Here is a 72,089-nt window from a genome sequence, read left to right on the forward strand (position 1 = left end):
GAAGCCGAGGCGGGCGTTCTACCACTAGGTCACGGTTGCAGTTGTCTTTCTTTATCACTCATTTACACTGTGATCATTCCTTCGATCTCATGTCACCATCATTATTCAGAAGTAGTCACTCTGTCGCCGTCACTAAGTTGCTATATCATCCTGATCATTCCGCCATCTTCAAGCCAGCATTGTCATACCGTAATTGTTGTTACATCACATCGGTATCTCATCTTCATGTGACGTCGCCATTGCGTCATCGTCAAGTGTTACCCTCGTGCCATTGTGGTTATTTCATTGTCGTCGTCTTGTCGTAGTGATTTAATGCCGTCATCTGGATTGTTATCATGCCTTTGTTATCACGCCACCTTCATGTTTACGCCTTCTTCCTAGCATTATCGTCACGCAGTCGTCGACACCTTGTCGCTGCCATACAATTGTCATTCCAACATCGCCATACTAACGGAATTATTTTACAATTATTTTAAAAAATTCTTATTCCAACATCCCAGGCCAGCAAGCCTCCAGCTATCTCGGACAATTGTTCATAGCCATACACATTTATCTTTCTCATATTATATGTAAACCACATGAGCTTGGCTAGTTAACTGTTCTTGTAAGCCTCTGGACGGATACACAGACGAGCCAATAACGCATCCTTTGTGGTTTCGGTTCTATGTCGGAGCTCACACATTAACAACGGCCATAAGAAAATTCTCGCAATAATTTCCGAGTTCTCAGGCACCTTTATGTTGTTTTTAACCAAATTATTGTGCCTTTTGAAAAAATAGTATACAATATTCCATATCATTTTCTTATTTACTCTACGATAGAGTTTCATAGCTGGCTGCCGCTTCATCATGCCTATCGACTGTGCTAGCTTCTGGTTATCGACGATACGTCTCAGCAGCCTTCTTGATGCCATTATCCCCGCAGGAGGCGCTCAATATGTGATATTTGATGTGGTTCTTCTCAAATATGGGTGTAAATTTTTTTGAGAATACAAGAATATTACCCCATAAGATTGATGATGCTAAATATGACACGAATTATATGTCGACTACCGCATGACTACAATAGCATGATATGCTGAAATGAGGATGACTGATGGCGATGACGGTTTGTCGACGCTGGCATGACTGACCATGGTACGACGAAGGTTGAACAACAACGACGCAATAACTACGACAGAATAAGATCGAGGTCATACTGACAAATATATGACGAATATGTTATGATGACAGTTGAATCAGTACCCCCAAAATGATGACGACGGAAAGACCACGACGGCATGATGGCTACTCTTGGACGACGTCGGAATGGCAACAATGGAATTATGATGCCGGTACGTCGATCACCATTCGAAAATGGCCGGTGGCGTTATGAAAATTTGACAATACTGTGACGGCGTCGTCATATTGAAGATGGCGAAAGTCTGACAATTACATGACAACGAAGCAATGATGGCCATGGTACGAAGGTATGCACGCGAAGGTAGGCAATGGTAACATAACAACGTGGGTTGGCGATGGAGTTCATGTCCGCGCTTACATGCATCACCTGGCACAGCGGGCAACCTTAATTTGAAGTACATCCGGCATTTCTTTCCACTATGTCCGGTACTAGCCAATCTCCCAAGACTGCATCCAAGCGCTAGTTGGGATGACAATTGTACGAACAACTGCGTGCCAACGACATTACAATCAGTACGACCCACACATTCGGCAAGAGCTACTGATTAATAGAGCAGCCAGCCGCCGCAGGAAATTGAAAGAACAGGCATAGGAAGCATCGCGTTAAAAGATTTTTGAGGTAGCTTAGGTGAGATCATTGAAATATCGCTTTCTTAATTTTTCAATTGTTTTCTGTGAGCGGCAATCTGCCAAGGTTTTTATTTTTATTGGCTTTGCTTGAAGACCGCTTGCTCATTTTAATGTCGTCCAAGAGATGAGAAAATCTTATAGCTTACATAGTTGAGGGTGTATGTCCCGCGAAGCTTCTCACTTTGATATTGCTCCAAAAGGATCAGACGCGGGCACACAGATGCAAGCCATCGCCGTTACTCCTGGGCAATATAACTGAAGCTGTGAATTTGGCAGCAAAGCTTACTATACAACCATCCCACGGTTTCGCCTGGGTTGGTCGATAGGTTGCAGATAGGGGTTCTCGATGCGTGAATAAAACCTCACTACTAAAAGAAACGCGCGTCCGGCAGTTAGGTTCGAACCTCGGCCTGCCAGTACCACAACCTGAAACTGTAACCATAATTGTACGAACTTTTTTTTCGTTATTGCGTGCAAATGTCAGCAATGTCGATTGAGCAATTTTCACATTACCTTCAGACACACACGCGAAGATCAAACGCATACATGCTACACAGTCCAATGAAGGTTAACAATCGGGAAAACAAAGAAAAACGTCGAGATGCGAGAGCCCCTCCGGAACGGAATGAAATGGTTCGACCTCACTAAGCATTTGAGCAGCATCTTCTCTAAAGACATAAATTGTTGATCATGTGGCCTAAAGATAATGATTAATGTCCTAATAATATGAAATAATCATGTGTTGTATTATTGAGTATTTTTTTACAAGGGGAAGCGGATACCGCAAAATGTGAGAAGTTCTGTTTTCATAGTCGTTACTAAAGTAGCCCAAAAAATAATACGCCACGACCAAGAATAAAACAGTGCAATATTGTCTCGGTGTGGTTGCAAAGCATGCAATTTGAATTCCGGGGCACACGTACGCCTTTTTCCAAGAAGCAGTTTTTTTACATACAAGGCGGAAGTGTGCAGCTCACACGTATACCTGTGAGCTGCACACACACCAGCTAGCAGTTTCAGATGGTCACCATGTGTTAATTAGCATGATGGCTTCCAAACTATGGCACTCAGCCACAACGGGCGTTTGACCAAGGAACGGTTGGAAATAATGCCACCGAATCGCAGGGGGATGAGGATGAATTATGATTTCCTACTATGGCACATACCTACAACGGGCGATCAGCCAAGAAGCATACCCACGTTTCGATTATTACAATGATTTCCATATTATAGCACATACCCACAACAGGAGATCGGCGAAGAAGCGTGGCAGCATGTTGATCATGATGATGATTTTTCTACTATGGCACATACACCGGGGGATGGGCCACGAAGGGAGGCGGGACGTATCGTGCCACCAATTAGCTCTTTGATATGATCACTGCATGTTGATTACTGTTGTATCGGTGCAATTATCAAGTGTTGCTACTTTGTTAGGGTGCATCGCGTATCGTATGTCTGCGGTCAAGGTTCACGTGTGCTATTCTATCGCTAGCCAATGACATGCCTCGATTACACTTCGGCTCCCTTGATAAGGCGAAGCCACTGAATCGTTTCTGTCTATCGTGTTCATGTTGCTGTCCGTATAAGTTATTTACCCATGGCGTCTCTGTCCAACATGGCGACGAAAATGGAATCATTCGTGCAGAGGCAATGATCGAGACTGCAGAAACGACAACGCCACGGCAAATGTGGACACCAATGATGACCACCACCCCGGGATCTTTGGCTCAGTTCTGCCCAGACTCTTGCAATAGCGACGTCTACCTGAAAAATTTTCCACTTGTATGCAACCACCAACAGAATAGACGCATGTAGGTACTTGCAAGTCTTAACAATCCTGGGTGAAAAGGCTTACGTGACTCTGCGTAGCCTGCTGCTGCCAAAAAAAATGGAGGTCGAGGGCGAAGAGGCTACAGACGCTCTGCGAAAACACTATGCTCCAAAATGGTCAGTGGTTACCGAACAGCATCACTTTTACCAGCTAAAGCAAGAGCCACACGTAAGCCTGAAACAGTTCATGATTCATCTTCGAGCTTTTTGAAAGAAGCGCTCTGGGATCGGCTGATCGCTGCAATTCATACGGATTCGATTCGATGCTGTCTTTTTGCCCTGTCAGACGACGAAGTCACCTGGGAGTGAGTCTGCCAAATTCCACAGCTTCGGAAACGGCTCAGAAAGACACACGAAAAATGCTACCGGAGGGGTCAATCGCCAGTCCTGTCGACGTTTACTGGCATCGTGAATCCACCAAGCAAGGCAGGCGACACGCGACGAAGAAGACCGCTAGTGACGAGCAGCGTGCACCCCAGGAAGGTCCAAGGAAGCAACGTGCGAAAGGCTCTGTTCGTGCCTCTCACAGATGTGGCGGACTGCATGCGCCAATGATTGGCCCTTTTCTCCGAGGAACGTGCTGGGAATGCTCGAAGCCAGGTCATGTAGCAAAACTGTGCAAAACAAAGGTCATGCAGAAGGTCATGCAAACAGTTCAGCCGAACTTTCCGGCAACCGATTCGTATACAGTTGGTACGACGAACAGCTTTCATAGCTCTCCGCCTATTGTGTTTAAAGTAAAAGTAAACGCTAAGGATACTCATATGGAATTAGACACGGGAGCCGCTGTTACCAAAATGTCTGAAAGGGACTTCGATGAACACATTCCTATCTACCCATGTTCCGAAGACGACGTGCGTCTAGGAGTTCAGAATGGCACTGCACTCAAAGAGAAGTGTAGCGAACGCCAATGTTTCTAGCAGAACCGATGCTACAATCTACCTCTGATAATTGCAAAGCAAGAAATTAAAGCTGGCATGCCGACTCCTTTAGGTCGCGATTGAATAACGACACTAAACGTTGACCTGCACAATGCTGTGCAGCAGTTGCAACGTGACGTGGATAACCTACAGGATGGCAGGCAGATTGTAGCAATGGAAGCCGAGAAGAGGTTAAAGCAGCTGTACGGTGATGAGTCAGGCTATGGTTCTATTCAAGAATTCATTGGTAGCATTCAAATGAAAAGCGATGCTCAGCCAATTATTTGTAAGTCGAGAACAGTACCATAGGTTTTCCGCGAACAAGCGAACAATGAATTGCGTGACCTTGAGAAAGCTGGTGTGGTATACAGAGCCAGGTATAGTACTTGGACTACACCGCTAGTGATCGTGCCAAAGAAAACAGGAGAACAGATTAGGGTATGTGGGAATTGCAGACGCATGGTCGATCGGGGTATTGAACTCGACCACTATCCGCTGCCCCTGATAGAGGACATATTCGCGTCACTGGTGGGAGGAACCGTGTTCACATTGCTGGATTTGTCAAATGCGTACCTGCAACTTCAGCTGGGCGAGCAGGCACAGGAACTGCTCAAGGTAAATATGCACCTGGGACTTCTCATGTTCAGGCGGTTGCCGTATGGAGCGCAAGCACACCCGCAATCTTTCAGGCCTAATGGACCAGGTCTCACGAAACATCCTTGGGACTGCTCGTTACCTGGACGATGTGCTAACAGCACGTAAAAAGCTGACAGAGTACTATCACCGTTCCGAGCAAGTGTTACAAGCACTTAGCAAGAACGGAATTTGTTAAATGCAGGAAATCGCAAAATTTTCCAAGAAAATATTTGTTGCTTGGAATACGAACTAGACAAGCAATGCGCGCACGCAACAGCGGATAAAGTAAAGGCGATCCGAGAAGCGCCAAAACCAAGTAACGTTACTCAGCTAAAGGCATTTTTGGGCCTAGTAAACTGCTACGCCAAATTCCTGCCGGACCTAGCAAACGTGCTAGAACCTCTCCACCACTTGTTGCGCAAGGGTAGCACATGGAAATGGTCGAGCCAGTGTGACGCATGTTTCAGTCGCTGTAAGAATTTGATCAGTGAAGACATGGTCTTGGAACTGTACGATGTGAGAAAGGAAATACAGCTGACATGTGACGCATTTGCTTATGGTTTAGGCGCAATGCTGTCGCATGTGCTGCAGGGCGCTGTGCAACCAATTTAGTTCGCATCACGAACAATGACTCCTGCTTAGTGTAACTATGCTCAGTTGGAAAAAGAAGCTCTTGCAGCTGCTTATGGAGTAAAGAATTTTCAGCAATATCTGTACGGGCGCAGTTTCAATGTGATCACTGATCCCTTGTCCCTCACTGCCATTTTTAAGGCAAAGCATCACACAAATGCTGTAACTGTGGCTCCTGTGCATCGCTGGGGAATTCATCTTGCTAACTACAGCTATCGCATTTTGTACAGATAAGGAACAAAGATAGCAAATGCAGACGGCTTGTCACGCCTTGCATTGCTGGAAGCCAGTAACGAGGCAGAAGAAATCTTATTTTTCGCCTGTCAATAAACTTCCCATAACTGCGAAAGATATCGAGCGTGAAATTTTGAAAGATCTAGTTCTGAGCGCTGTTCGTGCAAAGGTATGGCACGGATTGCTGCATACTGTTGACGTTCTTTATCAGCCTTTCTTCGTGAGACGATTTGAATTTTCAGTGGATTGCGGGTGTGTGGTGTGGAACAACAGAGTTGTGATACCACAGGCCCTTCAAAGTGAAGTTATGTTTTTGTTGCGTAAGCAACACATTGGTATCCCAAAGATGAAAGCACTTGCAAGGTCAAATGTTTCGTGGCCACAGATAGACAACTGCCTGGAACAAAGTGTGAAGCAGTGTGAAATTTGTCGCTGCACAAAATACGTGGGCCCACTAGCATGCACCGCTTTCATCTTGGAAGCGGTGCACAATGTTGTGTCTGGCGGTCCCTCGGGACAAAGGAGGCCGGCGCCGACTCAGACGCGCCAACCTGGCGCCCTTTCTCGCGGCCGAGAATTGTCACCTGGGACTGAGGGATTAGCAGTTGGTCTCCGGGCTACCTCATGCGTGGCTAAACGGCAGCGTCGCCCCTTGGTGCGGTCCCGTGAATTACCAGCGCCGCCCGAACCACGACGACGCTACGCCGACTGCTGCCTTTCGAGACAGCCACCGCCCTACCTGGTTCCGCGAACTGACCACTATGGAGAGGCGAATCTTGAAAGGGGCCCGCGTCTGGCAATCCCGGGGGAACGACATCAACGTTCGGTTCCCAAGGTGTCAACCGCTGCCTGTGTTCGGGGGCGACCTAACAAGATTGGAGGCGGAGCCCGGCGGAAATCGCCATTCGCAACAGTGGCTGGCAGCTTATGGGATCGGCCGGCGTTGGTTACATCGGTGTGGTGAGTGCTACGTGTTTGCTTCTCTTTTCGCCAGACTCATTAGCGCAGGTTACTAAGTCGGTAATGATGATTTGGTGTCGTTAGTGATTTCATCTCGCAGACCAAGAATATAGTGTCTCGTGGGCTAAGTTACTAAGGGGAAGAAACACAGGGTGCACTGTAAATACGGATAAGTTTGAAATCCAGGAACTCCTCAAAAGTTGTGAGCCGATGGGCATTTTGGTTGTCCCTGCGGTAGGCAAAAGTCAACAATTGGAGCTTTTACAGAATGAGGAAGTGAGTTGGGAGAAGGCCGGAGAGGCCAGGAAAATTGTTTCGCAAGCGAAGAGAGGGAATTCTGCGATCTCCCGATGTGGTAGCGATAAGGACGGGCTTAGGGCCTGAGTTTGCGCTTCATGTCGCCAGAACTCTCTAGTACAAGTAGCTAGTTGCTAGGAGAGTAACTGTGTGTTTTCTGGCGGGCACCATTTTGGGAAATTCACCTTCTTTAAATAGCGAATTTTAGGAAGGGTGAATTTTGAAGGCAAACAAGATCGCTATGGAGAAATTCAGAGTGCAGGACCTCCTTCTCATTTGCAAGGAGTTAGGCATTTCGGTCGACTCCGCAAAAACGAAAGAAGCGGTTCTCGACGTCATGAAGGTAGAAGAGGTGACGGTCGAGGAAGCTGATGAGGCTTGGGAGACAATTGAGGAAAGAAAGCAAAAGGCAGAGGAGTGCAGGAGGCGCGAGCTTGAAGCTGTAGAGAAGCGCGAGAGGCGCGAGCGTGAAGAAACAGAAAGGCGCAGGCACGATGCCGAAATTCGCGAAAGGCGCGAGCAGGAGGCAGCGCAACGGCACGCTCTTAAGATGAAAGAGCTTGAACGGGAAGATCAGATGCTCAGATGGCGGACAGCGCGACGCCAGCTCCACACTTTCGAGACAGACGAGGGTATTGTTAATTTCCTCGCCGGTTTTGAACGAGTGTGTGAGAAAGAGGGTGTCAGCCGGGACTCGTGGGCCGAGCGATTAGGAGCACTTCTCCCGTTTAGCGTCGGCGCGTGTTTCATGCATTGCTTGTCCGAGGAGAAAGCGCGCGACTACGACAGGGCTAAGAGGGCTTTGTTCAGGCGCTTTGGTGTAGCATGGCAGGCCGACTTCGAAGGCCCAAAAGACAATGAAAAAGGCGAGCCTGTTGAAGATAACATTAGCACTGAGAGGACTAGTGTAGAAAGCTTTCGAAAAGGTTGTGATGCAAATGGCACACACACAAAGCGAAGAGAGCGGCGGATTTCCCGCACCAGAAACGGAAGGCCCTTTAGGCCAAGTGTGTACGGCGGTGGCAATTTCGGCCAGCCTGCCAGACAAGGTCACGCATTGCTTCTCGAATAGGTCGGAGCAAATGCTGAGGGAACCGGGAAAATCCATCTCCAGCAAGGGAGCTTTCAGGGCAAAAGCACGTGAGGAGACTCAGAGACTGATAGGCTTATTCCCTATTGAGCAGCGGTCACAGGACCATGGAACGATTCCAGAGGCAGCTGTAAGCAGTGATGAGTTAGACGTGTTAGTAGCTGGAAGCGAGGTGAATGCGGTCACCGAAGAGAGCGGTGGTTTTCCCGCCCTAGAACCAGGGGCCGACTTCGAAGGCCAAGATGGCAGTGACAAAGATTGTTTAGACAGCGCTGAGAGGGCTGTGGTGCACGTCGTTAACGGAAATGGTGACAAGCGCGAAGAAGCACTTGTTTCGCCGTTTAGCGAGGCTGTTTCGGAAGCAAGGGCCGACTTCGAAGGCCAGCGAGAAGTTTTGCATGCTATCGACGGCAGTGATGGAGCTAGGCCAGATGAAGATAGACTTGATGACGAGCTAACATGCTCAAAGATCAAATCGGGTTATGCTCTATTAGAACGGCAGTCGCACTGTGAAACCCAAAAGGGTAACGAAATTTCAAGTGCGTGTGCCGATGCCGCAGGCTCTGCGAAGCATGCCAAACGAAAAAGGCGTAAGCGCAGGACGAGAAAGGCGAACGCGGTCGAGGCGCTTAGAGTCAAACTTGCGAAGCGCCAAGGCGACATTAGTAGATGCGCTAAGGTCACGATCCAGCCAGAGACGGCGAAAAAGCGACGGAGGGTAAACCCCAAGCTTAGGCGTTTGCTAAGATCGGGGATCGGCGTGACACACGTCGCGAAACGGAGAGTTTCCCGAAGACTCAGGCGTAGTGCCCGTCGCCTGACCGCAACGCGTAAAGTGCACTGTAGCCAGAGGGATGGTAACTGTCGCCTAACCGCCACGCGTACAGCGCATTGTAAGCATAGGGACAAAGGGAAGCGTCCTGCAGTAGGCTGTTACAATGGCCGATCACTGGCGGGGGAAAAGAAGAGGGTCTGCCTCGCAGATAATGGGACAGTGCGCGCACGGGTCGGTCAATGCATCCCCCTCCCAGCACTTGGAAGCGGCTGTCCTAAAGTCGCCGCTACAAGGTGTGTCAGGCAAATCAGCGGCTTTTGCCTTCTTCGCGACAGCACCTTGCGAAATCCCCGGAATGCGCGACCCCCTCGAGTGCGTTTGAAAGAAAGGGGGTGCGTTTGCGGCCCGAAAATAGAGAAAACAGGAAGACGGGTAGGATTTTTCTTCTTTTGTATTCTGTCTGCCCGAGATTAGTTGAGTTTTGATAGTTTGGCAGGCGTAAAGAATGCCGCAGTTTTCTAGTATGTTGTTAACCTTTTCGGCTCAGGTTAGACCTACGATTTAAAGGGGAGTGTGTACGCGGCGACAGATAAAGAATTTAATTGCAAACCAGGTGTCAGCCATAGACTTAGTGTCAAGGTTGCAATAATTTAGAAGGTCACGCGCAGGTTGCGCAAGTTGATGACCTGCGCTTTTGCGCGAGTTAATGACGCGCCGTGTTTTGTTTGGCATTTTCTTTCAGGGCACGTTTTGTAGTTTGCGTTCATTGTCTTTCATTTCTTTGGGAATATGTTGTGAGCGACTTTTATGTCTTGGGAACCGTTGGTTAAGATAGGGCCATCTGCTCAGATCGAGCTTAGCATTAAAGCAGCACAATTTCGAAGTGCGATAGGGCAAATGCAGAATAAGTCAGGCCTTGTGAGCCAATTTGGGCACGTGGTAGATGGTTTTCCTATTTGTTGATTCGGCATTTTCAGCATTATGTAATGATTATGTAGCTCTTTTGTGCTAAGTGTTACAGAATGCGAATTAGTGAAGGCCAGTTCTCCCTTCGCCTTCCTGATATGTGGAAGCTCTAATTCATAATTACTTAGCTTCATTACATTAACCCAGATGGTGTCTGTTTCCGAAGACACATCATCGGAAGTTTTTTGGTACTTGTCCGGATCAACGAGCACCTTGTGTTTCAGGGTTTTCTTTAGATAGGGGGCAGTCAGATTTTTGGAATTGGTAAAGTCTGGCGATGAGAGTGGCTTGCAGTGGCGCTTGCAGCATTGTGTGTGGCTGACAAAGGTCGCTCCTTGGAGCTTGGAGCTTGTCATTTCTGCAGCCCAGTCTGAGCCCACCTATGAAGAGGCCTTTGGCGGGAAGATCATCATTCCTGGAAGCAGCGGCCCCATGGCTTTGAGCGAAGCAGGCATCAAACCGGCCGAGCTGCATGAAACAACTCGACCTCCCGATGCATCATCTGGCGGCGGGGGTGCTGTTGTGTCTGGCGGTCCCTCGGGACAAAGGAGGCCGGCGCCGACTCAGACGCGCCAACCTGGCGCCCTTTCTCGCGGCCGAGAATTGTCACCTGGGACTGAGGGATTAGCAGTTGGTCTCCGGGCTACCTCATGCGTGGCTAAACGGCAGCGTCGCCCCTTGGTGCGGTCCCGTGAATTACCAGCGCCGCCCGAACCACGACGACGCTACGCCGACTGCTGCCTTTCGAGACAGCCACCGCCCTACCTGGTTCCGCGAACTGACCACTATGGAGAGGCGAATCTTGAAAGGGGCCCGCGTCTGGCAATCCCGGGGGAACGACATCAACGTTCGGTTCCCAAGGTGTCAACCGCTGCCTGTGTTCGGGGGCGACCTAACAAGATTGGAGGCGGAGCCCGGCGGGAAACGACGACACATCACGTGCGGGATATGGCCACCTGATCCAAGATGCTGATTGGCTAAAAGAACTACAGTGTGTTCCCTCGTCGAGTGAAAGAGGGAAACGAAAGGGATAAAACAGGGGACTTGAGTGTTGTGAAGGATGCTTGAGGCTTGACCATGTAGAGCACGCTTGACGATGTAGAGCACGCTCGACCATGTAGAACGCTCGGAGATGTAAACGCTACCACATGCAAAGATGTTAGCACGTAGACGGCTCCAATATCATGGAGCCCATCCTGTAATATACCATGTACAGTGTATATAAAACAGTTTTGTAATCTCCCTGGATATCTCTTCCTCTTGGCACCTGGCACGGCACCATACATAGAACCCTTGATGGACACCACGGACATATCGCCATTTGCAACAACAAGCAGTTTGAAGAGGGTACCTCTAGAAATTGGTGAGAAAGAAAACAAGATGGTCGTTTTAGCACTAGATTCGTATTCCAAGTGGTTGGTAATAAGAATCATGACGTCAATGCCCGCGCAAAGCACGATCAAAACAGTAGGCTAGTTGTTCGCAAGTTATGGCCTACTGACAGAAGTAGTCACCAATAACGGGCCGCAGTTTCATGCAAAAGAGTTTGCAGAGTTTCTGTTGGCAAACGGGATTAAGCACTCGCTTACTTCGCCATATCATTTTCAGCCAAAAGGTTCGGCAAAACGTGTGGTTCAAACAATAAAGCAGTCGCTGTTGAAGCAATTGTTACAGGATTAGAGGAATAAAAGTTCGAGGTCACTGAGGCACAGAATGGAGAATTTTCTGTTCGCTTATAAAACAATGCCGCATATATTCACCGGCAAAACACCAGCTGAGCTCTTCCTGAGGAGGAAGTTGCGCACAAGGTTGTAGGTAATGAAACCAAATCTACATGATGCAATAAGTCCAAATTGAAGTACATTGTACACAGTGCAAACAAGCGGAAGAGTTCACCTAGAGTATTTTCTGCTGGGCATAGTGTGTTTGTGCATTCAGTACAGGGAGAACAAGTTTAGTGGCGACCAGGCAAGGTCGTGAGTGTGACATCGGCCATTGTGATGGGGGATGGACAGACGCGGTTTGTGCATAAGGACCATTTGCGACATTCTTATATGAAGCCTACTGTTGTTAAAGAAAAGGATGTACCTTTACTACTCGCAAGTGACCTGCTAGAAAGTGAGCGTTTCCTTGCAACCGCGTCAACCCGGCCAGTGTTGGATGGGAGTGATGGTTGTCCACTCACACGTGAAGATCAAAGCTCATCAAAGTCGAAACAGAGCGATGCTGGTTCACCTGTTCACCTGTGCTATCCAGCCGCAGTGCTCGTGATAAGCGGAAGCCAGATCGTTTGACATACGGGAGATTCTGATCTTGTCGGAGGGGAAGTATTGTATAGGTGCAATGTTTATCAAGTGTTTTTACTTTGTTGCTGTGCGCCGCGTATCTGGTGTTCGCGGTCACTGTTCACGTGTGCTATTGTATCGCTAGCCAATGACATGGCTTGATTACACTCAGGCTCTATTTATAAGGCGAGGCCACAGAAACGTTTGTCTGTGATGATCGTGTTGCTGTCCGAATAAATACTTAACCTCGCGGCGTCTCTGCATGTCCAACAATGATGGTTTGCATAATACATGGCACATACCCACAACGAAGTCTTGAACACGAAGCACGTGCATGAGTTGATGATGATAACGATGATGGTATCCACACAGGAGCAGATACCATCCAGGGAGGGTTTGGCTAATATGCTGGCGGTACGAATCGTGACGTCGCCCAGTACGTCTCTGAGATGATCGCCCCGTGTTTATGATTACAATTTTCATATCATCGCACATGTCCACAACTGGCGATTGGCAAAGCAACTGCCAGTATATTTTAAAATAAGATGTAATGAAGAAATAGAAACCACCGAAAGTTCTCTCGCAATGCGAAGCATTAGTGTGCAAGAGGCCACTGTGTGGGCCAGTTTTCTTGACACCAAAGGCGCAAGGACAAAATGGATAAATATATTGGATTCATTAACCGTTTAATAAAAGTGTCATGTTTAACTGAATCCAAGCACTGGTTTCGCACTAGAGGGGGCCACATTTTCGGTGTCTTCACCTGTATCCACCTCGGTCAGCGGCGAAAGCGGCATCCAGCGAAACATACTACACATCAGTGATTGCAATACGAGCATTGTATCTGTATTATCTTGTTTATTCCTTGCTCTTAGCTGTCTGTGACAAATTTATTTCTTTTTGCTTTCGTTTCATATGCCAAACAATGTAGAGGTGATATGTGTGAGTTAACCTAATGCATGCTCATATAGCACTCAATAGCGCCAGATGCAAGACGGTGGCCATCGACGAAGAGAGACTGAAGTTAGTTCGTTCCGTACGCTGAGTCCTGAGTGGCAACAATATTATATCTGCCAGTCGGCAGCTGGCAGTCATAGTGCTGCCAGATGACTATGACAGTTCTTCACCACGCCAGCCTTTTCATGTTCACAATCGCTTTCTCGGATTTCTCGCTATCAGCAATTTCGAAACTGTGGAGTACATGAATGCCGTGATCAATGCTTTTTCTTAATATAATATGGTACGAAGACGTGTCCGATCATGTCGCAGGCAGGAAGAGGTCGTTCGTTACATGTTATATTGAACAAACGTCATAGTACCGTTTCGTAGCCTCGGTTTTGTAATCAAAGCATATGTATGCATGTCACTCAAGCGTTTCCAGATAAATTAGCACCTACTTTGTATGTCGCGTGTGTTGAATGCACAGAACTATAAAACCAAGAGTTTATTCCACTTCGTGAAATCATTTGCGCACTAAAGGCGGAAGTGCTCCACAATCGCTGCTATCATGCGGTACTTGTTTTGCCATGAGTGCCACTACGATCCGCCGCGATATTTGACGGCATCAGAAGTAGACTGGTACATTACATATTAGATAGATAGTGCCCGCGAAAATTAGGCGGGTTATACACGTGTTCATTCGGAACGGAAGAGTTTAAATATTCATTCAAGTGGCTCTATGCTGAACAATTTCTTCATCTGTGGACGAGGTCATGGGTGTGCGTTACCAGCCAGCGAGATGGCATTTTCTTTTAGTGGCGGTATGCAATAACAATGGTTTACTGTATTTTCGGTACATATTAGAAATACTGAGTTGTCGAAAATAAATCGGAGCTGCCCACTGTGACGAACCTAATAGAGAAGTGTAAGGCAGGAATAACTATTACCAAATGGGACAACTATAATGCCAATCATATTATACACCTCTTTTTTATGTCGCGGTTTCGCCCGAAAGGCGAAGCATCGATTGCTATAGCAAACTATTGGACAGCTATACAAAGTAAGGATAGTAGGTTTATCGGACGTATAAACTTGTAAACATAGACACACTAACTGAATTAACAAGCACGGTGTCACGCGCGTACAAGCAAACATGAACGCAACTCACTCGATGACCGGGCAAACTCGCTGTCAAAATGCTGTATACTGAGTAAGCGCGGCAGCAGCAGTGAGTGAACTGACCTTTGTCCTGCCGCACATCAACGCACCGCGAAAACACAGCGCAGGGAGGAAATTTTCTGCCCCGCCACAGATCGCTTTCAAAATACAGCCGCCCGGGCGGAAGCGCGCGGCGTAGTACGAGGCCTCCCCCCTTCCTAGCCTCCGCCCGGAGCCTTGCAGACCGGCGGACGCGCGCGGTCGCTTGAGCGGCGCGGAGTAAAACGCGCCCTCCACCCCCTCCATGTCCTCCCTCCGGACGATTGCGTGCGACTGGACGACGGCGCGCTTCCTTCCCGCTTCGCTCCCTTGCGTGCGGAGATAGAGCCTCGACCGAATGCTCACCCTCGCACGTTTTCACTCGCACATACAGAATACGGCGCGCGCCGACGGTTTTATCGTCCTTGGACTTTATGCGGAACCTCGCGGCGACGACGATGACGATGGTGACGGAGACGGCTGAAAGGCGCTTCGAGTGTCCATATAATTGGTAACACAAGAAAAAATTCCTTGAAGAAAGTAGTCCACAATGCTGGCAATGTTCATAAGCCTAAAATATACCGGAACTGATTTGCTAGCTTGTGTGATTGCTAAAAAAAAAATAATTGTCATTTAGTGCATCGTTCACACACAAAATTATTTTGGTTCTGTAGAGCAGGTGGGCGCGGCTGCACTTTTGTGCATTCTGTATACGTAAGTGACAACAGAAAAATATGTCATAGAGTTAATAAACCATACGCATTATGTGCGGCAAACATACACTTTGATCAGTGTTATTCTTCCTGCGACATGCATACTTGCGTACAAACAACTAAGAAATCCAAATAACTACACCTTCTTGCTTCAAGCCGTAGCCTCACTTCCTCCATGGGTCCACTTCGTCATCAACCGTTTTGAGCTTAGGCATGGCCTGCGTGATTTCGTGGTCCTCAGGTTGCGCTCGATGTTTACTCTCGAAAGCATCGAAGGCTGTGATATCGCCTTCTAGGCGCTTTCTAGGCACTTGGCCTGAATCATACCAGCGGTGACATGGAGGCAACGTTGGGAGCAACCATCGGCGGCGAGTCCACTAGCTGTCCTTATATCTATTGTTATATTGTGCCTTTTACCACTTCATACATCTTCATACTGAGAACGTCTCGGAGTACCCTAATGCATAACTCTTAATATTATGCCCCGACAGACAAATTCAGACATGCCCTACATCCATGCTGACTGAGACTCCAACCACCACATGCTCTTTCGGTCAGTTCCTTATCAGTGGGCCATATAGCAGTATAACACACGGAATCAGCTTAAATCTTAATCCCGCTTGTCATCCGAAGAACCACTTCCTCCACCCTCAATTCCAACTTGCCATCATATGCCCTTAAAGAATCTTCTAGTGCGCTCACCAGGTGTTCCTTGGGCCACTGCATGTTGCCCAGTCAGCGTTTGCGATCCTGCTTGTCACAATATGGTATGGCACTCTTTTCCCAAAATCATATGCAGTGAAAAAACATCGATTCAATAAAAAATGCAAAAATCTCTTCAAATATGTGAGTCTTCAACGCCCCAGAGGAAAAGCTTTGTTTTCCATCTTCGTATAATTCTAGGTTCTGTAATTAGGCGCCTGAAAGCATGTGTGCTTATCGGCAAACAAGTGCGCGTTTAGTAAAGAGTTGCTATTATTACCGTAACAGACAATTGTTTCTTCCAAAAGCAGCTTTTCTTGAGAAACATTTATTTGACGTCTTTCTGTGAAGTACCACTCAGAACTATATAATTATTTTTTGTCGCACTATGGCACGAAAAGATACACACCGATCCAAATGGCTACGTCTGCAGTACTTCTCCGTATTATTTGGTAAGGACTGCAACACTTACTGGTGTCACCGTGCACATTTCAGAAAATCGCACAAGCGCCAATTCTTTTCTTGTCTAGCGTTAGGCTGGCGTTATACAGACTTGTGGAGCAAGTGATATGTTTGATTTGGCACAAAATACACTTCATTAATAGGCCCCGTTCCCTTACACGATAAATAATTCTCCGGGTTTTGCGATAGAACTTGCGACGGCTGGTCGTACACTTCTTGTCTAGCGATCACTTCGTCTAGGGCATCTCCATGAGAAAAATTTTATAGGTGGAGCTCGCTTCCACACCTTCACCTATGGCCACGTACTGCCCGATGTAGGCTTAATACTGAAAGAAAACTAAGAGAAATTACAATAATGACACAGAAGGAAATAAGAGTTTTAATGTATCCTACTGTACGGGGCGTGTCTCCGAATTGAAGTTAACTTGAACTCGTGAACCTTATGCACTATAAATTATGCAAGTAACTCCATATCGTCACATGAAATCACTTCACATATTTGTTGGCAACCTGACGCTTTTATTTCGAGCCGAGGACCAAATCAATATATTTAAACCTGGTTATTCTCTATGCCGGAAACCTCTAAAGTACATTGCATTTTGCCGAAATTTGTCCATGATCAGTAAACACAGCTATATATTAAGCTGCGCCCTCTCTAACTCATCTAAGTATAACCCATATGACTTCATCGTATCCGCCAAAGAACGGCCACTAAAGATCGAGTCTCATCCTGCTTACTACAGCTATTTTGAGGAATGATTGTTCTGCGCAGTTTCTTGAGGACAATATCTGATCAAAATTAGAGGTACCAGCAGTTACAAAGCACTTTCATTGATGTAAATGCTTTCGTTAACCGGTTTTTCCTCTACTGAGTTGAGATGAACATATTAAGCATCCTCAGGTGCATCAAATCACATCACTAGGTTTCAGAATAAACTAGGTGCTGCGGATGCTGGTCGGGATTGCGTCTGCCACATTCATTGTAGCACTTCGTGGTTCTGTGAAGATTTGGCTTCAGTTGGATTATATTTGAAGCAAATTGTTCCTTTGCAGCCCCATTCGTTTTATCGGCAAGTCTCGGAGATGAAGTCAAGCCCAATGAAAAGAGAAGAGCATACAGCAGCATGCGGGTAACCTTATATTGTATTCGAAGGAGTGCTTTGTCTTTATGTTACCTCTATATTCGAAGATTAGGGTGGCGCTTTCAGCACAGCATGCTGAAAAAAGAAGGGAATAAAAAGGCACCACGGGAAATTATGTCTAAGGTGAACAGAGGTGCATTTTCTTGCCGCACGAAAGTTCTAATCTTCCTTAAAGAAACAATTAGTATGTTTAAATAACGGAACTTGACCAATTTATTACTTCTTCGCTGGGCACTGAGGCACACTACCCATTTATCGTGTTGCTAATTCATGGATCACAATGCGAATATATTGAACACAGAAAGAAACACGAGAGACATGCACTTTTCACGTCCTGCGACTGCACAAAGATGATGTTTGGTCCTTGATACATTTCATAGAGTATTCAGTTACCTCAGATGACTGATTTTGCATTACATTTGCTAAATAATAATACATGTATTAGCAGCAGCTTACTGGTTCAGATCAGTCGAGTTCAATGTTGTCCTTGCAAATAATTACTAGTCTGACCCACTTCTGTGCATATTATGCAACCTAATTAATTCAGAAGTGCGATGTTCGACACATCTACTACCTAAAATGATTTGTCTGTATTTGAAGGATTTTAATAATCCAGTTAGTTAATTAGATAAATTCATACTAGTTTCTCTTTTGCACTGAGCTGTTCTTGGAACCCAGGTAAACTTTGATTTTCGCTGTTATTTGTAGCACGCACCTCATGACGTCTGCCGGCCTGGTATCGATGATAACATGCCCTGTAATGTAAGTGTGTAATCTACTTCAACTAATTTATAGCTAAACACGCAATAGGGAAGTGGCAGTATCGCGAGTTTGCATATTTGCTAAAGATAAAATAAGTTTTGCCGAAGAATAAAGTTGGACAATTCGAGTCCCATTTCGCGGTATATTTAAAGACTGCAACAACAAAGTATTATAATATTTTGCAATCGTTGCGGTAAGCTGCGTGATTAGCCAGCGCCGTGCACAGTGGCCCTTAACAATTAACTCTGACTGATGTTAGAACGAGGCTACTCTGACGCTTATGAATGACGCAGCCAAATAGAGAAACGCAGCATGCGACATTACGAAATGAAGCAACTGGTCGAAGCGCTGCACGCTGTCTTTTTTTCTCGTTCGTCCTGTACCACGTGTTAATTGTTGCTCATAGGATAACAACGTGCACAAACCAGCTCAAGCTAGCACTTTTTTGTATGAACAATGGCTGTTTGAATACTTGCATTAAACGGGTCTTGCTTTATAACGGCTTGATGTCATGCATCCTCGAAATACATGTAAATAAACATCTGAGTGAATGTCCATAATAAAATTTAATAATTCTCAATTTACCTTCACTGACTTCTCACATCACACGAGGTCCTTGTAATGATTCTTGGGATGCCTTAAATTTTTAAACATGACTGTCACCCAAGCAATCTTTTCTATATTATGTAGGGGAAATCGAGGACATCGGTTACTTCCGTTCGTATTAGCATCACGTCATATTGCTTAGCGTCGCCATTGTTCCTTCAGCAAAGAGCAATAGTTAAGTTGGCCTCTAGAACACAGAAGCGGATGAAATTTATTCCCATCTAATGAAGTAAAAAAAATAAAAAAATAAAGACTTACATCTTAGTATTTGGCAAGTTGCGTTTTTAGGCTTGCTCAATAGGGTGCATAAGCTCACTCTTCAGAATGTGCACTGGATGTCCGAAGGGCAATTCTGCAGCAGAAATGGTAGTTTTAAAATCGAATTTTATTGCGATAGCAATTATATGAAGACTCCAAGCGTATTTCTGGCGTCGCCGTCGCCGTGAGGTTCCGTATAAAGTCCAAGGGCTACAATATCGGCGCCGCGCGCCGTACGCTTGTGTGCGGGTAAAAGCCTACGAGGATGAGCTGGCAATCGCTGCGCAATGTAGAGCACGCGAGGGAGGTAGGCAGGCAGGAAGCGCGTGGTCTTCTTTCGCGCGCGAGGCAGGGGGCGAGACGAAGAAGAGGGAAAGGGAGGGTGCGTTCTGCTCCGTCAGCTGCTGCTCACAGCACGGCCCGCGCAGGTGCCGTATCTTTAAAGCGATCTGCGATGCGGGCGAAGTGCGGGCCCGCGCGGGCGTCATCTTGAAAGCGATCTGCGATGGGGACAAAGTGCATGCGCCGAGTGCCGGTAGCTTCGTATGCGCTGTGCTTTTGACGTTTAGTTCGCGTTGAAGCGAGACGAGAAACAGTACGAAGGTCAATTTTCTCGAAATTTTCTCACAGCGAGTTTCCGAGTCATCGAGTGATATGTCTTCATGTTTACATGTGCGCGTGTTACACTGTACTTGTCTATTTAGTTAGTAAGTGAATGTTTACAACTTTATATAGCCCATTAAACTACTGTCCTTGCTTCGTATAGCTCTCTACTAATTTGCTATCGCAATCGATGCTTCGCCTTTCGGGCGAAACTGCGACTATTTTACTTACAGCAATGCAGTGATCATTGCAGGAGATGCGGTAAATGACCACTGCGGGCTTGAAGATATGTCTGCACATGACGCTGCATTGTGTTACAGACTCGGTAGAGGGTTGGTGGAGTTATCTGTGCACTAGGCAGGGTCACGCATGTCTGCAGCTCCTACGGTGTGTAAGAATTGTTCTCGTCGTCCTTTAATGAACCGGCGTTATCTCAAGAATTAGAGCTCTTCCGCTACCATATCGGAAGCGCAACTTACATGTCATAGGCGAGTAATATAACATTTTTGCTTCTAACTGCACAGTTACTTTTCGGACGCGCTGTATAAAATTGTTTGTTCTTTTCACACTGGTGTTCCTCCCAGACTGTTAAGGGAGGAAACGAGTCCCTTGCATGTTTATGTGGCTTCTCTATATGCGAGAGAAGGCGTTGTTTTGAGCTCAAGCCTCCTCGTCTTTTAATTCCACAAAAATATAATAGGATCTGCTTTGCCGTAGTCTAAACGTACTTAGTTTATAGGTAGCAAATATGCTGTGTATATTTGTTCCTTGCGTTTGTGTCTTTCACGCGCAGCATTATACGTTCCAATAGCAAATAGCAATATAGTTTCGAAGGAACAACAAATATGAAAAGAGCGTAAAGGATAGGCAAAAAAATCAGGCAAGTTTGCACTTGGTCGCGCAAAGCTTAGGAACAGCGAAGCTCACTGGCTGCTACTGCTTGGTATGAACTTGGTTGCTGCTACGTTATAGCTTGGTTTAACTTAACTATGCATGTAGGAAGGTATTCTCGAGCGATCATTTTCGGACGTACCTCCCTTTCACGACATTTCGCGTGACTAGCGCTGGACGCGTGGGCGCCTACGAGCGACAGCGCTCCTTACTTGCCACAAACGCAGGCAGGCTAACCAACGTAGCCACAGTGCCAAGAACGCTGCTGCTTGCCGAACGCGTTGGAGGCTAGCCGCTCGATATCAATCGGCCAGCTTCACTGTGCCTTGAGCGTTGCGCAGCCTAGTGCAAGCTTCGACTTCTTTCAAATGCGAATGCATTTCTTAGTCGGGGCATGTCAGGCGTCTGTCGGTGTCCGCGCGCCGGCAGGTGTTATCTCTCCGCTCTCACTCCCTCTCCCATAGCAACAGCTGCGGGCGCGCGCGCTTATCCTCGCCCCTAGCAATCGGAGCAATTGGTGCGGGCGGAGTAGCGGAGAGTGAGTAGAGAGGAGGAGCGCGCTCTGGCTTGTGAGGGCGCTCGCATCGCGGGAACTCGGCGGAGCTCCCGCGTGTGTGGAGAGAGTGTAGGAGAGGGTAGGTGCAGTGCTTCGCCGCTCCTTCTCTCGCCGTTCGCTCTCTCACCTCCCTGCGCCCCACTCTCCCGTTCGCTCGCTCGCATGTATATATAAATGGAGTGAAGCGCGCGCCTCACTCTCGACCGTTCGCTGGCTGGGCGCCACTTCTCCCATCGCCTTGAGAGGCGCCCAGCCAGCGAACGGTCGACAGTGAGGCGCGCGTTGCCGTCAGACATTCGCCTTCACCGACTTCTGCCATCGCCTTGAGAGGCGCCCAGCCAGCGAACGGTCGAGAGTGAGGCGCGTGCTTCACTCCATTTATATATACGTAGCCGAAACTCACGCTCATCGAAGGGACACGCCCGTTGACCAGAGACTCGCGGCACGAGGCTCACACCAGGTACGACTTGAACGGCGCCAGACGAGGGTTGTCGTCACAGACGGCGATGATGGTGTCGCCGTGCTCGTCGTCGGGGCCTCCTCTTCCAAACTCGTTCCAAAGAACCCGAAAAGTTCACGAATGGAGTACATGCGGACAAAGTACTCTATGCAGTGTGCCTCCGCCGAGTCCGACAAGTGTCCGACTACCATTCACGGAAGTTGCATTGATCTCGCCTTTACCCGAAACTGTGACGTGCGCATGTTTCACAAAGACCCTTTGACTGTACACTTTAGCGACCACAAGGCTGTGATTATGGCCGTCAGGTACAATGACAACACAAATAGGTGCTGATGAATGTGTAAATAAATGGTTACGGTACAAATCCTCGTCTCGTCCTTAATTTACGCCATTAAAATTACTACGCCGTGTACTCTCGGCGCAAGAAATGCATTCGCATTTCCTCACGATTCCCTTCGGGGAGGTGGGGGGCAATTTTTTTTTCCTCCTGGCTCAGCGCACCGCCGAGAGACGAGAGGCAGGGGTCGGGATGGCAGGGAGCTGCCGAGGAGGAGACCGCGTGCGCATGCAAGCAGTCGCCTCCTCCTCCTCCTTTGGGTTTCCATGGCTACCACGGCTACGCACCACAAATTACGGCTCGCTTAAAGAGCTTCGCTGTTAGAAACATGGGCAGTTTGCACTAGTGGTGCAAGGCTGGATTAAACAGCGGAGCTGGTGATCGACCTAGCTTTTCTTCTTCGCGGCATTCCGCGTGACAATCGCTGGACGCGTCGGCGCCTACGAGCTACAGCCTTCCTGGCATGCCACAAACGCAGGCAGGCTAACCAAGGTAGGCACAGTACCAAAAATGCTGTTGCTTGCTGACGCCGAACGCGTTGGAGGCTAGCTTGTCGATATCTAGCGAAGGTTGACATGACTAGGCGCAGCCCCTTTTAAGGCAAACTCCGAGGCCAAGCGCCTGGAACTGGGTGTTTACGTCAATTCAGACGTAGATGGTTGCTAGGCGACATGTACCGCTATTTCCGGTAGCTTCGGTGTTGCGGGAAACGGTTGACCAGCTGCTGCGGTAGCTGGGCACGGCATCTGCACGGAGTGTTCCCAGTCGGTGGGCGTGGTTTGGCGTCGGCTGCTGCATTGCTACTGTTTCGGCACATGCGCGGCTAGGCGAGGTGGGGCCAGGTGGTGCGCAGCTGTGGCTTGGTTGTTGATAGGCAACGGCGCTGAGTTTTCTGCGGACTTCGGACTGTTTTCTTCCAGGTTTAACAGCTTCGCTGTTATAAAAGTCACCGTTTCGGCGAAAGGCCAAGCATCGATTGCGATGGCAAATTACGAAGCAAGGATAGTAATTTAATGCACTGCACCAAGTTGTAAACATTCGCTTACTAACTAAATAGACAAGCAAGCTGTCACGCACGCACAGGTAGACATGAACACGTCTCGCTCGAGGACCACGGAAACTCACTGTGAGAGTGAAAAAAAGCGCCAGCAGCAGCGGGCAAACTGACCTTTGCGCTGTCTCTCGTCTCGCTTGAACGCGAACTAAACATCGAAGTCACAGCGCACAAAAATCTACCTGCACTCGGCGCATGCACTTTGTCTCCATCACACATCGCTTTGAAGATGAGGCCCGCGCGGGCGCGCACTTCGCCCACATCGCAGATCGCTTTCAAGATACGGTGCCGGCGCGGCCGTGCTGTGAGCAGCAGCTGACGGAGCAGAATGCACCCCCCCCCCCTCCCTCTCCGTCGCCTAGCCCCCGTGCCTCGCGCGCGAAGGAAGAGCGCGCACTTCCGGCCTGCCTTCCTACCTCGCGTGCGCTACATTGAGGCGCGATTACCGGCTCACCATCGCACGCTTTCACTCGCACGCACAGCGTACGGCACGCAGCGACGATTTTATCGCCGTGGGACTTCATACGGAACCTCACGGTGACGCCGACGACCAGGGGCGTAGCCAGGGGGGGGGGGTTCAACCCCCCCCCCGAAATTTTTTGCGCACCCCCCCCCCCCCGCACTTACCCACCCTTTTTTCTCGTCGCTTCGCGTTAACATAATTCAAGAAACCGGTGCTACTATCACAATTTCATTCCTGGGCGCTTCCGTTTGGGTTGGTAATTTACAGCGAATCATGTCTGCATATGGAAAACAACTGTCGCGGTGTTTGTCAAGGCTTTGACACTCTGTGAGGTTTTGGGCGAGAATGTGGCGGCCGCATTCTGCAGCAACAAATGCGGCAGCCGCATTTTAGATGAAGGCGAAAATGCTCGAGGCCCGTATAGATTTAGGTGCACGTTAAAGACCCCTAGTGGTCTAAATTTCCGGTATACATTTCCGCCGCTACCCTGCTCGCGCAGGCCGTGCTCACGCAGGATCTTAGGCTACGTTCACACTTGGTCTCGAAGCTGGAGGAAGCGGCAAAATCTTGGAGAAATCCGCCCGCCTAGGCGGCAAAACAGGCAGAAAACAGGCGGCGAGCCAAATCGGTCTCGAACCGATTTTTTCGCCATGGCGAAGCGGAAACGTGGCGGAAAGTCGTTCTGCTCGACCAGAAGCTACACTAGCATGTAAACATCCGGTCGTAAAATTGAAGATGGCACCAAACGTGTAGGCTGCAATGCTGATCGACGCGATCAAGAACCACCCCTTGCTCTACGACAAGAGTGGTACTAAAACGTACTGTCAGCAATACTCGCGATAGTATTCAACGTCGCGCGACCGGAGGTGCGGTAATGAAGCCTTGGCGTGACCCAACTTCTAACACTTTAGCAAAGCCAGGCAAACCCACCACTGCCGTTTCCGAGGTGCCGCGTCTTCCGTTTATTCATTGTCCATTTCTAGAAAACTAGTAGGTAGAAGTATAAAAGCCATTTCTTCTTCCACTTCCATGGAAGACAATAGTTAGGCAGATTCCTCGTGCGCTCCATAATTCTCCTCGCACGTGTACGGTATGTTGCAGAAGTCGCGGGGTGCTTTTCTCGTCGCGACGCTTGATGGGAGCGTAGGTCTCACGTAGGACGCGCAGACTTTGGCGAGCCCCAATACAAGGGCCAGCCCGGGTTTTAGCTGTGGTGTTCCTGTTGCCCCTTTGGTGTCCTGGAGGCGCCGACAATACGAAATGATGAAATGTTATTACAACTTGTAAATAAAATCCATGAAAGAAATATAATCACGCCTAGCCACCAACCTGTGACTCAGCGCTACCGCGCCCGTGTGAGGAGAATTACGGAACGCCAACGGGGAATTTACCGAAGGTCGCAGATGACACGCGAAGTTGTGCAAGATGATCACTTTTGATGACGGCGTGGGTCAAAGAATGAACATACCGCTCGAAATTCGATAATGAGCGCCACCACGCCGACAAACGTACGCAGACTAGATGGATGTGGACGAAAGCGGCCGCGGCGGCCGCGGCGGTAGCAAAACAAATGTGAACAACTTGGACAGGCGTGGAAAAAATTTTCCGGCCGCTTTGGCCTTTCCGCCCGCTTGCCGCTTCCCAAGTGCGAACGTAGCCTTAGTCTGCGCTCGAAACGTCTCTTGTATGTGATTGCGCCCCTACGGAAGGCTGGTAGTTACTGTTGTGTTGTTGAATCCCAAACCAGCAATTACGGAAGGCTGGTAGTTGCTGTTGTGTTGTGGAATCCCAAACCAGCAATGTACACACGAAGGGGTTGATGCCAGCAGTGAAATTCCACTGACTCGCAACAGAATGCACGAAACAGACAGCCGACAAGCATGGGTTACTGCTGTGCGCAGTACAGCGGAAGTAAACTCTTGTTGCAGGCGCCGACAGTTCTCGTAGGAGTTCACGCGTCCTGAGAAATTGATTATGTGCACTATGCACTGAACAAGACCGGAGTTCATTCCTGCATCACTAGTACACCAGTCAGTCGAGATTCTGTGAGGTACAAGGCAGCTTCCTGTTTGCACCGGCGTAAGTGAAGCAGAAATGAGTTGCACGCACTGTTTAAAATGCGTACACATGCAATATCTATGCTGTGCGGTGAAATATTCTGTACAATTATGAATCTGTTGACGTAAAGGCAAATGACGGCTGCACGCTCGCACACAGCGGAAGACACAGCGGCCCATGCACTGGCCGCAGGAAATGCAACCCTTTCGTATGAGGGAGCAGGGCGACGAAAGCTTCGAAAAAAAAAGAAGCATTACGCGTTCTTGCGCGTATTTAAGTTTTCTAGCGCAAAGACGCAGCGAACAAGCTATTGCGTGGGAGTAGGTATATAGCCTGGTCACACGTGCATTTTCACGTGTATAGCCGTCCTTGACTTGTGAATCGCACTTCGCCCCGACGAGGACGGCGCCATCTACGCTTAACGGAGATCAACGATTAACGATGTCTTCTCCGATCGGGCGGGTCGTCTCAATGATGCGTTTTCGAAGACTGGTCCATTCATTGGCGCGATGAGAGACCGTTGCTCCAAACGCCCACTGTACCTGTCGTACTTACTGTATTTTACTGAGCTTACTTTACGTTTTACTTAATTTCTTCACAAGCACACGCGAGGGGGGGGGGGGAGGGGGGGAGTCCCATGTCTTTTATATACATGTATAGAGTCTGCTTAAACTACCGATATTTATTATCGAACACGACACATAGAAGAAAGCAGACGCTTGCCTTCCCCCCCCCCCCCCGGTGAATCCCCCCCCCCCCGCACAATATTTCTGGCAACGCCCCTGTGTCCCTTTAACTACCGTAAATGCACGTGCCACCGCGTGCGCTTCCTCCAATCTCGAGCTTGCCGAAAGGCGAGATCGAGTGTGGGAACGCCTTTCACTCTGTCCGCTAATAGCTGCTCTTGTTGGGGTAGAAGCGACAGCAAATATACAAGATGATGACCTTTAGGTTTTAGAGCATTTTATCAAATTGTATTGACGTATTCAATTGAGAAGAATTTCGAAGGTGACACCAGTTTTTAGATATTAGTTCCCAATGTGTGGGACCAAATACATGAGTGTTCTGGTTATTGTTGTGCTCAAATGCATAAATAACGTTTTGTTAAACAGGCAAGTGGAAGAACCATGCCTTTTTACGACGATCGAGCTTGAAGGCGGATATCTCCAAACTGATGTCATTCTGGAAATTCATTTTAAGTTGAAACGCCTTGCCAACTCACCGGCTACAATTCGTATATTGCCATGTATGCCGTAATGTAATTATTTAGGAAGTTAATTATATAAACATTTGTTTCGATTTCCAGTGGAAGTATTGTCCGCCTTTTTGAATAAGGTAGCTCAATGATTAGAATTATATTACCTGCAACAGGTGATATTTAAAAAATTCTGTAAAACCTAAAAATGATCACTGCATATAATGTGGCTTCAATCTTGTATCAGTTTTTGGTGCCCTTGTGTTAAACGTTTTCAGCATCATTTGTAAAGAATCAGTCATATACTGTGCTCTCTGCGGTTGGCCTAGTTTCTTTTTCATAGCCGCTTAGACTGTGCAACTGTTCATTTAATTTCATCTATAGCACGAAATGCCAGCAATGTAGCAAGAAAACGCTTAATATGGAGCGAAAATATATTTATGCACACTTATAACGCAGTATCTTTTCTTGTTTTCTCATATTACAACCTGAATAAGGTTCTGCATAGTGATATCCGCGTCTTTATTTGGTTTTGATTTAGGTATTTGAATATGAAGTAAACTGCCCTGACAGAAGAGCTAGTTGCTGCGAGGGTGAATGCGTGTGCGACTCATTGCCCAGCGTGTGCACAGCCAGAAGATTGGCGGCGACTGGAACGGTTGGAAGACGAGGCCGTGCTGGGGCTGGCCCTAACAGCTATGACGACGGTGGCTCGATCCCTCACCTGAACAAATGCTTCAAGTCCTGCTCGAGCGAGTGCATGTTCACAGATTGTAAACGCCAAGGTTGCAAGCGCGAGTGCATAGACGGCTGTTACCAGTTGTGTTCGCCGGCTCCGAACGGGCCACAAAGTTGAAATTTCCTTTTGCCTACTACGCTACCACCTGGATGTTCAACATAATATGTAACAGCCTAATAAAACACGACGTGCTAAGACCAATGAGTTTTTGTGCTTTCCTCAGTGTAACTCAGTCAATAATCAAGAAAAATAAAGCTGACAGGCACAGCTGAGGGAAATGTGCCTCGGTCTTCTGTGTAAATACTTGAATTCACTTAAGCTAAACTTTAAAAATATGCAAATGCCACGTAGCAGGAACGAACCAAAGTAACTTTGTTAGCTGTCGCTTGGAGATATTCAGAGTATTTTTTGCATTCCGCCTAATTACATAATTAGTCTAAATTATTTAATTAACTTTTCAATTAAAATAAATAGATGAATAGTGTAAATGATAATATTGCAGAACAACATGAAATATTCAGAGCCCTTCCACTATTGTGAAGCCAGCGAAGCTGTGACGATGGTGGGTATGTTGATGTGAATATTGCCCTCCACGATGAGAATGGGCGTATCGTCGTTGGGCATCACCCAACCGAACATGCCTATGATGAACGTTCCGGTTGAGAAACTCGCGTTGAAATTTGGCCGTCGTGCCGGGGAAGTTGGCACTAGCGTTGCCAATACGTGCACCACTGTTGTCGGGTACCTGGAGGGACAGACGACGCTTACATTTGGCCTCAGCATTGCGCTCTCGCAACTCGGGTACGGCGGCTCTTCACTGACGTTTAGCCTCAACATGGCGCTCGCTCAACTCGGGGTCCGCGGCTCTTCGCTGACGTTTGGCCTAAGCTTCGGAAGCCCTCACGCTAGAATCGGCAAGTAGACGACTAGAGCTTTCGCAAGCGCGATCGCGGTGACGTTGCTCAAATGCGTTAGGACACGTCGTCAGTTGCTTATGAATGGCTCCTACCCCCTTAAGCAATGACTCTTACCCCCGTAAACGCGGCCTACCCATTACGACGACCGAAGAGAAGTGAAATTCTACGCTCGAATGATAAGCGGCAACGCAGCCAGCTGTGGAAGCAGACGACGACGACCAACGCGGGAGCCGAGGCTCCAGCCCGTGCCGAGCACCAGCACGAGCACAAACTTCACTCTTTCCCAGCTCACGCTCTCCCAGCTCGCCAATGCTGCGCACGACAACGAGACCAACTTAGCCAGCCTTTACCAGCTGAAACTCCCGAGACAACTTTCTGTAGCTCAATAAGAGCCTAGATAAAAGTGTTTTTCCAAGCGTGAAAGACGCCAACGAATACATGCAACATTGCCGCGCTACTGGCCACTCGGAGCACTTTGCGTGTATTCGCTGGCATCTTTCACGCTCTGAAAAGGGAGGAGCCGAAGAAACTCTTTTTTTATTCTTCTTTCATTTTCGTCGATGGCTATAGCAGGTCGATGGCTATATCATTCACCCATTGGCGGTGCACGTCAAACGGCTGCTTGAGTCTCTCCCTGGGTTCGAGAAGGCACTCACTATGGAGTTCCGACATGGTGAGGATGACAGAAAGCGTGGACGTGGCCTAGCTGGCCGATTATTTGGGAACCTTTTCATCTGCAGTCCCTTTTCATCTGCACCCAGTAGCACACCAAATTGTGTATCCTCTTGAGGAAGGCAAAGTCCGAGTTTGCGTCCTTCTCGACAAAGCTGCGGTCTTCCAAGAGCTTGTTTGTGAGCGTGAGGAGCTGGTTGGCGCCCACATTCTGAGCCATGACATGCACCATGGCATTGCAATAATGCATTCTGGCACAGCATTGTCGTACTCGGGCGCCGTGTGCAGCAACAAAAAATGTCGCAGTTTCACCCGAAAGGCCAAGCATCAATTGCGATAGCAAATTAGTTGAGAGCTATTCGGAGTAGGGATACGAAAGAAGAATGGGAACCGAGGGGCTCGATTTTATTAGTCATAACCACATAAAGCCAAAAGAAAACGAAGCCAAGGAAAGCATAGGGGAAATTAAGTGTAGTTGAAATTGGAATGTAGAAAATAGTGAAGAAACGGGAAATGAAAGTGGACGAAAAGATAACTTGTCGCCGGCGGGAGCCGAACCCGCAACCTCCGCATTACGCGTGCGTTGCACTACCAATTGTGCTACGGCGACGGCCATCAATTCATCCCCTAACTTGGGTATTTATGTTTGCTGGATCTAGCCCTAGGAGTGTTAGCCAGCGCCACTCAGAACCATGGTGGGCGGATGTGGCACAGCCTTTTTAGCCCGATGGCGTCACGATACACGTGATCTTGGGAGAGCAGGCACGTGGCTAATAAACCCTCGCATGCTACCTAATGACATCAAGGCTGCCTGATTCGGGACCCTCGTAATGAAATACGAAAGAAGAATGGGAACAGAGGGGCTCGATTTTATTAGTCATAACCACATAAAGCCAACAGACAACGAAGCCAAGGAAAGGAGGAGGAGGAATAAACATTTATTGCGGAACCAGCACTTTAAGATGGCCGGGCCTAAGCCTCCCATGAGGGGACGTCGAGGGCTTGCCTCGCCGCCGCCTCACGGGCGTGCTGGGTCGCCCAGGTTTGGTCGTCGAGGGCGGAGCTCCGCAGAGCCTCAGGCAACCTCGACGAGAGGGTCGTGGTGTTAATGTGTGTGTACTTTGCTGGGCACTCCCACAGCATATGCGGAAGCGTAGCCGGGTGAGTGCCACAGCACCGGCAGTTGGGGGTATTGTAAACTTCAGGGAATATAAGGTGGAGGCGGGCGGTTGAAGGGTACGTATTTGTTTGTAGCAGACGCAGGGTGGTAGCCTGCGCCCGGCTGAACTTGGGGTGAGGTGGGGGGAAGGTTCGGCGACTAAGTTAAAATGCCTTAACGAGATCGTTGTAAGTAGTCAGACTGTCCCTGGTGTCCAACTCGTCTCCAGTGTCTCCGGCGCGGTTGACTATAGTCCTCGCGCAATGGAGTGGGTGACCTCGTTGAGGTTGGGAAGGTGTGGGTGGACAGTGCCCGCGTGGGCCGGGATCCATGTCAGGGAGACCATGCTTTCTTTAGAGTGTGGTGCCTGGCGGAGGATACGAAGAGCTTGAGGAGAAATACGGCCTTTGCTGAAGTTAGTGACGGCTGAGCGAGAGTCACACACGATGGTGTGACAGGTGGGATCTAGAGTGGCCAGGGCGATGGCCACTTCTTCAGCTGTTTCGGCAGTGGGGGTAATGACGCTGGAGGCGTGGTGTAGGACTCCATCGTGTGTGGCGACAGCCACAAATCGTGTGCCATGGGAATATTGGGCTGCATCAACAAATGTAACACCAGGTACACGAGCAAAGGCTTTTATGATTGCTCCGGCCCGAGCTTGGCGCCGGGCCCTGTTATATTCAGGGTGCATATTTCTAGGAATAGGGTCTGTGTGGATCCAGCTACGGATGTCAGTCGGGATCGATTGTTTGGGGCCCTGCTGCTGATGGTAAGTAAAGCCAAGCGTAGATAGAATAAAGCGTCCCGTTTCAGTAAGGGTGAGCCGTTCAAGCTGAGAGCGTTGTTGTGCTTCAATGAGTTCGGCAAGGGTGTTGTGAAGTCCTAGTTGGTTGAAGAGTTCAGTACTGATATAATGCGGGAGGCCAAGTGCTTGCTTGTAGACAGCTCGTATGAGGGTGTCGAGCTTGTTTTGTTCAGCCACGGCGACGGCGACGGCCATCAATTCGTCCACTAACTTGGGTATTTATGTTTACTAGATCTAGCCCTCAGATCTAGCCTTTCTAGCCCCTCAGATCTAGCCTTTCATTACGAGGGTCTCGAATCTGGCAGCCTTGATGTCATTAGGTAGCATGCGACGGTTTATTAGCCACGTACCTGCTCTCCCAAGATCACGTGTATCGTGACGCCATCGGGCTAAAAAGGATGTTCCACATCCGCCCACCATGGTTCAGAGTGGCGCTGGCTAACACTCCTAGGGCTAGATCTAGTAAAAATAAATACCCAAGTTAGTGGACGAATTGATGACCGTCGCCGTAGCACAATTGGTAGTGCAACGCACGCGTAATGCGGAGGTTGCGGGTTCGGCTCCCGCCGGCGACAAGTTATCTTTTCGTCCGATTTCATTTCCCTTTTCTTCATTATTTTCTACATTCCAATTTCAACTACACTTAATTTCCCCTATGCTTTCCTTGGCTTCGTTGTCTGTTGGCGTTATGTGGTTCGGAGTAGGGATACAGCTTTTATCGGCTGTATAAACTTGGACACATCCGCTTACTAACTGAATTAACAAGCGTGGTGTCAGCGCGCACAAGCACACATGAATAGATCACACTGAATGACCACAGACAACGGCTGTCAAAACGCTGGCAGCAAGCGCAGCCATCGCAGCGGGCGAAGGTTATGCGGTCTATCGCTTCAAAGGAAACTGAGCCGCGGATGCACAGCGCATACAAAGATCAGAGCCGCATGGAGATAAGAGATGGTGCGGGCGACGGCCACATCCGGGCAAAGTACGAAGGCAGTTGTTGGCAGAGTAGAAGCTGCGCCCCCCCCCCCCGTCCCTCCCGTGCGGCCTTCCCGCTTTCTTGCTTTCGCGTGGGAGATTGAGTGGCAAGTTCCCCTTACGCGCCGTTGCAAGATACGCCTTTGGCGCCGGAGCACAGCGTCGCCCCGCCTCCCTCCCTCACATACCCGCACGGCTTTTCGCGCGACGGTCGCGTTTGCTTTCCGCCGTGCGTTCGCTCTCCGTGATAGCGCGGGGGAAGTTTGCTCTCCGTGATAGCGCGCGTCCCCCGCGCGCTTCCGCTCGACCATACGGCGCGCGGCGACGATTTTATCGCCCTTGGAATCTATACGGAACCTCACGGCGACGGCGACGACGACGCCGACGGCAGAAATCCTGTTGAAGTGTCCATATAATTGCTATCGCAATAAATGAACAGGCCTCGATGGTTCATTAAGCGGCCTGGTATTGACGCGACCGGACGTGAAAATCCGGCGCGAGTGTGGGGAGGAACGAGGAGGCGGCGTGTTGGGGGAGCTGTGGGCGTTCAGAAATCAACGCTCGTGGGAAAGTTGCTTTTCAATCGCTGTTCCAACGGAGGCAACCAACGCTGGGTGTTCCGCTGCCGAGGTTACCGGATCTTGTTACGCGCGCCACCTGGCGCGAGCGCAGGTAGCTCGCGAGAATCGGGTTCGTGAATCCGATGACGGAGCTCCAATGGCGACGATGCAGTCACGACGATGGCATCGCGAACACGAGCATGCATCAAGCAGGTCAAGTATGTAGACATCACGGCGTAGGAGACTAAATAGATAGATATATTGATAGATAGCTAGATAGATTAATAGATAGATAGATGATAGATAGATAGGATAGATAGCGTCCAAAGTGGGCAAATAATGCTTCCTATCAAAGTTATTCCACAATTTGGCGCTCAATCAAAGCTGTAGTTTTGCTGAAAACTTGGCATGTAGCCACACGACTTGCGATGCATAGCAGAGAAGCCGCTTGCCTCAAGAAATACGTTAAGAGCGTGCTGATCCTTATTAAACCGCACAGCTTTAGCGTATGGAATAAGGCAGGGTGCTTAACTAGGCACTGCAAGCTGCGCGGCTTCAAGGCTCGGAATTTCTTTAGAAAACTAAAGTTGTCACTGTGCGTGAAATCCTGGAATCATTTTTTATTATGAAATTCTGGAAGAAATGCATGACCAAGCTGTCCCTTCTACTTAGTGGCACCGAAACCAAGCTTTTCTATGGTTTATATAGATTTTACCTTTTTAATCCAAATGGAATAGTTGCCTATATAGCAACAGTTCGCCATCATCTCGTCTTAAGCGCATTCTCCATCTATGTGATCAATGCAAAATTCTTTTGGTTGTTTTTGCACATTCCGTATATAGGTGCTGGATTTATTCCTCTGCAATTATACCTTGGAAATGTCAAGAAAAAAACTTTTTGTTGCTCGGTATCGTGTCAACTCAAAGGAAGAAATGGTGTAGCAGATAGTAGAGCATAGCACGGGCCGACTTTGTCAGCCCGGGCCCGGGCCGGGCCCGTTTTTATCTTGGCCTACCCGCCTGAGCCCCACCAAACGTTTTATGGTGAGACCCGGGCCCGGCCCGGGCCCGGAAATAATCTACGTTACCCGCCCGGCCCGGCCCGCCACCCCTTTGCCTTAGGCCCGAGCCCGGCCCAATCCCGGCTCGAAATCGGCCCGAACCCGCGCCGAGACCGAAAAAGACACGTTTTTCAGAGTCGATACGCGTGAGGATAACTGGCTGCACATTACATGCACACCACCAGAAAGTCCGAGCCCGGCCCGGTCAAAAAACCAGAGCCCGGCTCGGGCCCGGGTCAAAAAGCACATGCCGTGCCCGAGCCCGTGAAAAAACTGCCCAGCCCGGCCCGGGCTTTCGGGTAAGCCCGAGCCCGTGCAGTGCTCTAGCAGATAGGCATAAATAGAGGCAGTACATATCCAAACTTCAAATAAAGACTGTGGAACTGAGTGCGTAAGCGCAGTGCATAGCTTTAAAGGCACCTGGGTTGCGATCTCACCCGAGCGTTGGGTCTACCAATGATAGCTTGCCTTTAAAGCTATGCCCTGCGCTTACGCTCTCAGTTCCACAGTCTTTATTTGAAGCTTGGATATGTACTGCTCTATTTATGCCTATCTGCTACACCATTTCTTCCTTTGCATACGCGACAGGCTGCGCTGTCTGCGTATAGGGAAGAGGCGCGGCTACAGGTGGCTGGTGGTGAGCGACGGGAACAGCTTCTGCGACCTCTTCGGCAATGACAGTACGGAGCATCGAAGGCAGACGACAGGATGGCTCCTGAGTGAAGGGGACCAAGAAAAGTTGACGGGCAACCTCCTCGCGCACGAAGGCCTTAATCTGCTGAAGCAGTGGAGAGTGGTCGGAAACGGCAACCAGACTCGCTAGCGAGTCGGCGGTAGACAGAGGCTGCCTAGTCAGGGAGCGTTGCTTCTTCAGCTCTTCGTAGCTCTCGCATAACGTGACTACTTCAGAAACGGTACGCGGATTCCCGGCCAAAAGCATCTGGAATGCGCTGTCATCGATGCCTTTGAGGATGTGCTGAACTTTATGAGCTTCGGGCATGGCGGCATTGACACGCTTACAAAGGTCGACGACGTCTTCAATGTAGCTAGTGAAATTTTCACCAGTCTGCTGTGCACGGGCTTGCAAGCGCTGTTCAGCGCGTAGTTTGCTCACAGCAGGTCGACCAAACACTTGAGTGAAAGACGTCTTGAAAGTTGACCATGTCGGGATGTCGACTGCGTGGTTATGAAACCAGAGTTGGGTACCGCCAGTAAGATAAAATATGACGTTGGTCAACTTCTCGACGTCGTCCCAGTTGTTATGCGCGCTCACCCGTTCATACGACATAATCCAGTCCTCCACGTCCGTTTCATCTATACCACTTAAGACCTTCGGATCACGTTGCCGAGGAATCCCGGAGCAGATGACGGGCTGGGGCTGGGGCGCCGGCGGGTCGGTGTTGTCGGTCATGATGGGCGGAAGCGTTCGGGTTCGAAGCTCGAGGGTGCAAGCGGTGGGGGAAATCCAGCACCTCCACGAATTGAGAAGAGGTTTATTGGCGGTGTCCTTCAAGGACGCTACGAGTTCCAAGAACGGCGAGGCAGCGTGGAACACCGTCTCCAAAAACACTAGCGACCAACAGCGCGAGCAGAGCGGGCCGAGCGTTGGCGATGCCGCTGTACGGAGGCGCGTCATCTTCACAATTGCAGTAAAACAGTGCATTGTCAAAATTCATCGATAGAACCAACTCATAGAAACCGCATTATTATTTTTGCACTTGTGCTTACACGTGCTATGAAGCATTCAGGAGCACGTGCAACCATTTTGCACGTGCTAAATGCTTGCACAGATTATGACGTCTACAACCCTGCTACGCGGTGCACTGCGTATCATTGGTGCTACGTCGAATATATACATCGGTGCCTTAACCAGTCCAGCGCAGCCAATAAAAATACAATGCAAGCAGCAGAAGTATTAAGGCAGAGAGCAATGTGAACACTCACATTGTTTTCGGAAAGCGTCTCACGCGGGACCCCTTTTTCACGGCGGTAACATCAAAATGAGTCTCCCCTGCAGCTGTCGTTTACGGAGTCAAAAAATAAATTATAAAAAGGCGCAGTAACAAGCGCCGAGTGTATTTCGGCGTCATGAACACCATATATGGTAAATGAGTTATGTGGAAACGCGCCAAGTGGAGGGCGATTTATGAAATGTGAACTTGCCAGCCACATGACTGCAGCATGAATTTGCCGAGAGAAAGGCTTATCTTTCTGCGAGCTGTCAAACTGACGCCCGCTGTTTTCGAAGTGGATCTGACGATTTGAATCCTTGCAGACACCGCCAAAATGCATCAGCACACTGACGTAGCACTGGCAAGCGGCTTCAAGGCTTATGGTTTGTCGCTTGCACAAGGGACCTGCGAAAGTTCCTGATAAGGTGGGTTCCGCGTCTGGTTTGGAGGTCGAGACTCATGTGCTCTCCGAGATCTGGAACTAGAGACATCCCGTTTGAATGGACGGCCCCCTGGATCTCAGCTACCGCCCAAATGTAGATCCAACTTCAATCCTCGTTACACCCGAAACTGGACAAGCTGCATGCGCAATTCTTCCAAGAAACATTCTGGAAAGAGCCCCTGGACTGTCGAGTGAAACAGAATGAGCACGTTCTTATGGAAACTTCACTTGCAGCATGCCACCTTCTACTTAACGCTGTTAACCTCGCTATTTGTGTTAGCCACCTGCGTGGTCGTCCGCCGGCGATGATAGCAGAGAAAATCCGGAAAAGGGGCACTAGTTCCATTAAATCTAAAGAAGTCGATATTACAAATCCAAAGCCTTATATGTCTCATCCACAGCCGCTGAATAAACAAATTTATAGCATTTCTGCTGTCGATAAAATGCGGGTAAACGAAGCTTGAGGCAGGACGACGCTGTCGAAGGCGTTCCGCTTCGTTTACCCTAAAGTCAGGGTCGCCGACTCTTCTTTGACGTTTGGCCTCAACATCACGCTCCCGTAACTCGGGGTCCACGGCTCTTCGCTGATGTTTCGCCTGGGCTTCAGAAGCCCTCTCGCTAGAATTGACGACAAGCTCCGCTTACTCCATTTTCTTGACAGCAGATTGGCTGGTGATTTTGTCTCTTTGGGTTCCACGTATGACAAGGATAGTTCAAGGGCGCCGAGCCCACAAGGGTATGTGCCCTTGAGCTTGCACCATTTCTGCACTATCATCAGGATCAGCCCACGTTTCAGCGTGACACCACCACCACCACCACCGCCAAAACTTGTGACCTTATAAAGCTTCGCTTCAAAAAACGTGCGGCCTGCCGCGTCCAGTGGGCTGCAATGGGAGCGAACGTGACAGCCGTAGTTGCATTCTCAGCCGCTTGGCTGGGCTGAACGGGGCTAGTCATCGGCAATGGAACGCGTCGGCTTCCACGTGAGATGGCGTTGCAAGCGCGTTTCTTACGCATTTTCTATGCCTATCCCAGACAACAGCCCCGACGTGTGGCGCCGCGTCGGACTACGCCATTTTCAATGCAGCCAGCAGGCCGCACCTTTTTTTACTGCGATAGCAATTATTCGGTCGCCGTGAGGTTGCGCATAAATTCCAACGGCGATAAAATTGTCAGCGCACGCTGTATGCTGTGTGTGCGAGCGAAAGCGCACGAGGGTGAGCCGGCAATCGCGGCTCAATGAAGCGCACGCGAAGGAGGAAGGCACGGGGACGAGGCACGGGGACGAGGCGAGGGAGAGGGAAGGGGGGTGCGTTCTGCTCCGTCGGCTGCTGCTCACAGCGCGGCCCCGCGGGCGCCTATCTTGAAAGCGATCTCCGATGTAAGCGAAGTGCCCTCATCTTCAAAGCGATCTGCCATGGGGAAAACGTGCACGCGCCATGTGCCGGTAGCTTCTTATGCACTGTGCTTTCGACGTTTCGTTCGCGTTGAAGTGAGACGAGAGACAGCGCGAAGGTCTATTTTTCCACTGCTGCATGCGCGCTTTCTCACTCCGACGTTTTCACAGCAAATTTTCGCGGTCATCGACCTAGATGTGTTCATGTTTACCTGTGCACGCGCGACACCATGCTTGTGTATTTAGTTAGTAAGCGAATGTTTGGAACTTTATAGGGCCCAATAAACTACAATCTTTTGTTCGTATAGCTCTATATTAATTTGCTATCGCAATCTATGCTACCTTTCGGGCGAAACTGCGACTTCTTTTATCAAGCGGCCGTGTCTCATCGTTCACTCGACCTTCAACGTGATCATAAATATGATGATAAAGCAAATTAAGAAGGATGAACAGCAAATAAGTGGATAACTAAGCAAATTAAGAGGGTTGACTAAGCAAATTTATTCAAAATAACTTACAGGGCCGAAGAATGGACATTGGGTAAGTGTAGCTTCAATATTTTACATGGTATAAAGAGCATACACTTATACAGAACATAACTTCACTTTGTTACTAGTAATATAAGGTTGAATCAAGTGTGCACAAACTCTAAAATCCTCAGATCAAAAAAAAAGAAAAAAATGCATACAAGAAGCAAAGCAGACAATAAGTTATTTCAAGTAAGAAATGCATATTTATGTCGTGACGGAATTTTTATTTGTTAGCTTCAGCTACCAGGATATCGACAAGGTCGTTCCACCAACGGGTTACACGTGGAAGCACAGATGAGTTAAAAGCTTCTTTTTTACCATAGATGTGCGTCAAAGAAAGATGATTATGTAATCTTCGTGAGAGACTGAGAGACTTGCAGAGCTATTGGTGATTGCCTTGGTCCTTGAACGTACTTGTGAAACAGCAGTAAAAGTGCTACATCACGACGAGTGTTCAAAAAAGTAATTGATAAATTGTTCTTAAATTGCGTTATATGCTTTCGTTGTAGTTGTAATTTTGTGAGATGAATCGAGCGGCTTGATTCTGAACTGATTCTAGCATAGTGGTTAAATAAGGGCAATGCGGGGACCATACCGAAGAAACGAATTCAAGTTTAGGGCGGACAAAATAGGGTAATGTGCAGACAAATTAAGCGGATGACGCATGCGAGTTACAGGCAGTTAACACAGAAGTGAGCATGACTGGGCATGAGTGGATGACAAAGCGAATTACAAAGGATGACAAAGCGAATTAAGAGGACCCATAGTGAATTAAGAAGTAGCAAAGCGAATTAGGAATGAGAACAATTAGGAGTAGGCGATTTTAAAGAATCAAACTGAATTAAGATGAATGAATGCGATTCAAGTGAAAAATAAGTGAATTAAGAGGAATAAAAGATAAACAAGAATAATCAAAGCAATTAAATGGGATTACTAAGTGAAATAAGAGGAACCACATTGAGTTAAGAAGGCGTACGAAGCAAATTAAGAGGAAACAAAGCGAATTAAGAAGAATGACAAGTGAACTAAGGGGAATCAAGGCGACATACGAGGGATGACAAAGCAATTAAAATGGATGAATCAGCGAGTAAAGTGGATGACTCAGCGAATTAATCTCTATAAAAATTTTCTAAGTAAACTGGACTAATTAATCCATCGGCATTTGGGCTTTCGTCCTTCAAGTCGTCTAAGGGATAACATCAGAAACACTGTGATTTTTTTTATTACACGGTCAGGAGCGATCGCAGCTAATTTGCCACGTGATCACTGGTGGCACCATGATTGTCTTGTTGGGGTCAGAGCATGATTCTCGATTTTGTTTGTCGGTGCAAAACAATACTTTATCACTGCACCCTCCATGGTGGTAGAGTTGGCGACTCGAACAATGACTCTAGGTCAGGCATCCCCTCTCGCCTCAGCCTTGATCTGCCTGTGAACAAGATGCAACACATTTCGTAGTTATTACCGGCCCTTGGCGGATAGAAATTGGTTTCACGACATACAGGCGAATTCTTGAACAAGTTCACTGCAGCGTCTGCCGCTCCGGCGCACGCAATACGCAAGGAACAAAGAAGTTGCACCCGCAAGCAACTTCTTTGGACGCTTCTATTTGCGCGATTGTTATGCTTCGCGATGCGGGCAACATTCAAGTACGTTTTGTGCTGATTTACCGTATTTCTACGCGCCATCTCTATATCAACGTTACAGAATCTTTAGGAAATAATGGGTCACCTTGGCTCGAGCCCAGTCGTACAGGGCAGGGTCTTCTGCACAAATTGCCGATGACCCTGCTAGTAGCCTGCCCTATTTAGACAAGTCCAAGTCATAGCCACTATGTTTGTTTAACGTGTTTTGTTTGCCGCAAAGTGGTGATTGTGTTCTGAATTCACGGGCGTTGCTGATAATGTCACATATCACGCAGATTCGCACCGCTTTATTTTTTCTTTTAATTTTGGTGATTTTCCAGTCACGAGGGGTTGCCTTCAGGCGTTGTCGGTGCTAAATTGACAATATATATATATATATATATATATATATATATATATATATATATTATGACAGAGCGACGAAGAAGACGTTTGGTCATGACTTGAAGAAGACGACGCTCTGGACTTCGCGAGCTATGATCTTGTCAGCCACTCCCATACTTGTAAATACAGTGTAAATATATTTCTTGCTTCTTTTCCCCGTAACATTATAAATGTTTTGCTAATGAGTAGCCAGGAGTCTCATAGTGCAGTTCGTGTGCCATAAGATCATGTACGACGTCCTCAAAGACCAGTCCTCAACCACCACCTCTGCGACACCAGGCAGGAGCAGTATCCAGAGTGACAATGGCTGCGTCTGCGACCTGTGGCGCAGCGTTTCAATGGCAGAATCTTCAAAGACTATCTGTAACGAGAGAAGAATATGGGAAAGTTAGCCTCTCCAGCATGCTCGCATGTGGTAACGCACGGTACCACGAGTACCACCGGTACTACTTAATGGCCGTGTCAATGCGCAATTCTTGCTGCACTCTCGTCGGGATCGACGGCCCAAGAAAGTTGGTAAACGCAATGAAATTGTTGTTAGTACCAATAGAAAGCTAAAACATTAAAATGCAGCACGCTGAGCCACTGCCCACACCTCTCACCTTAACGTCAGCCATTTTGCAAACCATCTGAAACTCTCACAAGCAACGGCATTTCGCGAGAGGAGACTGAATGAGCCTGAACATCCTGCACATAAGCAAGAGATCGTGCAATAGATGGATGCGCATGCACGCATTGCCAAACTTTTTTGCCTAAACAGATGTTGCGGCACCGTTCTACGCGCGCACCTTCTTAGCATGCAACTATCTCATTAACATATGGCCGTTGCATGCATTAGACCTTTTGCAAAATGTACGCAGAAAGACCACTGGAGATGTAAAGTATGTATAAGCATACTCCACAATTTCAGCTGCACTTCCCCCACATTTCAAGTTGGTCCACCCCCAAACTGAAGTTAGCCCAGCCCCAAATTTAGGTTGTCGTATCGTCAACGTTTAATTTGGCCCACCCCAAATTTCAGTGCCCCGCCCATATTTCAAATGCATACAACGCATAATGCTTTTTGCGTGACGGGAAGCTTTTCCTGGGGTACTCGCCAAAGAATGCTTACGCATTAAAATTATAACAAAAGTGGAAAATAGGACGTACCGGAAAAAAAATCCGAGCTAGCCCGAATACATTGCTGTAAAATAGATATTGAATCCGCAGGCTCAAGTGGACTGGGTTCCTCCTATTATAAAATTAAATTAAAATACGCGTGTCACATGCAATATATTTCGTCAGCGACCATCCTGCAGTGTACGTGACAACCATATTTGTGAATAATTTAAATGAAAGAAGCTCAAAACACCAGAGTGACACTAAATGCTGTATAGAATTGCGCATTCACACAGAGAGGTAGGAAACGGGCTCCATAAGCATGATGCATTCGTGGTGTTAGACTGTATGTTGACTGTGAATATTTAAGTAAACGAGCTTTTATTAGTAAATAGGTATCTCATAACAAGGTTTCTCAATTAGAAAAGGAGGAATGTAGGAAAGTTAAGCAAGTTGTATACGTTTTTGAAACGTTAAAGCGAATGCCTGATTGCACTCTTGGCGCACTTTTTTTCACAATTAAGATGCGCTTGGGAAGAATTGTGGAAACTGTGTACCAGGTGTGCAATGAGGCCTTCGCGTTCACATTTTACAAACGTGTAACACTTGTTTAATTTCTTTGTACCATCTCCATCCAAGGTTCGTCCACCGGAGCGCAAGACAGAACTCGCCGAAATAGCCGCATCCACTGCTAGTCGACCAGTGCCATCAGCGCCTCCACACAGGGAGAAGCAGTATATATATAGTGGTTCTTAAAAGGAAGAGAAGAGAAAAGTACAGCGCCGTAACTGCCTCTCGCGAGAGGGCACCTCAACAGCGCTGTACGGGTAGGGGGTGAGGGGAGATAGTAGAGAGTGGGTGCAGCAGAGAAAGAGAAAAAAAAAGCCGAGCGGTAAGTCATGAAAGCGAAGGTGGCACGACTCACAGTCGCGAGCACACGTTGGCGTCCTCCAAGAAGTCCAGTAGCGCCGAGAAGGCGCGCCTGGCGATGGAAGAAGGTGCCGCCGGGAACAAGAGCCCCTGCGTGGTGTCGCACGGCAGCCCCAGGCGACGGTAGGCAGCGACGAGCACGGCACGCTCGATCGCTTGCGCGGGGCAACGTAAGAGCACATGGTCGAGCGTCTCAACGTCGGCGCATGCACTGCAGAGCCGCGAACCGCCACCTGTCAACCGGTTCATCCTGTCCGCGGTACGGCAGCAGCCGATGCGGAGACGTAGGAGCAGAGCACAATCATGTCGGCTCAAGCACCTGCGTGGCAGCAGCTTAGGGGGACTGCCGCCGGCGACGCGAGGATCCGGGTGGCGTGTCCGCAGGTAGCCGGCCACGGAGTGGCGGGCAACGTCGAATGCCGTCACAGCGAGCAACCTGAGCATCGCCGCGGTATGGGCCTCCTTTGCGAGCCGGTCTGCTTCCTCGTTTCCGTGCAGGCCAACGTGGGAAGGTACCCACTGGAAGACGAGGTCGCATCCCAGCTCGTATACGCCGTCCAGCTTACGATGGAGCTGCTGGATCATGGGGGAGCCGTGGTCACCTCTGGCCAGCATGGAGAGGGCCGCCCTTGAGTCGGTGAGGATGGCCGCTCGTGAGACCCACTTCCGATACAGCAGCTCGGCCGCCAGATCGATCGATGGCTGCAAGCTCGGCATGCGTGGACGAGACAGCTGACAACAGGCGGCACTGCATTTGAACCGAGAGCTCAGGGGCGACGCAGGCAGCCGAAGCCGCACCGTCCCGCAGCACCGAGCAGTCCGTGTAAACAAGCACACGGCCGGCGAGATGCTCATCCATGACGGCAGCCGTCTCCTGTCGCAGGGCACAGGCGGCGGTGTTGCGTTTCCCTCGCACGCCAGGCACGGTGGTGAGGATGTCGAGGCAGCGACGGCGATGCGGAGGGGGCGGGTGCCATGCACACGATGGGCCAGGGCCAACCAAGGTGGTGAATTCGGCGACGCGTCGCCCCATGCAGGAGTTGGGCAGGGAGTGAAGTCGGTGCACCAGCAGCCGCCGCAGCGATCCATGCATGCGCTCGATGTGGTTGAGCGCCCTGAGACACTGCAGCCGCAATGCACGCGCAATCACCGAGCGGCATTAGAAAATAATAAAAAATAAATAAAGGAGAGAAAGGAAAGCAATTTATTCTTAAGGCATAAATACATGTCATATGCAATTATGAACCCCATTTGATTGGTCTGAACGCAAATACCAGCGCGCGAAGTAGTACGAATGACCCTGCCGAGCAGTATCGCCAGCAGTTTCCAACGGCGCGACCTTGATGCGGCCCAATCCACTTCGACCGCAGCGCCACCCCAGTATTTTTCCACGTCGGGCGCCTCACTGCAAAGCATGCGGCGCCTCAGCCGCTCGTCCCACTCGACCATATTCTAGTACACTCTAGTTTGCGTTGAGCGAAGCGGGGAAGGAGAAAGCAGGCATCAGTTTGCGGAGGAGGGTAGGTGGAGGCGCGCTGGGCTTGGGCTCCTCTGGCAGTTGCTACGGTCTCTGTGTGCGGTATGGACGTAACGGGTACGTCTCGTGATAACATTGTCCCCGCGCGCTGTTTGCTGTATGTGCGAGTGAAAGCGTGCTACGGTGAGCCGACGATGCGGCTCCATCTCGCGCGCGCAAGGGAGGCAAGCTGGGAGGAAACGCGCCGTCTTCCGTAGCACGCAACACACCGGGAGGACATGGGGAGGAGGGGGGGGGGGGTTGTTCTATTCGCGTGGCTACAGCGTGTGGCGCGGTTGCGCGCGGCCGTGCGAACCCTATCCTGCAAGCGATCTGCGATGCGGACATAGTCTAGGCGCACTGAAGGCCTTTAGCTTCGTGTGCGCTATAGCACCCATATACGCTTGCGCGTCCCGCGCGTTCACGAAGTGAAAGGTCACTGTAACTTTTTTCAGCACGGCTCTTGTCGAAGCACGTTCAGTTCGTAACCTAAGCTGGTGCGTGAGTCTGAAAGTTGTGTTTTGGGCCTTTCACTGGGCATGTCGGACGGCTGCACAAAACCACGCGTTGGTCTTCGTCGTCTTCTTCAGCAGCCACGGAAAAACACAGGAGCGTGACTGCTTTACTGAAAGTTATTACAGAAGTGCTGTTGGTTTTGTTCTTACGCGCATCATATGCACGCACTTCCGGTCGCTCATCACAACGTAAATTCAAAGGTCGCGCCCTTTTGCTCCGCTGAGCTGATTAGAGACGCAAAGGTTGATGGACGGCACACCAAGATGGCTGCACTGCCAGCTTCAAAAACGTGATTTCAGGGCTTCTCGTATTTTGTTTTTTGTTCCTCCACGAGTAGCGAATAAAAGAATTAAGAAATTAGAAGAATTGCCTACAAATGTATAAGCATTCTTCGGCTTGGGTGTTACTGAGCTTTTGATTTTTTCCCAAATTTCATTTGACCAACCCCCAAACTTTAAATTGGCCAATCCCCAAACACAAAGTTGGCCCAGCACCAAACTAAGTGGGCCCAACCCCAACTTTCGAGTTGTCCCACCCCCACATTTTAAGTTGGGCCACCTCCAAGTTCCAGTTGGCCTACCCCCTCTTCCATTTCAAGTTTACCAATCTCCAAATTTACGTTCTCCCTCCCCAAATTTTCAGTAGCCCCTCCCGCTCTACTACAGGATTTGCCATGTATTTTCTGTGGAACCCTATTTATCCCTATGGGTTAAGTGTCACGCTTTTCTCGTTACAGACGCGATTTTGCTAACAGAATTCTCTCTGATCATTTCGATTTCTTTTAGAGCGTAGTTTTTAGGCGTCCTTTCCTGCGCCGACTGTCGGCGCAGGGACTGTCGGCATTGCTCGATCGCAGCCAAAGATTAAAGCGAATGCAGAGCGCTGTGGTAGATGAAAGAAGTGTGCGTGAGGAGGAAAGTGCAGGAGGATACAGTGAAATAATGAGGCTGGAGCCGAAGAGGAGTGGAGGGGAGAAGGCCTGCGCATGCGCGGAGTTGCCCGGCGGCCGCGCCATCTTCAGCCGCGTGAGCTATTTTATCTGCCAGGTGGGGAGGGCTACGCTCGTCCGCAGCGTCAGCTGCTGAGGTCAGTACATGGTACCAGCGTGTATGACGGGGATCACTGCTCCTGCAAGGGGCGGTGGCGAGCGGCTACAAATAAGGCTCGATGTGACGCTCCATTGGGTGTTGTCACCACTGACACTAGTGGCAGATTACTTCGCAAATTACGCATTTTTGTGCACATACAAGGCATTATACTTTTCGCGTTACGCAGGAATTTTCGTGGGATACACGCCACAGAATGCTCACGCATGAAAAGCCGAACAGAGCTGCATTCCTCATCCTGAAAAAATACACTTTATTATGGGCGTTTCCATCAAAGGAATTAGGGACGCGGAAGCGTGCTTTTTCAGACGCTGGCACGCAATATTCTTCGAAGTTAGTGAAGATTAACTTCAAATACCAGTCATACCGTAGTGAACCCAATAGAAACAAATCCAAAGACACAAAGAAATGGTAAGAATAAAAAAGTGGTGGCAAGTTATGATTAAATCTTGTATTTCTTATGAACCTATGTAGATAATAAGATACCCTTGAAACCAAGACGATCGTATTTTAGGAAAAACAAACTCCAAAGAAAACAACACAAACTATGACAATCTTCCCAGTGATGGTGTGTTCCATCTCTAAAACACACCAGCAATCGTTTCTTCTATAGATGGAAGAAATGTTCTAGTTGAGCTTTTTTTCTCGCATAGTGTATGCGCCGAAGTTCTGTGTGTGCTGCATTGGTCAAAAACTAACATTCAAAAGCTACATCGCGTGTTTGGGGTTTTCGTCTGGAATCCTGTTTCATCTGGAATATTTGTTTCATTCAGTGCCAAAACTTTTTTTTTCTTTCAACTGCATTCAGGTATACTGGCGGTGAAATCACACATGCAGGTAGCAGGTCTGTATGTACCTTGGGGAGTTAAATGCTATGCATGCTGCAAGCCTCAAGCCATTTACCCCGTCATCCTAGACTGCAGGGAGGTTGAGTTATTTTGTTTTGGGGGGTGGGGAGGGGTGGTATTGCGTAATCAAGGAGTACATGAGGCATACCTGAATATCTTGGCAATTATCTACAAAGATTCCGCAGCTACCTTGGTTCGCCACAAGAAAACTAGAAAGTTCCCTATCGAGAAAGGAGTCAGGCAAGGAGACACAATCTTTCCAATGCTATTCACATGCTTAGAAGCATTCAAGCTATAACACTGGGAAGGCTTAGGAGTGAGAATCAACGGTGAACATCTCAGTAACCTTGGTTTGCAGATGACATTGTCCTAGTCAGCAACAATGGGGACGAAATACAACAAATGATTGAGGACCTTAGCCGAGAGAGTGTAAGAGTGCTGTTGAAGATTCATATTAACACAAAGACACTGTTCATTAGCCTGGCAAGGGAACAAGAATTCAGGATCGCATGTCAGCCTCTGGAATCGGTAAAGGAGAACGGTTATCTCGGTCAATTACTAACAGGGAACCGTGATCATGAGAAGAAAATTTGCAGAAGAATAAAATTTGGTTGGAGTGCATACAGCAGGCATTACCAAATCCTGATTCAGCACTTACCACTGTCACTGAAAAGAAAAGCGTGCAATCATTGCATTCACCGGTGCTAACATATGGGGCCGAAGCTTGGAGGATAAGAAAGAAGCTCAAGAACAAGTTGAGGACCGCACAAAGAGCGGTGGAACGGAATTGTTAGGCCTAACGTTAAGAGACAGGAAGAGAGAAAACGGGGATGGCCGATATTCTTATTGACATTAGGAGTCAAAAATGGAGCTGGGCAGGCTATGTAATGCGTAGGATAGATAACCGGTGGACCATTAGATCTACAGAATGGATACCAAGAGAAGGGAAGCGCAGTCGAGAAGGGCAAAAAAAAATAGGTGGGGTGATGAAATTATCAAACTTGCAGGCGCAAGTTTGAGTCATGCAGCTAGCGCAAGACAGGGATAATTGGAGATCGCAGGGAGAGTCTTTCGCCCAGCAGTGGACACAAATATATGCTAATGATGATGACGACAGAGATCCATTAGACAGGGCTTCCCACTGTGTGCATATCACATAAGGTTTTTGCCAGTACCTTGCGAAGATGATGTACCATTTGATGTCATGCTGATTGCTCGGTATAGCATTTCGAAGAAGCTCTTGGCAGTGCTTAATGTACAGAGCGGTCCACTGTTAAAGGGCACTCCGGAGCGTGTGGCGTCTGCTCTGCACCACCGCCGGCCCGCGGCTGCAACGAGTTTCGCGCAGGCGCAGTGAGCGTAGTGGGCGGTGCTCTTTCGTCGTCCTGCTACCGTCTGCTGCCGCGCTTCGGATCATTGCGGAGAAAGCAGCTCGCGTGGTTCGTACTTGAAAGCAGCCACTTTCCTTCCAGCTGGAAGGAAAGTCACGTGAAAGTCACCCTACAGACCAGGAGCAATGACGCTGCTGCTTTTACTCGCCTTCTTGATACATACATAAAGAGCTGCCCGCTTCAGAAAAGGTTAAGTGTGCAATTCGATCGCCACTATTCCACGATGGCTCGAGTGCCATAGGATGAAAGGCAGCGTATTGCTGAACTGTGGCTAGGGAAGTACTGCCAAAGCGCTCTTGCAAAATTAACACAGTCGCCACTCAAAACAGTTAATAGAATTGTTCAAGCGTATAAGAGCGACCACCGCATAAAGGACGCTCCTCGGAGCCCACGGCATCGGGTCACGATCCATGCAGAAGATTTTGCCATTGTAGCTCCTGTGGCAGGCTGACAGACCTAGGCGTCTGTCCAAGACATCAAAGAAAGCCGTCGACTGAACGCTTCAAAGACAACTGTGAAGCGCCGCTTGTATCAGGCAGGTCTAAAAAGCTACACATAAGGTCCTCTTTAGCATTGCTAACAAGGACAATCGGCTTCAATTTGCGGACCATCACGCAGGCAGGACGACGCAGGATTGGAAGAGGGTGGTCTTTACGGGCGAGTCCACTTTTACGACCTGTTGGGACCAGAAGACACGCCTTTGCAACTCTGACTGCACTCGGTAATATATACTTTTACTGTAACGTTGCTGCTTGAACGATTTTTCGTTTCCATTATTGATAGTTGCAAACTCGTCCCTCCAGATTTGAGAATTCCTGGAACCGTTTGTAAAAGGAGACGATGTTTCATAACACAATATATAGTATCATTTATGGAGTCACACCTGTCACACGGAGCCTATCACGGCTGACAATAGGGAAAAACTGCTCCCAAATAACCGATATCTCAAGGGTACCTTGAAAAACACGCGGACGATTTTTTCTACTAGCAATATATAGAAATGGTGGCTAATATATAGCAAGGATGTCAGCGATGACACATTACGTTTCAGGGGCCTCTTATGCCACAAATGTAACAAACTAGGAACAGCAGTGTCATTCCTTATGGTTCAAGTTTTCCAAAGCTATCTGTAGTTTCATTTTGTGAAAACCTTTGCGTGGCATATGCTGAACTCTAGATATTGAAGGGATACTGAATGAGGGAACGCAGCGTCGAGTGCACAAGAACTTCCAGTTTAATGAAAATATCTACGACTTCCATTTCCTAATTGCGAACAGGGCCGATCATAGGACGTGCTTACCTAACCTCGTTTATTTCACACTTCAGGCACAGGCTGCCAGGCACAGGCTGCCAGAGGACGGACAGTCGTAAGCGTGTGGGGCTGCATGACAAAGCATGGCCTCGGGCCTCTCGTCAGATTAGAAGGATAATTAACGCTCGAAAAATACTGCGACGTCATCGAAAAATTTCCCTCCCTCATGCTGCAAATGGTGCTTCCCAGCCGCATGACTTCCTGTTCCAACACGGCAACTCCCCTGTGCACACCGCAAAAGAGCTCGATGACTTCTGCAGCGTCACCAAGTAGAAGTTCTCAGCTGGCCACCGCAGTCTCCAGATTTGAACCCCATAGAAAACAGTTTGGGGTATCTTGAAGGAGGCCTTAGCAAGTCAATGCCTGCGCAGGCTCTAGGCCGACAGCCTTCGGAGCGCGGTCAAGGCCAAATGGGAGCGTTTGAAACAAAATGCCTCATTCTGTGAATCCTTGTATGCAAGTCTTCCTTCTAGAATGAAGGCAGTGCTGGAGGCAAACGGCGACGTAACCAGATATTGAGCGATGCCCGGGTTTTCTTTATTTTTTTAGGCATGGTCTTCTTGAAGCCCGAGACGATGACGGCAGTTTGTAGCAGCACATTTTACGTCGTCCTAATAAAAAGGTTATAGCGCTCAGTGTTTTCAAGGAATACCCAAAAATGCCTACGGTAATTAGAAAGGCACGATTTGTAAACGTAAACAACCTAAAGCTTTAGAACAATTTGGCATGCTGCTAAACTTGAACAACCACTCGTAACTAAAATATCTGCAACTGTGGGAGTTCAACACGTTAAGCATACCAATACATTTCCCTATACAGCTTACCGCTGTGAATATTACTGAATAATCCTTAAAGGCATTTGTGGATTCTTTGTTCAGCATATGTACCCACAGCAGTGACTCGAATATACATTAGCGCGCATGAGATGGCCACAATACACGCATAAATACTGTCTAATATTGTGCCCTCAGAGACGCCTGTCAAAAATTGTTATGTTTTCCTTGCGAGTTCAAGCGGCAGAAATATCTGCGAGGTAACATTTTGCCCCATCTAATTCTCGTTCAGCCTTACAATGGCTAGCTATCCGAGTGTGACCATGCAGCCTCTGGCCAACTTTCGAAACGCGTGAACTGGTTGCTTTGCGACAATCCGAAGCGCGGCTTCAGACGGTAGCAGACGACGAAATAGCACCGCCCACATCGCCCACTGCACCTGCGTGAAACTAGTTGGAGCCGCCTGCCGGCGGTGGCGCAGAGCAGACACCACGCGCTCCGGTGTTCCATTTAACAGTGGACTCCTCTGTACATGTCCAGACCAATTTCGTCGGTATTTCCAAATATAATTTGCAAGATGCCTTAAATGTATGACGACAAAACCCTGTACCAGAATTGCTCAACAAATTTGAGCCACTTGAATGCTCAAAATATTTGAAAGCTCCTGTATCGGCCCGTAAGCATTGGCTGGCATGTTTTATTCACTCTTGTTACTTTAAATATCATTGTCATCTGAGAAAACGCAGCTAATAAAGAAAGAAAAAGCGCCCGTGGCCTGATTCTTCTAAGATCGGGCTGGTGTACTAGGCGTCCTGTGTCCAAATCCTGTCGTCGGACAAATTTAATGGCGTTTATTTCATTTGGTTTAAAACAATATTTTGTTTAAATGATGAGTTTTCCAAGCAGCTTGAAGCCACAAGGACGTATTTTAGGCAAATCTATCTACTAATCATTATTCCCATGGGGGCCGAACCAACCCGGTTGCTGCTCCCGTAGACACTAGTGCCAATATTCTCTCTAGTGATTAATGTATGAAACTCTATGGTTTGGCCTTTGGGCTGTTGTGTGTCGGCACCTGGCGGCTTAAAACATCACGTTGGAGGTTCGTGCGCCACAGTAAGTGGTGGTAAGCGTACTGAAGTTTGTGTATGCACAGAAATCCACTTATTCAAGCGTAGATGGCACTACGGGTTTTTTCGGAGACGAAACGGACGGACTAACGAAACGGAGCAGACAATAACCCTCGTCACATAGCCAAACCAAACTACGCATTAAAACAATAGGAATGTTATTGGCAAAGAATGAGATACAAATTTTGTATAATTGTATCATTTTGTATGTAAATGCACATGAGTGAGTGAGTGAAATAACTTTATTGAGGTCCAGAGAAGACGCAGGGGACACCCTGCATGAGGGAGGGATTCACGAACATACCCTTTCAAGCTCTCTACAGCAAAAACCTGTTCGTTAGTTCATGGCAACACACGCAGCGAATGGAAATTCACATTAGTAAAGGAAAAACATTCAGCACATTCAATGCACATATTCGAATCTCAGTCAATGATGCTTTCGGAAAGTGGTTAATCAATTATATGAAACGAAGTGCGATGCTTACAATCGCCACTATTTTCATCTGATTTTTTCAGATGAAAATGTTTTCAGCAATTTTTTCTAAACATTTTATGCACTTGCGGTAATACGACAAGTCATTTCGTAAAATAGTTTTCACCGCGAAAGGTGCCATGACATTCCGTCCAACGCAATGACAAGCTACACCAATCTGCTGTAGTTTTCCCGTCTCATACTTCTCATCGCTTCAAAGCACTGCCATAGAGTCGCAGATAATTGCCCATTTGCAAGGTGGTCTTTTTTATATATTCAGCAGAGGCGAGAAAGGCGGCGAGCTCAGAACCCGTAAATGCCGTGACGTGGGACGTGGGATGACGGCCCATTGAGATGGGATAAGAAGAAACGTTCCTAGGATAACAGTTCCCGACACGTGACCATGCGTGTAAACATGAATTCGGTTCACGTATGGAGTATGTGGTATCTACAATGGGATCTACGTCAGACCATAGAGGACAGGCCAGCCTTCTTAACAGTAAACAAGAAGAATAGTTCCCGGGACCGAATCATCCATCTAAACCTGAATTAGGTTGCCGTACGAAAGTATTAAAAATCTCCAATGTCATCTGCCTAATAGCCGCAGAGCACAGGCTGGCATTCTTCGCAATTTCTGGAACTCCAAAGTACATCGGAAGCGTTTTCAGGCCTCCACGAAGGGGATGACGTTCATATAGCGGGCGAAAACGTCAATGACATCGATGGCTGGTTAGACTGGAACTTTTCCTGAAAACGCTCTGTTGGGTCTCTTCTCTGGCAAGCGAGCCAGATGCTGGTCAATAACTCTGTATATATGAAGAATATGGACTTAGAGTGCGCCGACAGGTATATATTGTCACATGCCTTGTGAGAGAACTGGCGACGGGACGTTTATTGAGGGTAGCAGCTCCTGAAAAACACGGCGCTGGGGGCTGGCTATCGAGCGGGCGGAGAAACACGCGCACTTCTTTCTTCTTGTCCGTGCCTGCCCCTTAGCACTGTACCCACTACTGCTGGTGGCATTTCCCCCCTTCCTCGGAAAGAGCATCGGCTCGATGCTCAAGAAGCGGTGTTAGAAAAAGGAGGGGGGAACAGCATGGGCAAGGCAGGTGCTCGTGCAAAGGACACAATCACAGCTAGAGGAGAAACAAAAGCACAGCAGCGGGGAAGCGCGACGGGTACAGTCTCCAGAAACAGAGAGGTTGCAAACAGTAGCGTAAGTAGAAAGAGGAATATGAATGAATGAATGAATAAACCTTTATTTGAAACAGTGAGTTAGTTGCCAGTCGAGGTGGGAGGTGAGGTGAGGTCGAGGTGAGTTCTTCTTGTAGAGCAGATTGTCTCGTAGACAGAAGGACGTCAAGACGCGACGTAGATGGCCTGGTAGGGATGTGTGACGGCCCTCGAAGTGGTCGATGAGAGGTCGAAAGAGGAATAAAAAAAATAATAATCACGAACGCGCAACATATGGCTTCATGCGCACAACGTGAACTACGTCAGGGCGAGGTTGTTGTCTACGCCGTGTTTGCGCCGCACTGTCTGGAACGACTTCGTAGTTCACATCACTAATGCGGCGCAGCACTTTGTATGGGCCAAAATACCGGCTAATCAACTTTTCACAAAGGCCACGGCGGCGAACAGGGGTCCACACCCACACTTGGTCTCCGGGACTGTAGCGCACTTGCCGGTGACGGATGTTATAGCGCCGTGCATCTGCATGTTGCTGCTCACCGATGTGCAGCCGCGCGAGCTGGCGGGCTTCCTCAGCGCGCTCAGCAAATTCTTCGGCGTCAGTCGTTAGGTGCTCGGTGTCGTGACACGGAAGCATAGCGTCCAGCATCGTCTGTACTTCGCGGCCGTAAACGAGGCGAAATGGTGCGAACCGTGTCATCTCTTGTACGGCGGTATTATACGCGAAGGTCACGTAAGGCAAGATGCGATCCCATGTTTTGTGATGGACGTCGACGTACATCGAGATCATATCTGTGATGGTTTTGTTTAATCGCTCCGTAAGTCCATTGGACTGCGGATGGTAAGCAGTCGTCTTGCGATGCCTGGTGTTGCTCAATTGAAAAATTTCGTCCATGAGCTGTGCCGTGAATGCCGTTCCTCTGTCTGTGATTACAGTGGATGGGGCACCATGACGCAATACAATGTGGCACATGAAGAACTGTGCTACCTCAGAAGCCGTGGCTCATGGGAGCGCCTCCGTCTCGGCATAGCAGGTTAAATAGTCAGTGGCGACGATCACCCACTTGTTGCCGTCGGTTGACAGGGGAAAAGGCACAAGGATGTCCAAGCCGACTTGGTCGAATGACTTATGAGGTGGTTCGATGGGTTGCAATAACCCGGCGGGCTTCAGGGGTGGTGACTTTCGTCGCTGACATTCACGGCAGCCTTTAACATACTGTTTTACGCTTGCCGCAAGCCCGGGCCAGTAATACATCTCGCGCACTCTAGCAAGCGTTCGTGAGGAGCCGAGGTGGCCAGATGTAGGCTCGTCGTGGCAAGCGAAAAGAATATCGTCCCGCAAGTCTTTGGGAACTACTAGAAGGTAGGCTCGGTCATTCGGGCGGGAGTTCTTCTTGTAGAGCAGATTGTCTCGTAGACAGAAGGACGTCAAGACGCGACGTAGATGGCCTGGTATGGATGTGTGACGGCCCTCGAAGTGGTCGATGAGAGGTCGAATTTCAGCGTCGTCACGCTGCCATTTGACCAAGTCCGACGTAGTAAGAGCGCCCAGGAAGCCGTCGTCGTCATCTGGCTGTCGACTGACAGATTCGGCGGGAGCACGCGACAACGTGTCGGCGTCTTCGTGCTTGCGGCCAGACTTATAAACTACAGTGGCGTCAAATTCCTGTAGCCGCAAGCTCCATCGTGCTAGTCGGCCTGAAGGGTCGCGTATGTTCGCCAACCAACATAGAGCATGGTGGTCTGTCACCACTTTAAAGGCACGGCCGTAGAGATAAGGGCGAAACTTCGTGATCGCCCAGACGACCGCGAGACACTCTTTTTCTGTGGTGGAGTAGTTCGCCTCGGCACGGGACAGCGAGCGGCTAGCATAAGCTATTACTCTTTCAAGGCCGTCTTGACGTGGGACGAGTACTGCGCCAAGGCCGATGTTACTGGCGTCAGTATGCACCTCGGTGTCAGCCTCTTCGTCAAAATGAGCCAGGACGGGTGCTGTGCATGCGTTGTCGTAGTTCAGCGAAGGCCGCCTGTTGCTCATGCGTCCAGGCAAATGGCGTGTCATCCCTGGTAAGGCGAGTCAGGGGTTCCGCAATCTTCGAAAAGTTGTCGATGAAGCGGCAATAATACGCACACAAGCCCAGGAAGCGTCGGACGGCCTTCTTGTCGGCAGGAGGAGGAAAAGCTGCTACCGCGGCAAGTTTGTCGGGATCGGGTCGAAATCCTTTGGCGCTGACGACGTGTCCGAGAAACTTGAGCTCTTCATAACCGAAGTGACACTTTTCGGGTTTAAGCGTGAGATTAGCCGATCGGAGCGCTTCTAGCACATGCCGCAGGCGATGAAGATGTTGCTCAAATGTTTGAGAAAAGACAACTACGTCGTCAAGATACACAAGGCAAGTCTGCCACTTCAATCCAGCGAGGACAGTATCCATCATTCGCTGGAAGGTTGCTGGGGCAGAACACAAACCGAAAGGGAGCACTCGAAATTCATAAAGGCCATCGGGAGTCACAAAGGCAGTTTTCTCGCGGTCTCGTTCGTCGACCTCGATCTGCCAGTATCCACTTTTCAAATCGAGTGACGAAAAGTACTGGGCACGCCGCAGTCTATCTAAGGAGTCGTCGATACGCGGCAGTGGGTACACGTCCTTTTTAGTTACGTTGTTGAGCTTCCGGTAGTCGACGCAAAAGCGTAGCGTTCCGTCTTTCTTTTTCACAAGAACGACCGGGGACGACCATGAGCTGTTAGAAGGTTCGATTACGCCATCTTCAAGCATCTCTTGTACTTGCGTACGAATCGCTTCACGTTCCTTTGCCGACACGCGGTAGGGCAGCTGGCGTATCGGGCGTGCGTCGTCGCAGGTGATGATCCTGTGCCTTGTAACTGAAGTCTGGCGTACCTTAGACGAGCTTGCGAAGCATTCCCTGAATTCAAGCAAGAGCTCGTGCAGCGCCGCCTGTTTGTCTGGAGATAACTCTGAATTAATGTCGACGTTGCCTAGTGACTTGTCAGCCATCATCACTGGTTCAGGGGTAAAACATTCAGCAACGTGCTCTATTTCCTCGGCAAACGCTATCGAAGTACTGCGGAACAGGTGTCGATGCTCGTTACTGAAGTTGGTGACAAGCAACTGAGAACGGCCATCACTAAGCTGTAGCACACTTCTAGCAGCACAAACACCTTGCATCAGTAGATGCGATAAGTTACTTTCAGCGACCACTTCACCTTCGCGCATTCCACCGCACATCACTTCGACTAGGACACTGGTTCGCGGAGGAAGCGTAACACATTCGGTGGAGACACGAAGGGCGTCGTCTCGACGCTTGTGGTCGTACCCGTCGAGTGCTCGGTCTGCTTAGAAGGTGACTACACCTCCCCGTAGGTCAATAACAGCGCCGTATTCTTGGAGAAAATCAACCCCGAGAATGACGTCACGGGAGCATACGCGTAGGACAAGGCAGCTCGCCATGAATGTCGATCCTCGAATCCGAACTCTTGTCGTGCAGGTTCCCAGTGGAGTAACGACGTGACCGCCAGCCGTACGAATCTGCGAGCCATTCCAAGGGGTAATTACTTTCTTCAGCAACGTCGCCAGCTTCCCGCTTAAGATGGAATAGTCCGCACCGGTATCTACTAAAGCGCTAACCGCGTAACCGTTGATCACCACCGGTATCTCGAGCGAAAGCCGGTCATTCCGGTCATCTGCAGTTGACGTCGGATCGGTGTCCTCGCTCGTTCGCGTCGATCGGAGGTCTTCAGCGTGTCGACTGTCAGCGGCCTCGCCCCCAAAGGTCGCTGTGGTTAGTTTTCCCGGCGGGGACTTGGTGATCGTGTGCCGGAATATCGCTGGGGCGGTGGTGAAAATTGCCGTGGTGACGGCGAGCGGGACTGTCGCCCGGTAGACGGTGGCATGCGTTGTTGAGCAAGGTAATCTTCTATCTCCCGAGGTCGTTGGCCAAGTCGGGGTGGCGGTGAGTAGGTGGAAAAGCCCCGCAACCCGAGACGTCGGTATGGGCACTGGCGGTACATATGATCTGCCTCACCGCAGTGGAAGCACAGAGGCCGACGGTCCGGCGTGCGCCAAATATCCGACTTCCGAGGGGTCATGCGTCGATCGTCGGCGTAATATACCGGTTGCTCCTGCGGAACCACAGCGGGAGGAGCGGCGGAGGGAAACGCTGGAGGCGCGCGTCGTTCTGCGATGTATGGTACCGGTTGTGCAGATGAAAGCGTAACCGGATGAGCCGCGTGAACAGCGGGGTTGGTGCAGGGAGTCTCAGGGCTTCCGCGTAGGTCGCACGGCGGTGTTCAGTAGGTGCAGGCGCGGTGTAAGGAAGAGGACAGGTCGACCGGAGCGCTTGGTGAACTTCATCTTTGACGACACTATCAATAGAGCTCACCACCGCTCGTGACGTGCCGAAAGCCTTCTGTATTTCTTCGCGCACGACAGTGCGGATTAGTTCGCGAAGGTGGTCATCGTTGCTTCTGGTGGCCGTGAAAATATCGGTGGTGGATGTCACGTTCACTTGCCGCTCATAGAAATTCGATCGTTGCTGCAGCATCTTCTCCATACTTACAGCTTCAGATAAAAATTCGGCGACAGTCTTCGGAGGGCTCCGCACAAGACCAGCGAAGAGCTGGTCTTCACTCCTCGCATCAGGTGACGCAACTTCTTGTCCTCGCTCATTCCCGAGTCTGCTCGTCTGAAGAGGCGCGTCATATCTTCGACGAACGTGGTAACACTTTCGTTGGGAAGCTGAACGCGGACCTGGATTGCTCGTTCGGCTCGTTCGCGGCGATCAGCACTGGCGTAGGCATCTAGTAACTGACGGCGGAACTCAGGCCGCGACGTCAGTTGCTGCTCACGGTTTTGGAACCATGTGAGCGCGCCGTCTTCCAGGCAAAAGTAGACACTTCGAAATTTATTTGTATCGTCCCAGTCATTGTATTGGGCCACGCGCTCGAAGTCGGCCATCCAGTCTTCGACGTCTTCGAAGGCCTTGCCATGGAACGACTTTGGAACCCGTGGATTTTGAAGCGTGTACCGGTTCGTCACTGCGGCGCCTTCCATACCAGTTGAGACGGTCTGAAGCGCTGCGGGGTCTTCAGGAGGCAGTCCCCGGATCCTGCGGCTGGCCCGGTGGACCGGCGTATCGATTGGCACGGGGGTAGTGGTTCCACTGCCAGAAGGGGTCTGCGACATGGGTGAGGAATACCCAGCACCTCCACCACTTTGTCACGTGCCTTGTGAGAGAACTGGCGACGCGACGTTTATTGAGGGTAGCAGCTGCTGAAAAACACGGCGCTGGGGGCTGGCTATCGAGCGGGTGGAGAAACATGCGCACTTCTTTCTTCTTGTCCGTGCCTGCCCCTTAGCACTGTACCCTCTACTGCTGGTGGCAATATGCCGTTATTGTGGGATCTCTGGTAATGAAAATTGTTGCTGTAGTGGAAGCACGCCCAGGTAACGGATGTAGCGGATGTTAGTTTTGCTGGCGTGGGGCAGCACTCGTGCGCTACAGGTATGTTGCAAGTATTGTAGGAAGAGGATTCAGCACAGTTAAAGCATAGATATCCAGGATGTGCCCCACGTTTCACCGCCAAGCTTTCGCATGTGGACGATGGAGGTTAGCCTCTTCGTCAAGTATCAGATGCGAGGGCTCCACGAAATGTCTGTGTCAATACCAACACTGTAGGAATCAGTGAATCATTGAGAATGTACATATGAAATCGGTTAGTTGTCAATAGAAACGGGGTACCAGGTCATGGGGTTACGGACAAAACAATTAAGGCGCGCTTCTTGGTTGAAATGCTTAGGCCTTAAGTGGAGATGTAAGGCGATATCACGGTCGCTGGTTTTTGAAAGCACGCTGACCTGCATTTTCAAGGTGTGGTGACTGGTGACACCTGGGGACGAGTTACAGCCGAGATCCAGATCAATATGTCGTGACTTCACAACCTGGGGTAGTGGTCGCTACGGACGCTGTTCAGTAGCGCCGCTCACCGGACCAAATGAAGAAGGTGGTAGTGGTGCTGGTGATGACGTTGAAGCAGGCTGGTTTAGTCCGGCATACATAGCCGGCTAACTGTTACGCCTGATCCTCCTAAGAGTTGAGATCAAGGGTGTGTAAATAGGTGTCGATGCGCACCGTGTCTCGCAGGAAGGCAATCAGCAGTCGCTTGTGCTCTCTCCCTGATTGCCGCGGGCCCTCGGGGAAAAACGACGTCTTCAAAGGTCCTGTGCGTAAGACCACTCTTTTGCCGGCTGTCGACCATCGCTTTTCTTCTTGTGTCAAACTGCGGGCATAGCCAAATGAAATGTTCGATGTCGCCAATGTCACCACAGAAGGCACAGAACGGCGAAGCGAAACGAAAAAGTCACCGAGCAGCGCGGTCGCGTAGGCATGCTGTGTGCAGGAGCATAGGCTTCGATATTCTGTCTCCTGTGCATTCGCCTGCCCAAGCTTCCTGTTCAGTGCCACAATATCCTCTAAAACATGAACGGCTGACATCCGCCCGTGAAATCCTACATATTTCCCGGCAGGCAATGGAAAAAGAAAGCAGACAAGCATCTACCACAGCTGTTGTGCACAGTCAAGTACGATGCGCTTGTTCGCCTTTACATGCCTATGTATTTAACGTTTACGCATGCGAAACTATTATCCGTGTTTCGCATTCAGTCGAAGGGGATCTCGGATGTAATTGAGGCCCATTAGTAAAGGGGACACCTGGGTTCGTTGCCTCCGGAGAGTGCCAGCACTGAACATCGGCAGGAGCGGCAGCTTTGCGCAGGTGCAGTGAATGGCGTGATCTGAAGCGCTATCACTCAATGTTAAAAAAAACGTAAATGAAGAGACAAAGCAGTCATCAGTCTCAAAAATGCTTGAAGAAATGTGTCTCGAAAGCCCCTCACGATCACCAACAGAGCCAATTTTAACGCGATAGCGTTAAGGGCCCGTGTCGCAGAAAATCCGGCGTCGGTGGCGGTGTCGGCGTTGGTGTCGGCGTGGGCGCAGGCTCCGGCATCATTGGCGAAAATAATCATCACGAAGCACCCCGACCGTGCGGGCCTCCGCGTGGCGCAAGGCGTTAGTGAAAAAAACTGAATTTCTCCAAATAAAATCCGTACGATCCGTTAATTACGACATAACCACCACCTACAGACGCGATAGCGTCTGATTGTAATTTGAATATACGAGACAGCATTATTCAGTTGCTGGGATGCCTGATAAGCAGTCAGGGATCTTTGAATGTTGTCGTGTTCCACTATTAAAGGCGAAGCTTAAGCGCCCTCCAAATTTTTCTCGTCGCGTGGCAGGACAAGACGACTGTCACATTCGTGAGGTGTCGGAACCCATAAATAATTTATACTCCTGTCACTCAGTCACTTCGGAGCGCTGTCGACTCCAATCCGGATGGTGCACCCTGCAGTGATGTCGTACGTGGATTACGAAAATCTTCGTGTGTTCGCTATTAATAGCGAGGGAGAAAATAATAAAGCGATGTTAACTGGCTGCACACGCGCTATAATATGGAATACTTATATCTTGTACACATGGGACTGTCCCACTAATTGGTTATCTTACAGAGTGTGCCCGTTGTCAATGTTAATGGAACACTAAAGGTAAATATTAAGTCGAGGTAAAGTGATAGATTACGGCTCTACAATTACTAAGGCGTCAATATTAACGCGAACAGTGCCTTTGTAATTGAGAAATTGGGATTAATTTAGGACATAATTAGAGACTCCCGTTGGACATTGAAGTATACTTGCCCGATGACGAAGGCGATCCTCATTTAAATTCTGCCGCTAGTACTCAACCACTCGTTATAAAAATATGATTAAATTGTATTAAAAGACGAAAGAAAATGCTACTTGTCCTGTTCTATCTCGTTTTAGATAAAAGAACTCATTGACATTACCCTTGACAACGATACGGGCAGTTGAAAGGTTTGGTTTTCGCTCGACTCTGCGCCGCCAGCGCTTTCAGTTTCAGTAGTTTCGCTATCGCGTAGTGATGAACTGGTTTTCTTGGCTCGCGAAACTCGCACTAACTGCATGTTGCAGAGAATTCCACTTCTATGTGATGTCGCGAGATGCCCGAACGGTTCGCACCACGCCACCAAAAGCAGTTGCAGTGACGAATCCACCGCTCTGTCTTCCCTCTGTTTCTCCATGGCCGTGCGTTTGCGTTTTGTGCAAGAAACCGTACGGCCGTCTGTCGGGCGCCGTTTTACTCACCGACGGCAGCAAAGGGCGGTGATGGCCTATGCCACGTCACCACTTCCCCGGTTCGGTAGCGGGAAATTTGAATTGCGATAAAGTTATTCGGACCCTTGAGATGCAAGTTTCTCGTAAACTGTCTTCTTTTGGTATGAAAGAAGCGTTGCAAGGTTTCCGGAATGGTATTCAAACAGTCCACGTCAACTTAGTATTTGCCTTTTGCGTCCCTTGAAGATCTGCTACCCGCCACGCTTGCATTGCGGCTATGGTGTTGTTCTGCTAAGCAAGAGGTCGCGAGACCAAATGCCGGCCGCGGCGGCCACATTTCAATGAGGGCGAAATGCAAAAACGCCAGTGTACCGTGCCTTCGGGGCACATTAAAGATCCACTGGTGGTCATAAGGAATCCGGAGTCCCCCACTACGGCGTGCCTCATAATGAAATCGTGGTTCTGACCCGTAAATCCCCACAAATAATTAATTAAATGCTGCTTACATTTGCTTCGCGTCAAACTCTTACGTAAAGACGTAGAAACTAGAAATTTCCTTGCGACGGCGCGTAGTGTGCAAGGATATAAAAAAATAACTTAAATGCAGTCATATCCATCGTCGCGAGCTAAGATGTGGGGAGTTTGCACTAGTGTTGCAAGGCTGGGTCTCAGCGGAGCTAGTTCCGGCTTTTGGTAAGTGTTGCTGTAGGTTCTGCTAAATTTTGTGAGGCGGCGGCTCGGCGACGGCGTTTGGCGGCGGCGGCCTCGGCGCGATGGCCATGATCGGCTCTCCTTCGTCGATCGTAGTCCCGCTGAGCCGCGCGACGAGCTTCCTTGTAGGCGGCTTCTTCCTCGGGAGTCTTGCCTTTCTTCTGTCGCCCAATGTTAGCTGTGCACGCCTGTTCACTAGACGTGAGAGGTGACACATCTGTCGTCGCGCCGGCTGCTCAGAGCTTTCTACGAAGTCAGTGACGTCACGGCTAAGCGAACACTTGCTTCTCCTTGGCTGGGGAGAGGGAAAGCGAAGCGCACGCATGCCGAGGCGAGACTCCGCCCTACGTACATGTGTGATGCGAGGAGGTTGCGTGGCTCCGTGAAGCACAGGTGGGCCGAGTTTTCTGTCGGAACGAAAATGACTTGTGAAAAGACTAACAGCTCCGCTGTAAAAGCACACGACGATAGAGGGGACCCTTGTGTAGATGTGTCTTCTGCACAGATGGCGCCGTTGTTGCGCCAATCATGATGCAATCGGAGCCCAACTTAGCGGCTCGCTGGGCGTTCAGAGACGCACAGCTCGGTAATACGCTTATCGATCCGAGCGGGAGTTGTCGCGCTTGAGAAAACGTACACTCAGCTTACAACTTATCAAAATCAGACTAGGGTTCAACAAGCGTTCATTCCCTACAAGTGTGAAATTGCTGGCATACATTTCGCGCATGCTCGGCTCTCCTACCCCTGCGTCGGACGCGTGCGACCAACAATGGCGTCAAGTGACTAGGCTAGCAAGACACAGGGCTGTGCAACCCCTCCGACTACAGCCGAACGTGTTCGTCTCCGTCAGCAGCGCAAGCGCAGGAAACGTGGGCGAGCACAGGAGCTCCAACAATCTACCAGTGCGGCGGACTTAAGTGGCGCAGGGAAGATTTGTGCTCCTGAAGTAGCGGGATAATTTCGTAACCCTAGTACCCATACACCATCTCCCAAACAAATGGGCCCAATAGGAATCGGGATCCAGCAAAATTGCAAAATCACACCATAAGATCCCCCTGGCGGCAACATAAGTTAAGCATGCAAGCTTCGCATGCGTGAATAAATGTAACTTGTTTATTTGGGTACGTCACTTCTGTACCCTAGTGCCCATACACCGTTTATCGCACGGAATTTCGCCTCCCACAGCGGCTACAGCGTTCCTGATACAGCTTAGTCAATTTTTGTGTGGTTCTGAAATGAAACTGGTGTATTCAGTTTACTCAGTACTCAGTTTATTCAGTACTTGCTATTATCCTTGTAGCCTTCGTTAGCTGACTACTTCTTTATTTCTGCTCACATTGTTTGTGCATTTCTTTCGCTGTAATTTAATATTCAATACTGTTCTGCACTTATGCGACATATTCATCCACGAACATTTTTTATTCCGTGTGAACGCCTCCCCTTACACCCAAGAAGATTAAATTATTGTGCTTGTTGTTCTTGCATTTCGCGATGAAGAAAATTAGTGCAACAAATGATAGCGCACGCAGGAAGCGCTTGTTTTGGTTTTCCCTTCCTGTGTGTGTTGTCTTTTTGTTGCTATAATTTGCCTCTTCAGCAGGCCCGTTACAGCTTTGGACTATGGGACTTCCCTCTGTCTACGCACACATGCAGTATGTTTATAGATTTCATTGATTGATTGATTGATTATAGGAGAACACATATCGCATAAGTGCAGCGAACAGATAAAATGTTCGGCAGCATGTCACAATCCTGTAATACGTGAAGGCGACGCCTGCTGCATACGCGGTAATGTATTAAGTTATACGAACGGAAAGGTCAGACTTCTTGCCAGACTTAACGAGCCGCATCGTGAAGTAAATATTTAGCGCTGTCGGTCGACCTCCTCAACGAGACGTCATCATCATCATGAGCCTATATTTATGTCCACCGCAGGACGAAGGCCTCTCCCAGCCATCTCGAAATACCGATGTCTTGCCAAGCTGATTCCAACTTGCGCCTACAAATTTGCTAACTTCATCACCAAACCAAGTTTTCTGCCGTCCTCGACTGCGCTTCGCTTCTCTTGGCACCGATTCTGTAACTCTAATAGTCTGTCAGTTATCCCTCCTACGCATTACATGGCCTGCCCAGCTCTATTTCTTTCACTTGATGTCAATTAGAATATCGGCTAACCTCGTTTGTTCTCTGATCCACACCGCTCTCTTCCTGTCCCTAACGTTAGCGCTAACGTTTTTCGTTCCATCCCTCTTTGTGCGGTCCTTAACTTGTTCTCGAGCTTATTTGTTAACCTCCAAGTTTCTGCCCCATATGTTAGCACCAGTAGAATGCAATGATTGTACACTATTCTTTTCAACGACAGTGGTAACTCCCAATTAGGATTTGGCAATGCCTGCCGTATGGACTCCAACCCAATTTTATCCTTCTGTAAATTTCCTTCTCATGATCAGGGTCCCCTGTGTGTAATTGACATAGATAAACGTACTCCTTTACAGACTCTAGAGGCTGACTGGCGATCCTTAATTCTTGTTCCCTTGCCAGGCTATTGAACATTACCTTTGTCTTGTGCATATTAATCTTCAAACCCGCTCTTACACTTTCTCGGTTAAGGTTCCCAATCATTTCTTGTTTTTGTCCCCATTGTTGCTGAATAGGACAATGTCATCTGAAAACCGAAGGTTGCTGAGATATTCGCCGTTGATTCTCACTCTGAAGCTTTCCCAGTCTAAGAGCTTCAATACTTCTTCTAAGCATGCAGAGAATAGCATTGGAGAGATTGGGTCTCCTTGCCTGACCCCTTTATTGATAGATAACTTTCTACTTTTTTTCTGGAGAACCAAGGTTGCTGTGCAATCCACGTAGATATTTGCCAATATATCCACGTATGCATCCTTTACTCCTTGATTACGCAATCTCTATGACTGCTGGTATGTCGAATCAATCAAATTCCTTTACATAATGTATGAAATCCATATATATAGGTTGATTGTACTCCTCAGATTTCTCGATTACCTGATTGATGACATGGATGTGATCCATCGTAGAATACCCCTTCCTGAAGCCAGCCTGTTCTCTTGTTTGGCAGAATTCAACTGTTGCCCTGATTCTATTGGAAATTATCTTGGTGAATATTTTATACAATACTTAAAGCAAGCTAATTGGTCTGCAATTCTTCAATTCTTTAACGTCTCACTTCTTATGGATAAATATAATGTTGGCGTTCTTCCAGCTCTCTAGTACACTTGAAGTCGTCAGGCGTTGCGTATAAAGGGCTGAAAGCTTTTCAAGCATGATATCTCCTCAATCTTTCATTAAATCGACTGTTATTCCATCTTCTTCAGCAGCTTTTCCCCTGGTCATGTCTTGCAAGGCCCTTCTAACTTCATCGCTAGTTATAGAATGAGCTTCTGTATCCTGTTCATCACTAATTCGAATGAAAGTAGCCTGGCTGCTCTGGGTACTGTGCTGGTCAGTATAGAAATATTCCGCTGCTTTTATTAGGTAATTGAAATTGCTTATGATATTACTCTGCTTATCTTTCAGTCCATAGATATTGCCTTGTCCTATGCCAAGTTTTCTTGTCACTGATTTTATGCTGCTTCCGTATTTTACTGATTCCTGAATCTTTTCCACGGTATATTATCGAATATCCCTTACTGTCTTGTTGAACAGTTTTGACAATTCAGCGAATTTTATCTGATCTGTTGAGTTTGACGCTTTCGTATTTTGTCGTTTCTTTAATAGGTCCTTTGTTAGTTGAGAGAGGTTACCTACTGGTTGCCTTGGTGCCTCACCTCCAACTTCAAATGCTGCTTCTGAGATGAGCCTAGTTACGGTTTCATTAATTGCCTCTATGTTGTCTTCATCTTACTGTTCTAAAGCTGCATATTGGTTTTGCGAGCACTAGCCTGAATTGGTCTGCTTTACCCTAACTTCGTCTAGGTTGGCTTGTTTCTTGTTGACTAATTGCATTCTTCTTCTCTTCATATTGACAGAAATCCTAGATCTCACCTGTAAAGGTGAGATCTAGGATGGTCAATGCACTTCAGCTTACCTAACACTTCTACACCCTTAACTATGTTGGGATAGGCAGAGAGTATGAAATCTATTTCATTCCTTGCTTCTCCATTAGGGGTTTTCCAGGTCCGCTTCTTGTTGCTGCTTTTGCTGAAGAAGGTATTAATTATTCGGAGCCTATTCCTTTTTGCGAATTCTACCAACATCTCTCCTTTACTATTCCTAGAATTGATACCGTGGTTCCCAACTTGTTGCGCAGCCTGCTGTTTCCAAACTTTTGCAATGAAGCTGCGGATGACGACATTGTAGTCAGTTTACACCTGTATCATTGCTAATTAAACATCTGCAATGTGTCCTTTCACCTCGTTCCTCTCGTTATCATTCCCTATTGTGACCCTCTTTTTTCCCCTCTTCCCCTTCCCTTACTTAGAGTAGCAGGCCAGGTGCTCCATTTTCCGGTAGACCTCTGTACATTTTCCAACCATTAAACTACTTCTTCAACATCTTCACAAAACTGTTCCATTTCTTGAGGTTGGGGCATAGGCTTGTACTATCTTCATTCTATACCTCTTATTCAGCTTTGTTACGACAACTGCTATCCTCTCATTAATGTTGTAGAATTCATCAATGTTACCTGCTATGTCCTTATGGATTAGAAATCCTACTCCGAATTCTCTCTAATCTGGGAAACCTCTGTAGAAGAGGACGTGGCCGTTAGTAAGCATTGGATAAGCCTCACCTGTTCTTCTAACCTCCCTACGGCCAATATTATCCTAGGCAATGCCTGATAATTCCTCAAATAGCCCAGCTAAGCTAGCTTCACGCGAGAGGGTGTGTGTGTGTTGAACGTTGCCATGTTCAGTTTCCAGTGGCAGCCTGTCCCAACCTAGAGATTCTTACCACCGTCTGCCGCATCTAAGGTCTGACCGCCGCCTCAGTCAGTTGCTCTGGAGCCGCTTGGGACAGCGGGCCACGGGTTAACTGTAGGAGTCATGATAGAGGTAGTGGCCGAATACTGCACCAGGGAGGCCAATTCCTGTTCTAGTGAGCGCGTGACTTTGTTGAACATTTGTAGGCCTTCCTAATTTGGTTGCACCTGGACTAGTATAGCCCCACTAGCTCTCGGCAATATATATATATATATATATATATATATATATATTGTAGTGAAGAAGAGAGACACGCTAGTGGGTCGAGCGCTCTCGCTCAGCAACTGCTCTCGTGGTGGGAAGCTGTTACTGCGCTGACTGTTGACGCTGCGCTGCTCCAAGCTCTGCCAAAAAAACACCTTTAGAATTTGTGGATTCTGCTGGGTAACCTCAAACAATCATCCTGGAACTCCGGTCCCGTACCCTACCATCTACCATGCCCAAAGACGCCTCCGAACAAACGCCTCATACCGCACCCACTGCGTGTCCCGGGGTACCTCGTCACTGCGACCCTCCTATCTACACTGGAGCGGACGACACTGACGTTGACGAATGGCGCACGACGTACGACAGGGTAAGCACCCATAAAAACTGGGACGAAACGGACAAACTGCGCCATGTTCTGTTCTACCTCGCTGGTGTGGCCAGCCTGTGGTATAATAACCATGAAACAGAGTTCCAGACATGGTCTGAATTTAAGGCTTCCCTTGCCGATGTATTTGGTCACCCTGCTGTTCGCAAGCTGTGGGCCCAGCAGCGTTTGCGGGAACGAGCTCAACAGCCAGGAGAAACATTCACCAGCTATATTGAAGATGTCGTGGACCTATGCAGGAAAGTCGATTCGACCATGGCGGAGTCTGATCGAATTCGCAACATTTTGAAGGGCATAGAAGACGACGATTTTAACATGTTTCTGGCCAAAAGTCCTCGCTCTGTGGCCGAAATTATCACACTGTGCCAGAGCTATGAAGAACTCCGCATGCAGCGATCACTGACCCATCGATCTCTACTGCCTGACGAACACCTCGCTGGTTTGGCTGCCATGTCCGACCAGACAGCTTTGCTCGCAGAAATGAAGGCGTTCGTCCGCGAGGAAGTTGCCCGGCAACTCTCACTAATGGATTTTGCACAGCCGTAGCCGGTACATGCCCCAATGCCGAGTTTTGCGCCTCCGCTTGCCCACGTCATAGCGCAAGAACTGCACGACGTTTTGCCTGAGCACCACGAGCGCGTTCCTGCGGCTGCACCTCACAGCTACGCCGAAGTCATGGCCAGGCCCCAACAGATACCGACGACTGTGACACTCAGCTACGCGGAAGTCGTCACCCAGCCTCAACAACTCCCTCAACGGGGACCTCTCACGTACGCCGAAGTCCTCGCTATGCCCCGACAACAGCCTGCCGTGCAATCACTTTACCAGCCGCCACGTCCAACGCGTCCTCCCAGATGGATGGGACCTGCCGCAGCGACTCGGTGGCGTACGGCGGACAATCGGCCGATATGTCTTGCGTGCGGCTACGCAGGCCACGTCGCACGCCACTGTAGTCGCGTGCAGTCGCCTAGCGCTACACCATATGCGCCAAGTCCTATGATGGGTTCTCCGCGCCCATATTACGACGAAGAACCTCGGGCTGCGTCACCACCATTCCGCCGGTCTGCCAACATCCGCCGCTCACCTTCTCCACGTCGACGCTCCCCATCACCGATGCGGCCTCGTCCCGGAGCTCGGATGAGGAAAACTAATCGTCAAAATACATGAGGCAAGGGCTGCGACGCCGTCGAAACGCGAAAGTCCTCAACGAAGCCCAACCAATGTGATAGACGTGTCAGTTGACGGTGTGCGCACATATGCCCTTGTGGATACCGGAGCCGCTGTATCAGTTATGGACGCAAAGCTTTGTCGCTTCCTTCAAAAGGTCACGACGCCCCTTGCCGGATTCTCCCTCCGCACAGCAGGCGCACAGCGTATTCATCCGCTAGCGGCGTGCACCGCTCGTGTTCTCATCGAGGAAATTGTATACGCCATCGAATTTATTGTGATTTCTTCGTGCTCCCATGAAGTTATCCTTGGGTGGGACTTTCTCGCCCGCCACAATGCTGTTATTCATTGCGCACGGGCCGAACTAGAACTGTCACCGATCTCAGATATGACGCCTACCGATAATGCTTTTTTTGCGAACAAACTGCTCGTCAGGCACGACACCAGTGTTCCTCCCAACTCGTCAGTGATTGTCTCAATGCATTGCAGCAGCCTCTCTGACGCCGTCGCACTACTTTCTCCGTCTGGCCGCTTTTATACTCGAAAAGGTCTGCTGCTACCTTTTGCGACTGTAACCGTCAAACAGGGCTCCACAGCTATTTTCGTCTGTAACCCCTTCTCATACCCCGTGATGTTGCTTCAAGGCGAATGTCTTGGCCATGTGGAGGTGATCAACGACGTACAAATTACGGATGTTCTCGAAGCCACGTCCTGCGCCAGTTATAACACGCTCGGTTCTCTCTCTACGTCCGACCCTTTGCCAGAGGTGTGTTCGATTCATCTATTGCCGATGGCCTCACCCCCGCTCAGTGTTCTCAGCTTCTGCACATCTTTGAAGAATTTCGTTCTTCTTCTGATGTCGGGCAACCATCCCTGGGCCGGACGTCTGCTGTCACGCACCATATTGACACTGGCTTCCAACCGCCATTGCGGCAACGCCCATATCGCGTCTCTGCCACAGAACGCCGTGGGATTAATGAGCAAGTGGACGATATGCTTTGCCGCGAAGTGATCCGACCCTCGAACAGTCCATGGGCATCTCCTGTCGTCCTTGTTACGAAAAAAGATGGCTCTGTACGGTTCTGTGTAGATTATCGGCGCGCGAACAAGATCACTCGCAAAGATGTATACCCGCTGCCGCGAATCGATGACGCTATCAATAGCCTACAAGGAGCAGAATTCTATTCATCTCTAGATTTAAGCTCCGGATATTGGCAAATACCCATGGCTGACGTCGATAGGCCGAAGACAGCCTTTGTCACACCCGACGGCATATACGAATTTAACGTCATGCCGTTTGGACTTTGTAATGCGCCAGCAACCTTTGAACGCATGATGGACACAGTTCTGCGCGGTTTGAAGTGGCACACATGCTTATGCTATCTCGAAGACGTTGTTTTGTCTCTGACTTCACCACGCACCTTGAACGCCTACGGCGTGTTTTGACGTGCTTAGCAAACGCTGGCCTCCAACTGAACCTAAAGAAGGTCCGATTTGCAGCGCGGCAGCTCACGATACTAGGTTACGTCGTCTCGAAGGATGGAATCCTCCCCGATCCAGCCAAACTTCGTGCCGTCGCCGAATTCCCTAAACCGACGTCCGTCAAAGAATTGCGCAGTTTCGTAGGCTTGTGTTCCTACTTCAGGCGCTTCAGTCGCAATTTCGCCGCCATCATACCGCCCCTGACGAAGCTCCTCGGAAGCAGCGGACCACTCCATTCGTGGTCGTCAGAGTGCGACGAGGCGTTCACTAAGCTCCGTCGTTTACTGACGCATCCTCCCATTTTGCGCCACTACGACCCAACGGCACCTATTGAGGTACACACAGATGCCCGCGGTGTTGGCCTCGGCGCTCTCCTAGCGCAGCGCAAAGAAGGGTTTCCTGAATATGTTGTGGCATATGCAAGCCGTACGCTTACTAAAGCTGAGACCAATTACACCGTCACTGAAAAGGAATGTCTGGCAATCATCTGGCCGCTTACTAAGTTCTACCCTATTTGAATGGTCGCCAATTTGATGTCACGGACCACCATGCACTATGCTGGCTGTCGTCATTGAAGGATCCCTCAGGTCGTCTCGCCCACTGGGCACTTCGCTTACAGGATTACGATATCCGCGTACTGTACCGCAACGGACGCCAGCATGCTGACGCTGATGCCCTCTCACGTTCTCCCTTGCCTGACGACAATGCCTGCTGCTCACTATCCCAGCTTGACGTTTCTTCCGTCGACATTGAGACCATCGCTTCCGAGCACCGCATGGACCCCTGGATTGCCTCCATCATAGACTTCCTTGCTGACCCGTTATCGCCGCCAACCACTCGTGCGTTACGCCGTCAAGCTCGCCATTTCGCCATTCGCGACGATCTGCTTCACCGACGCAATTACACCTCTGATGGCCGCCAGTGGTTATTAGCAGTACCTCGAAGCCTGCGTTCTGAAATATGTGCATCATTCTATTCTGATCCACAGTGCGCACACTCGGGACTTTTCAAAACGTACCAGCGCCTCCGACAACGCTACTACTGGCGAGGAATGTACAACTACGTTGAAAAGTTCGTTCGTTCATGCCCCGACTGCCCAGCGCCGGAAATCTTCACCCCAGCTCTCGCCAGCTGATATGCAGCCTCTACCCTGCCCTACCCGGCCGTTCGGGCACGTTGGCATCGATTTGTATGGGCCACTTCCCTTGACGTCGGCTGGTAACCGCTGGGCCATTGTGGCAGTAGATCACCTTACACGATACGCCGAAACCACCGCTCTTCCAGCAGCTACGGCACGCAATGTTGCCTCATTTCTACTTCGCCGATTCATCCTGCGGCATGGTACACCTCAAGAACTGCTCAGCGACCGCGGACGCGTCTTCCTGTCGGAAGTAGTTGAAGCGATTCTAAAGGAGTGCCACGTTCTTCATCGTACTACTACGGCGTACCATCCTCAAACGAATGGCCTCACAGAACGCTTCAACCGTACACTCGGCGACATGCTTTCAGTGTACGTCACCTCCGACCACACGAACTGGACGCCATTCTGCCCTTCGTGACCTACGCGTATAATACCGCTACGCAGAGCACCACTGGATTTTCACCCTATTTCTTACTGTATGGTCGACACCCTTCGCACACCATCGACACCATTCTACCGTACCGGCCGGATGTATCCGAGTGTGTGCCTATTTCTGCCACGGTCAGGCATGCCGAAGAGTGCCGCGACCTAGCACGGGCCTTTACTTCCGATGATCAAGAGCACCAGAGGAGCTCTCGCGGGGACGCCACTTCCATCGTCACCTTCGATCCGGGAGCGCTCGTGTGGCTCTCAGTCACTTTCACAGCCCCTGGTCTCTCATCAAAACTGGTCGCCAAGTATGAAGGTCCTTATCGTGTTCTCGAACAAGCATCCCCTGTGAACTACGTAATAGAACCAGTTGAGCCATCTTCAGACAAGCGCCGCCGTGGACGAGACTAGAGCACTGCACGAGCCGATTTTTGCGGCCCGGGCCCGGCCCGGGCCCGTTTTTACATTGGGCGGCCCGCCCGAGCCCGATCAAAACTTTTATGGCGAGACCCGGGCCCGGAAATAGTCTACGTTACCCGCCCGGCCCGGCCCGCTACCCTTTACCTTAAGCCCGAGCCCGGCCCAAGCCCGACAAGAAACCGGCCCGAACCCGGCCCGAGACCGAAAAATACATGTTTTTCAGAGTTGAGAAGCCCGAGAATAACTCGCAGAAAGCCCGAGCCCGGCCCGGGCTCGCGTCAAAAAACCCGAGCCCGGCCCGGGCCCGGGTCAAAAAGCACACGCCGTGCCCCAGCCCGGCCCGAGCCCGTGAAAAAACTCCTCTTCCCGGCCCGGCCCGGCCCACGGGCCGGGCCGGGCCCGGGCTTTCGGGTAAGCCCGAGCCCGTGCAGTGCTCTAGACGAGACATTGTCCATGTCAACCGTCTAAAGCGTTACTTCGACCCGCTCATCGTGACGAGCTGTTAGGTCGCCGGACGGCTCCCTTATCGCTCCCGGGGGTGATTGTAGTGAAGAAGAGAGACACGCTAGTGGATTCAGCGCTACTGGTTCTAAACGCTAGTGGGTCGAGTGCTCTCGCTCAGCAACGGCTCTC

The 72,089-nt window shown here is 49.2% G+C and overlaps 1 long non-coding RNA gene across 1 annotated transcript; it reads left to right on the forward strand.

Moving 5' to 3' along the window:
• Positions 1–16,374: 16,374 nt before the first annotated feature.
• Positions 16,375–27,760, forward strand: LOC125946535 (uncharacterized). The gene is made up of 4 exons (XR_007467649.1): positions 16,375–16,440; positions 17,504–17,580; positions 18,301–18,354; positions 27,377–27,760. It is a non-coding gene; the product is annotated as an uncharacterized LOC125946535 (long non-coding RNA).
• The last annotated feature ends 44,329 nt before the right edge of the window (positions 27,761–72,089 follow it).

Source organism: Dermacentor silvarum, chromosome 7 (assembly GCF_013339745.2).
Source record: "Dermacentor silvarum isolate Dsil-2018 chromosome 7, BIME_Dsil_1.4, whole genome shotgun sequence".
NCBI classification, from domain to species: domain Eukaryota; kingdom Metazoa; phylum Arthropoda; class Arachnida; order Ixodida; family Ixodidae; genus Dermacentor; species Dermacentor silvarum.